This window comes from Lepus europaeus, chromosome 12 (genome assembly GCF_033115175.1).
Source record: "Lepus europaeus isolate LE1 chromosome 12, mLepTim1.pri, whole genome shotgun sequence".
Classification (NCBI taxonomy): Eukaryota; Metazoa; Chordata; class Mammalia; order Lagomorpha; family Leporidae; genus Lepus; species Lepus europaeus.
Window position 1 is genome coordinate 1,821,843 of NC_084838.1, and position 60,948 is coordinate 1,882,790.

General features: G+C 69.5%; 3 protein-coding genes across 3 annotated transcripts; 1 reads left to right on the forward strand and 2 right to left on the reverse strand.

Moving 5' to 3' along the window:
* Positions 1–13,925: 13,925 nt before the first annotated feature.
* On the reverse strand, positions 13,926–20,853 carry MYMK (myomaker, myoblast fusion factor). The gene is made up of 5 exons (XM_062206859.1): positions 20,719–20,853; positions 17,350–17,464; positions 16,207–16,355; positions 14,498–14,614; positions 13,926–14,075 (listed from the first exon to the last, which is right to left on the reverse strand). Exons 1-5 carry the CDS (start codon positions 20,851–20,853, stop codon positions 13,926–13,928), a joined length of 666 nt encoding a protein of 221 aa, XP_062062843.1.
* Positions 20,854–26,616: 5,763 nt separating this feature from the next.
* On the forward strand, positions 26,617–56,270 carry ADAMTSL2 (ADAMTS like 2). Its single transcript, XM_062206861.1, has 19 exons — positions 26,617–26,804; positions 28,236–28,366; positions 28,678–28,820; positions 29,365–29,440; positions 30,233–30,335; positions 31,015–31,160; positions 31,327–31,450; positions 33,189–33,269; positions 34,734–34,909; positions 37,734–38,067; positions 38,604–38,976; positions 45,531–45,628; positions 47,517–47,643; positions 50,386–50,599; positions 51,206–51,361; positions 51,935–52,105; positions 52,745–52,921; positions 54,981–55,125; positions 55,652–56,270. Exons 2-19 carry the CDS (start codon positions 28,280–28,282, stop codon positions 55,768–55,770), a joined length of 2,850 nt encoding a protein of 949 aa, XP_062062845.1. The 5' UTR covers positions 26,617–26,804; positions 28,236–28,279; the 3' UTR covers positions 55,771–56,270.
* A 2,676-nt stretch (positions 56,271–58,946) lies between these two features.
* On the reverse strand, positions 58,947–60,433 carry FAM163B (family with sequence similarity 163 member B). Its single transcript, XM_062206862.1, has 2 exons — positions 60,341–60,433; positions 58,947–59,351 (listed from the first exon to the last, which is right to left on the reverse strand). The coding sequence occupies exons 1-2, from the start codon at positions 60,431–60,433 to the stop codon at positions 58,947–58,949; spliced, it is 498 nt and encodes a 165-aa protein (XP_062062846.1).
* Between the last annotated feature and the right edge of the window lie 515 nt (positions 60,434–60,948).

Sequence of the window (60,948 nt, forward strand, 5' to 3'; positions counted from 1 at the left end):
CCGGGAGCCGCCCGCTGAACCCCGCGGTCCCCCTTTGGGGCTCTTCCGGGTCGGTGCGCGGGGCTGGCGTGCGCGTGCTCGCCCGTGCGTCCCTGCGTGCGCGCGCGCGCCGGCGGGCTACAGGCGCAGGCCCCGGGAGCGCCGCTGGAGGGCGCTGTGGGTCGCTGCTCGGGAGCAGGTTGGCGCCGGACAGACCCACCTCCAGCCTCGTGTCGTGCCCTGCTGTGTCCGTTCCTGCCAGTGGCCGTTGGGTCTGCGCTGGCCTTGGGGGTCCGACAGGCCCCGGGCTGGGGGAAGCCCCCTGGCGAGAGACCCCTGCAGGTGTTTGGGGTCCTTCCCAGGCGTGCGGCCGGCAGAGGCAGCAGTGGTCTTGCAATGGAGAGGCGGAGCACGCGGGCCGGAGTGAAACCCTTGTGCATCCTGGGGCCAGGTCCCCGAGAGCCGTGGGCAGGGGTTCGCAGAGGTGGCCCCCAGGACGCTCAGGCTCCCCGGGGCTGTCAGCTCCGCACAGGCGCACAGAGACAGCCCGGGCGCCCTGAGCCGGCGGCGAGCGACCTGTGCCGGCCGCTGTCCCTCCCAGCCTCCACGTCCTCCCAGGGGACCCCCCAGCAGCACAGGGGCCGTCGGGTGATGGGGGCGGTGCAGAGCGGCAGGGGCGCCGCCGGGGGAGGGCGCCGGCCTCCCCCCCAGCACCTTGCCGTCCCCAGGGCCAGCCTGCCCCATGTCTCTCCCTCCGCTGCCCAGCCCCTGCCGAACCTTCCGGCCTCGGTGGCCTTGTGGCCAAGCCATCAGAGCGCCGAGAGGGGACAGGCGGCGTTGTCAGCCCCCCCTCGGCCCCCGCAGCCTCTGTGGCTCTGCTCCCGGGGCCCCCGCAGGGTGGGGGGACGGGGCTGACCGGGGGCCCAGGCGTGGCGCCCCCTCTCCCCGCCAGTTGTATCCCCCTCTTCCTGGCCACAGCAGCTGACCTCGGGGATGCCGCGACCTTGAGGCAGACCCTGGCTGCTCAGCCCTGCGCTGGCAGCGGGCACCGGCCAGGCCTGGGGGACTGGAGCCCACCTGGCGGGCGTGTGAGGCCTGTGCCCGCCCCAGCCCTGGGACTGCCGCACCGGGCTCGCCTGCTAAGTGGCTCCTCCCTGGCCCCAGCTCTGTCCTGCCCACGCGTGGCCGAGAAGCTTCCGCTGCGTTATTTTTGGCGTCCCCGCCGTGGACTTCTGGCCCGAGGCCGTGGCTGAGTGTTCGTCTTGTTTTGCTCCCGGTTTGCGGTCCACGGGGAGCCCTGCAGGCGCCACGGGGGTGGGGCGGGGGCAGGGCGCCAGCTGCGGCCTTGGGGGGCACTGGCAGGGTGGGGGAGGGGCAGGGCAGCCGGGGACGCCCCACACCCGACCCGGAGAAGCCTGGTCTGGCCCTGTGGCCACCTCTCCTCTTCCACAAGAGACAGGCCTGGGAGTGGCCAAACGGGGGGTGGGTGCCCTGGACTGTGAGCCACAGGCAGGGGGTCCCCCAGGGCCCCCCGCTTCCTGGGAGCGTCTGTGCTGGGCCGAGCCCTCTGCTCACCCCAGTGGAAGTGGCACAGGGGCCAGCAGGGAATCTGGGGAGGGCGGCTGGGCCCCTCTCCATGAGCTCCCAGCCCCACACGGCCCCCGCGCCCCCAGGCCTGCGTGTGCCGTGGCTACAGATGGGTAAGTGGAGGCCCCTGGATTTCCACCCTGCACTTGGTTTCTGGCAGCACCGCCTGGAACCTGGTGGCCTGGGTGCGGGGCAGGGTGGGGCCATGCGTCCCCCACCTGAGCCCAGGTGGCCTGGGTGCAGGGCAGGGCGGGGCCGTATGTCCCCACCTGAGCCCCTGGTGGCCTGGGTGCAGGGCAGGGCGGGGCCATGCGTCCCCCACCTGAGCCCAGGTGGCCTGGGTGCAGGGCAGGGCGGGGCCATGCGTCCCCCACCTGAGCCCAGGTGGCCTGGGTGCAGGGCAGGGCGGGGCCATGCGTCCCCACCTGAGCCCCTGGTGGCCTGGGTGCAGGGCAGGGCGGGGCCATGTGTCCCCCACCTGGGCCCCTGGTGGCCTGGGTGCAGGGCAGGGCGGGGCCGTGTGTCCCCACCTGAGCCCAGGTGGCCTGGGTGCAGGGCAGGGCGGGGCCGTGTGTCCCCACCTGAGCCCCTGGTGGCCTGGGTGCAGGGCAGGGCGGGGCCATGTGTCCCCACCTGAGCCCCTGGTGGCCTGGGTGCAGGGCAGGGCGGGGCCGTGTGTCCCCACCTGAGCCCCTGGTGGCCTGGGTGCAGGGCAGGGCGGGGCCATGTGTCCCCCACCTGGGCCCCTGGTGGCCTGGGTGCAGGGCAGGGCGGGGCCATGTGTCCCCCACCTGGGCCCCTGGTGGCCTGGGTGCAGGGCAGGGCGGGGCCATGTGTCCCCCACCTGGGCCCCTGGTGGCCTGGGTGCAGGGCAGGGCGGGGCCGTGTGTCCCCCACCTGGGCCCCTGGTGGCCTGGATGCAGGGCAGGGCGGGGCCGTGTGTCCCCACCTGAGCCCTGGTGGCCTGGGTGCGGGGCAGGGCGGGGCCATGTGTCCCCCACCTGGGCCCCTGGTGGCCTGGGTGCAGGGCAGGGCGGGGCCGTGTGTCCCCCACCTGAGCCCAGGTGGCCTGGGTGCAGGGCAGGGCGGGGCCATGCGTCCCCCACCTGGGCCCCTGGTGGCCTGGGTGCAGGGCAGGGCGGGGCCATGTGTCCCCCACCTGAGCCCAGGTGGCCTGGGTGCGGGGCAGGGCGGGGCCGTGTGTCCCCACCTGAGCCCCTGGTGGCCTGGGTGCAGGGCAGGGCGGGGCCCTGCGTCCCCCACCTGAGCCCAGGCGGATGGCTCCCTTCACAGTTACCGGCTGTGTCTGTGGGCAGGGAGCTAGGGTGGCTGTTGGCCGGGGACCCGGGGGCCTGCAGCTGGGAGTGCTGTGTGGGCCGTGCTGGCGCCGGTGGACTGGGGCTTGGGTCTGTGCTCCCACAGGCAGGCTGGGGTGGGGAGGTGTGGAGAGCTGGCCGGGGGACTCCGTCTGCCTGGGCTGCCTGTGGCCACCTCCACACCCCCGGCCCCTTGGGGCTGCCCGCAGGCCACAGGAAACACAGCAAGAGGGAGGCCAGGCCCCACTGTCCTTTCGCAAGGCGGCTCCAATCCTGGCCAGGGCGCTGCCCACCCCCAGTGTCCGGTACCCGAGAAGATTCTGGAAGGGGGGTGGAGGGGGTGTCAGGCCGCGTCTGAGGGTCAGTGTCCAGGACCTCGATTCTTTTATTATGTTTTTTTGTAACGTGCATTTCCCTGGCCCTTTGGGGCCACGCTGCCGACGCCACTTCCTGCCCAACAGGACGTTGGAAGGGGGGCTCTGGGCCTGCCCCAGGGGCTGCTGGGACACGGGACGGAGCTCTGCAGGCAGCCGGGCAGGGGCTCAGTGCAGGCACCTGTGCGGACCAGAGAGTGGCCGAGGTTACTCCAGGTGCCCCAGGGGCTGGGGGGGGGGGCTCAGCCGGGGCGCTCAGCGCGGGCCTGCGTGGGGGTCTCTGTGTGTCTCTCGTGGGCCTGGGCAGGCTCAGAGGCAGTGGGGAGGTTGGCCTTGCCCGGGAGCCCCAAGGATGGGCTGGCCACCTGAACATCAGGTCACGCTCCATCTGCCCCGCTCCCAGGGGAGGCCTGGTGCCCAGGGCCCAGGTGGACGATGGCCTACAGGCATTTCGTGGACAATGGGGGACGTCTCTGGACTGTGGCCCAAGGTCACCGAGGCTGAGAGCGAGTGCCACAGTCTGGGGAGCTCCCTCCCTCGAGTCCCCGTCACCAGGTGGGGCAGCAGCCCAGGCCACCCTGCAGTGTGTGACCAGCATGGGCCTGGCCAGGAGGCAGGCTCCCCAAAGCACAGGGCTGGTGTGTGTGTGTGCATGTGTGTGCACCCACGTGTGCACAGACCCAGGGCCCCAGGCGGGGCGCCACGGCCAGTGGGTGGAGCCCAGGGCAGCAGCAGACTCCGAGCTCTGTCTCTGGGGAGACAGGTCATGGGTACCGTCCATCTCAGCTGTGGCCTGCACGCCGCTGCCCTACTGGGCGCCCAGGGCAGGGGGGCCGAGGCCCCTGATGGTTTGAGTCCTGGCAGCTCCGCCTCCAGCCAGCTTCCTGCCAATGCGCCTGGAACAACAGGAGTGGGGGCCAAGACCTTGGGCCCCTGCCACCCACTTGGTGATCCGGTGGGGGGCCTGGCTCCCGGCTTCAGCCCGGCCCAGCCCTGGCCGTGGCCAGCATTGGGCGAGTGAACCAGCGGATGGAAGACCTCTCTCCCTGTGTCTGTCTCTCTCTCTCCCTCTGTTTCTCAGATACATGTGTGTATTTTTTTTAATCAGGCCCCTCTGCTACTGCCGAGAAAGTGACTGCCCTGGCAGCCCCCGGCCCAGCCCAGACATGGGCATCTGTGGGGACCCCTGGATGCTGTGGGTACCCCGGACACCCCTGGACACCCACCGGGTGAGCGGTCTTCCCTCCTGAGACCTCTCCCAGCTGCCCTTGGAAGGAGGGCTCCCGTGCAGCCCCCAGACCCGGGGAGCCAGCCCCGCACCTCTCTCTGGACTCTGGGGAGCCCTGCGCAGACCCGAGGGAGGCCCGTCTGATGTGGAGCCGTGGCTCAGCGCCCCGGCGCTGTCCCCCATCTACCCAGAGGGCCTGGGCTCCAGCTCCCTTCGCTGGCTCCCAGGGCGCCAGGGCCGGCCAGCCTGGAGTTTGCGGGCGGCCGTGAGGCTGGCCGGCCTGAGCCACAGCCTCGGTGACCTGGAGCTGGCCCCCGGGAACGGCGCGCGGCTGCCTCGACCTTTGCCTGCCCGGAGCTGGAATTCCTGACTCCCGGCAGCTTGGCCTCCGGGAAGGGTCAGGGGCCTGGTGATAGATGGGGCCGCAGCCTCTGGACGCCCCCACCGGGGGCTCAGGCTGACCTGCAGCTTCGGGAAGTGACAGACGTGCGGGGGCACACGGGAGCCTGCTGGGAGGGGTCTCCTAGCACGGAGTGGGGGCGAGGGGCTCCTAGCGCGCCCTGGGAGATGCGGGGGGCCTCCTAGTGTGTGGGGGTGGGGGATCGGGGGGCTCCTAGCATGCTGGGGGGTCACCGGGAGCTCCAAGCACGTGATGGGGGTACATGGGGGCTCCTGGGCTGGCTCGGGGGTCCCCAGGCATTGCTGTGAGAGCCCCGCTGTGTGACAGAGGGCGCTGACATGCACGGGGCAGGGTGGACGGGGCCATGGGCACTGGGGCCGGGGGCAGTTCCAGTCCTGCTCTGTCACTGCCCGAGGAACTTGACCTTGGGCCCACTCCCCCACGTCCACGCGCCCGCCCCGGAGCCCGTGAGGACCCGGACTGCGGCCCCGGGAGGCTCTGCCGTCTCGCGGGGCTCAGGGGTCTGTGTGGGTCGGAATTTCTCTACAACACACAGGATTGGCCCGCAGTTTTGGCAAAGGGTGGTTGCTGTGAGCCAGTCTGGAGTCCTCTGTGACCTGTGGGGCCTGTGGGGCAGAGACCTGGTGGCTCCGCGGCCCATTGGGGCGGGGCTGGGAGCCGCAGGGGGTGGGAACCCGTGCCTCCTGGCCCTGGCTCTCTGGGGGCTCCACCAGGCTGGGGAGACGCCCTGGGGGTGCGGGGCCCCCACAGGGGAGGGCTGAGTGGGGGATGGGCTCACGGAAGGGGCAGTTTGGTGGGGGCGCATGAGGGAGACGAGGAGGAAGGGGTGGCTTCTGAGCCGGGCCTGTGCAGGGCCGGGTGTAGACACACACACAGTGTAGACACACACGGCGGGGGTAGTGTGTGGGCTGCACCGTTGAGGCATGGGGACCGGGCTGGAGAGCCGGGGCTGGGCCAGTGAGGCCGGCCGGCCAGGAGGGGCCGGGTGGGTGCCGGAAGCCCCAGCCCGGGGTCCCCGGGTCCTGCCGGAGCGTGGTGGTGGTGGTGTGGGGGGGGAGTTGGCCTATGTGGGGGCGGTGCAGGATTCTGGGGGCGGCCTTTCCTGCGCCTTCCGGTCCCTGAAGTGGCTCCCGAGTGGCTGATGGACAGCGCCCAGCTGCGGGGGCCGCAGGGGCAAAGCCCGCTCGGTCCCCTGCTCTGGAGCCGGAGATGCCCCCTCCCCCCAGGCCACATGCCCTGCAGGGCTCGGGGTGGGGGAGGCCGCGCAGTCGCCTGGGCCGGCCGGCTGGAGCAGAGCCGTGCTGACCCCGTGTTCCAGGCCGGGCCGGGGCAGTGTCCTGAGCAGGCAGCTGTGCCCAGCTGTCCGTCCGGTGTGGAAAGCCCCTGCCTGCTCCCTCGGTCCCCAGCAGCTCCACGGGACCGCCCTCCCACAGGTGTCAGGCCCGCTCAGGACCCCTGCTCCGGGCAATAGGACAGAGGCCCAGGGCGGTGGGGCCCGCGCCGTCTGGGAGTGTGTAGATCCCCGCGGCCTCCCAGACACCGCGGGGGCGGTGAGCCCGGCTCCGCAGTGCGGGCAGAGGGAAGCTGTGAGGACCTCTGCCCGCCACTCCCCACCATCCAGATGTTCTTTCCTGAGCCGCCACTGGAGGGCGATGTGGGGCCTGGGAGCTGTGTCCGAGGTCTCTGGGCCACAGAGCTAGGGTGCCCCCGCCCCGGGACATTGGGGTATTCCGTGGAGGTCTGAGCGTTGAGACCCAGCCTCAGTGGCCAGTGTGGGCACGGGTGCCCCCTCTGCTGTGGCCTCCTGACCGTGGGTCCTCTTGGTTCCACAGACCCTGTCAGGCCCTGTACCCCTCCCACGGGAGCGTGAGCTCAGCGGGGCAGGGCGGGGTCCCCACCCACTGCTGAATCCCCAGGGCCTCCAACGCCGTCAGCACGTGGAAGCGGCTCAGAAGTGGGCGAATGAGTGAGCGACTCACTGACACGCCTCACCCGCACCGGCGGGAGCACAGCCCGAGTGCCGGGGTCTGCGTCAGCGCCGTGCTGGCTGTGTGGGTTCAGGGACCCCAGTGGCATCCCTGTGCCTCGCTCGGGTTCCCCTCTGCTCCTGCAACGCGGCTGACCGCGCACCTGTACAAGCCCTCCCAGCAGGCGGCTGCACACCGGGAGAAGGTAAGGACTGTTCACCTGTGGCCGACACTGGTTCGCTAGGCCAAGTCTGCACCGGCGGCGCTGGCATCCCTGTGGGTGCTGGTTTGAGTCCCGGCTGCTCCACTTCCAGTCCAGCTCTCTGCCATGACCTGCGGAAGCCGTAGAAGATGACTTGGGCCCCTGCACCTGTGTGGGAGACCCAGAAGAAGCTCCTGGCTCCTGACTTTGTCCTGGCCCAGCCCTGGCCATTGTGGCCATTTGGGGAGTGAACCAGCAGATGAGGGTCCTCTCCCCCCTTTCTCTGTGACCCTGCCTCTTGAATGAATGAATGAATGAATGAACGATGGCGGTTTCGGGCCAGATGGGAGGGACCCACTCAGCCACAGGCACCTGGTAAGTAGAGGGTGGTGCAGACACCAGGCCACAGGAAACCGCCGGCGTAGCAGAAACACGGACAGCCCGACGAGAAGTCAGGGACTCGTGGCTTCATGATTCCAAAGTGATTTATTGGCAAGCCGTAACCGTCTCACCACGAGTGAGCCAGCAGCAAAACCTCAAACCACAGAAAGCGCCATCCGGCAGGACCAGGAGGGATCGGTCATGGGGGGGGGGTGCGCTCACCGCGTGTCCGCGAGTGTGCCTCCCTGTGCAGCCCACCTGCCTGCCTGCCCGGGTTCCTGCGTGTCCAGTCCTAGCTGATCCCTGCCGCCGCCGCCAGCCCCGGCTGCTACCCGGCTCCGAGGGCTCCCGTGTGCCTGATCGCGCGGAAGGCGAATGCTGGGGTTCCCGTCCCAGTGGGCAGCTGTGGCCGGGGCGGGGCTTGAACTCCTCCTCCCCCAGCTGCTGGTCTGCACACCCGGTGGCCGCTGGGAAGTCCCCCATTGCCTTCCTGGGCCGTGGGCCTGCCCATCATCGCGCCCCGAGGGTGGGACGGTCCTTTGCCGTCAGTAGGTTTTCCGCGTATTTTCCCCCCTGTCTTTTCTCGTCTGCAGGACGCCTGTGGAGGGCGGGGTTTCCTGCCGATGGCCTAGTTTTCCGGTTTTCCCTTCGACGACTCCCACAGTCCCTGTCGCAGCTGGGACTCCTCTCTGACCCCGCGTCACAGCGCCTGTGTCCCGTGCTCTCTGCCAGAAGTCTTCAAGTTTTCGAGCAAGATTTGTTTTTTAAGCATTTATTTTTATTTGAAAGACAGAGTTACAGAGAGAGGTAGAGAGAGAGAGAGAGAGGTCTTCCACCCGCTGGTTCACTCCCCAACAGGCTGCAACGGCCGGAGCCGCGCTGATCTGAAGCCAGGAGCTTCCTCCTGGTCTCCCACGCGGGTGCAGGGGCCCAAGGACTTGGGCCATCCTCCACTGCCTTCCTGGGCCACAGCAGAGAGCTGGATCGGAAGAGGAGCAGCCAGGACTTGAACTGGCGCCCATGTCGGATGCCGGCACTGCAGGCCGGGGCTTTAACCCGCTGTACCACAGCGCCGGCCCCTCGAGCAAATTGTGGGGTGAGTTAGGGGCCCGGGTTCTCTTTCGCACGTGGACATCTGTGGGTCCCGGCGTCTTTTCCCAAGCAGGCGGACTTTGTACCCTCTCTCAGCGACCGCTAGCGCGCTCCCCACTGCTTGGCGGGGACGCACACCACGCAGTGACCAAGCTCGACTGGACGCACTTCTCGGCATCAAACGCGTGCGTCTTAGGAGCTCACGGGCTCCTGGGGAGAACCCACCCGTGTGTCCGACCTCAGCGCCAGCTGCAGATCAGTGACAGTCAGGCGACAGAACAGCCCGAAGCTCTCATTCCCAAGACAGGAGAGGGCAGGCCTGGGGGACGGCCGAGGGGCGCGGGCGCTGGCTGCAGCAGTGCTGGGCGTGGCTGCTGAGCCACCGGTTTCCTGGCTGGTGCCGGCAGCAGGCGTGCGCCAGGCTTGGTGTCCTCCTCACGGAGACAGGAAGCCGTGAGCCCGGTCAGGTTCGCTGAGCACCCACGGCGCAGGGAGCAGCACCGGCGGCTCGCGTTGCCACGCTGCACCATCACGGGGCCTGGCCAGGGAGGTCTTGAGGGGCACCAGCCAGACCGAGATGCCCCCAGCCGGGGGTCGAGTCCCGGCTGTCCCGGGCCGAGACCGTGGGTGCGCCGTTGGACTCAGAATCGCCCTCGGTTTTCCAGCCTGTGAAATGGGGTGGCCAAGCTGGCCGAGACGCCTGCTGGTGAGGAGGGGCCACGGCGTGAGGCCCCCCAGGGGAGAGCGGACGGGACGCAGGCACCGGGCCGCGGGAAGAGCAGGTGGTTCGGGAAGCCGAGCCAGACCTCGCGGTGTGCCGCCGTCTCCGGTGCCATCATCCTGTCGCTTCCTCGCCTGGCTGCCCAGAGACCAGAGGCTGCCCCTGCCCCGCCCAGGCGAGCCTCCAGCACCAGGGCCGGTGGTCTGAGGCCGCAGCGTCCAGGACCAGCTGCCGCTCCCGGGCTGCCGCCACCGCTTTGCCCAACGCCTTCCAGATGTGGCCGCAGCTGCCCGGGAGCTGACTCCAGCTGCGGGAAAACAAAGCCCAGTGCATTCTGGGAAGGGAGCCCCAGGCAGGAGCCAGGCACCATGGGCGTCTCGTTCTTCCTCTCCCACGGCCTCCCGTGGGGCAGCCGGGCGCCCACCTGGCCTTGAACCTGGCGCAGTCCCAGCCGTCTGCCGGCTCCTCCTGGGTGAGCCCTCCTTTGGGTGCGAGGGGCTCCGTGTGGGCTGGGCGGGGCTTCCACCCCCTCTGCCTCCCCCTGGTGCATGTGGGTGGGGAGAGGGGTCCACGGCCCTCACCCTGAACCAGGTGCACCTCGACCACGTGGCCTGCGTGGCTCGGTTGGCCCTCCTGGTCCAGACAGGTGGCGACAGGCCACGTTTCCCTGCCTCAGCCCCACGAGAGAAGCAGGTGTCACTCGCTCAAGGCCCCACAGCCTGGGGTGGGCATCCGGAGCCAGCGCCCACGCCGGGTCAGCGGGGGTCACTGCGGGGGCGCCCGTGGGCACTGGCACCAGACGTGGACTCTTCAAGGAGGCAGCCCGCGAGCTGCACGATGCAGCCTTGCTCCCGCTTCAGCTTCCCGGTAACCCGGAGCCTCAGCCGTCCCTGGTCTCGCCGGTGCCACGCTGGCCCTGCCCCTCCGGAGTCACCTGCAGCTCCCGTGACAGCGCTGACCAGCTGGGTGTGCACGCGGCCGGTGCACCTGCTGGGGCAGGGTCCTCGGGCGGCGGAGGACGGGAGCCCAGCGGTGGCCAGGGCCGGGGTGAGGGCCGCCGCCCCGACCTCTGCCCCCACCCCCAGCAGCTGGGCTCAACCTGCAAACCTCGGACCCTGGGACCCGGCCACTCGCCACCCCTTGTGTGTCCACAGCCACGTGGGTCCCTGCAGCTCCCTTGTCCTGTTTGGTCTCGTATCCTCTGACCACGACCGGCCCCAGGACCTCGGGGCTGTGAAGCCCTCCCTGGCATGGCCCCGAGGGCCAGGCCTCGTTGCTGTTCAAGTTTCAGTCGCAAGCCTGCCTCTCCCAGGCAGCCTTCCTTGGTTGCTCTCTTAGTGTTTGCTTTGAAGCATTTGTTTCCTTGGCAAATGGGGGTCTGGTGCCTTCGCTGGGGTGAGTGTCCCCTGAGGGTAAGGAGACGGCCGCGAAGTCCGTTCTTGCTCTCGCCCAGCGATACCGAAAAACAGAGACGGCCATTGCGGGAGTGCCACCGTGCACGTGGCGAGGCCTTTGCACTAAGCCGCCCCACTGGCGACACCCACGGCGGGGGGCGGGCACTGCTACAAACAGGGAAACCGAGGCTGCTTCCCCGAGGCCCGTGGGGCGCAGCTGGGGCCCGGGCCCGCGTCCTGGCCTGCCCCGACTCCACCTGCGACGCCACTCACCCCGGGGGCCTCACGGGCTGGGGGCACCGCTGTTCCCACGCTAAGTGAGGGCTCCAGGGCTCCGGCCGCCCAGCCAGCAGGGTCCCCTGTGGCTCCCGTGCTGTGCCTCTGACCGTGGGACCTCTGGGCCCCTTCCTCTGCCCCTGCCCCAGCTGAGCGCCATGGTCCAGGCCCCGCAGGGGCAGGCGAGCGAATCCCCTGTCCGGCCGCCCAGCCAGCAGGGCCCCCTGTGGCTCCCGTGCTGTGCCTCTGACCGTGGGACCTCTGGGCCCCTTCCTCTGCCCCCTCCCCAGCTGAGCGCTGTGGTCCAGGCCCCGCAGGGGCAGGCGAGCGAATCCCCTGTCCGGCCGAGAAGCCAGAAGCCGAGAAGCCGCGGGGACCGTCAAGCCCGTTTACGAGGGGCAGTGAGCGTGTCGGGTTTCAGATCGGCTTACTGCGGAGAATAACAGACAGGAAATTTCAGGAGCAGACACGACAAAGGCCGCGGCGCAGACGGAGGACGCCCTGGCGGGGCCGGGCCGTGCCAGCCTCGCACGGGGGGGGGGGGGGGGGCTGGGCGGGGGAGGCGGCCGCTACAATAGACTGTTTTGTCTACGGGCGGCCGGTGTTTATAATAGCTCTCTCCGTTGTCTGCCCGCGGCCCGCCGCGCCCTCCCCCCTGCTGCGGGCTCTGGCTAGGTGTGCAGGGTGGGCGGGCACGGGCACACGTGTGCTGGGCCAGGGCTGGGGGCCAAGGCCCTGCTGACCCTGGGTCCTGCCTGGGAGCCACATCCAGGCCCAGGGAGACTGCGGCCGCGTCTGTACCCAGTGAGGCCCCAGACTGAGGAGGGGTCCGGGGGAGGGGCGTGGGGTCCATGGTCGGCCGGGCCCTCTGCCGGTGTCTGCTCCTAACCTGCGAGCCACAGCCCGGGCCCTGCCTGTGGGAGCACTGACCGACGTGGCTGCCACCTGCCATGAGGCCAGGGCACGTGGTGACCCTCTGGCGCCAGGTCAGCCGTACAGGGACGCACGCCCCGTGCGTGGGCCGGGGCCCCGGGATCTGCCCCCAGCTCTTCTGTTGAAATGTGCACGCACTGCAGGCGTCAACCCTTGGCTGCTAATGCCCAGCTGCCTGTGCGGGGCGGGGGCCGCGGGGGGGGGGGGGCCTGCCCTGGGCCTGCTGGGGACACCCACGGCAACCGGTGGCTCCAAGCCAGAGGCCGGCGGGGGCGACCTGGGTGACGCGCAGGCCCAGGACTGAGCACCCCGGGAGTCCCAGTGCCAGGGACGGTGGCGGGGCAGTGGGGGGCGACCTGGGTGACGCGCAGGCCCAGGACTGAGCAGCCCTGGGAGTCCCAGTGCCAGGGACGGTGGCTGGGCAGTGGGCCTTGCTGCCTGAGGCCCCCGGAGGCAGTGCTGTGGGAACTGCCCCGTCCAGAGCTGACCCCCTCCGCTGGCCCCTCCTCCCCCAGGGGTCTCCGTGCCCTCCCCACCCCCGCCCTGCTCTGCAGGGGCAAGGCTAGGCCCAGAGCCCCAGAGGCCGGGCTGGAGGCGGGAGCGCTCCTCCTAATTGTCCGTGACTTACAGACTTGGCGGGGCTCCCGGACGGCCTCCGTAAATCAGGGCCGCGAGCCCGCCCGCCAGTGCGGCCCCTCGCCTCCTCCCTGCGCGCTGTGGGGGAAGGGCAGGGGCGCGTCCACCTCGCAGCCACCTGCCTCTGCCCCCCCGCCCCTCACGCCCCCCTCGTGCCGAGGCCATGGCTCCCCGTGCCGAAGACGGGAGACGGGCGAGGTGTGCGGCGTGGGCGTGCGTGTCTGTGCGTGGCATGTGCGGTGTGTGCCCACACGCGTGTGCAGGTGGTGCGTGGTGCGTGTGTGTGCCCCTCCTCAGGCGGACAGGCCGCCAGGGAGGCTGCAGAAGTCGGGTACGGAGCCCGTGTGTCCCCGTGTTGCTGGCGGGGAGGGGACACCCGGGACGTGGCACTGCTGCCCTGTCCGGGCGGGTGGCCCTGGAGCTCCACACTGCTGGGGTGGTGACAGCGTCCTGGAGCCGGGCGTCCCCGCCAGCCCGCTCGGGGGCCTCACCGTGGCTCTGGGCCCGACCTGTGGGTCTTCGCAGTGCCTGCCGGGCCGAGGCAGGGGTGAGAGGCGGGGAAGGGCCAGTCGGGGGCCCACGAGCCCTCAGGAGGTCAGCAGACACGCAGACGAGGGGGCCAGAGCCAGCCCCTGAGGTGTGAGGTCCCCGTGGCTGTGGGCAGGTCTCACCCTCTCGGTGGCGCGCCTGGAAACAGCAACAGGCCCCAGACAGGTGTAGTAACTTCCTGTGTGGCAGACGGCCCTCGGGGTGCTGGCCAGGCTCAGCCTGCAGGCCGGCGGGACCGCCCATGGCACTGCCACCTCCCGCGTGGGCGCTGGCGGCCAGAGTGGGCAAGCGTGCCCAGGCCCGGAGCTGTTCCCCCGGGCTCCCGGCGGCGCTGCCCCGGCCGAGGGCGCCCGCCTTCCGCCTGCGGGATGGGGCCCAAGGCCATGCTCAGGGCCTGGCCTGAAGACCCAGGACAAGCACGGCAGGCGGTGGTGTGGCTCTTGTTGCTGCCACCGCGCGATCCACGGCCACTGCGCGACCCGCGACGGCCGGGCGTCCCCACCAAGTGCTTCCAGGGCTCGAGGGCGTGGCCAGGACTCCAGTGTCCAGAGGAAAACAGATGGCCTGGGGAGGGCACCGGCCCAGGGCGGCGGTGGCTCCCTCTTCCTCCTGTGGCTGGCCCTGGGCTCCGACCTCTGGGCCCCCAGCAGGCCACGGGCGAAGCAGGCAGGGGGGATGGTGGGCAGGTGCTGGCCACGCCCGGCGGTGTGGGCCAGGCCCAGGAGGAGACAGACCCTTTGCTCGCAGCTCGAGGGCCAAGTGCTTGTTGTGTGGGGGGCAGATGGGCGGCAGGTGCTTCTCAGGTGCCCGGGGCGGGGGAGGCCGGGAGCCGGGGGGGCGGTGGCTTGGCGCTGGGGGCGGGCACGGCGTCAGACGCAGGCGCAGCAGAGGGTGGAGCAGTCCAGCTTGGCCGGGGCGCCCGCGTCCCCCGCCTTCCTGTTGACTTTGGGCAGCAGCAGGACGAGGGCCATGGCCAGGGCGCAGTGGTAGAAGCTGTGGACGTAGGTGTGGTCCCAGTCCTGTGGGGCGGGGCATGGCCTGTGGGACGCCTCCCCGAGGAGCAGCCCCGCTCCCAGCAGAGGCCTCGGCCCCTGCCCGTGAGCCTGGCACGTGTGGCACCTGTGGCATACCACCCTCTCCTCTCTGCCAGGCCCTGGGGCCTTTCCCTGCCCCCATACCGTGCCCCCTACCAGGAAGCCCGAGACCCCTCCCTCCCTCCTCCCAGCTCAGCCTCCTCCTCCCCCCCCTCCCCCGCCCCCGCAGGGCTGGGCACTGCCTCTCAGATGCCAGCTCTCGGGAGGCAGGGCCCATCTTCCTGGGGGCCCTGGGCCCACAAGGCTCCCATCAGTTACTCTGGGAGGAACCGGTCGTCCCCAGCTGGGCAGGGCTGCACCTGCCAGGGCCCTGCTGGCCCTGCCCCCCCACCCCCCGGGCGTGGTACCTCAAAGAAGAAACGCAGCATGAGGGCCAGCGCCCCGAAGCAGAGGCCGGGGCCGATCTGCTGGGTGTAGACGCTCTTGTCGGGGTACAGCCCCTTCTTCTCCTTCATCTTCTGTAGCTGCGGGGTGGGGGGGGCGACAGCACAGCGTTGGCGGACGGCCCCCTGCTAGGCCGCACGACAGCTGGGCCCACACACGGTCCCTGGCCACCCTGGGGCCAGCGGTGCGGCTCAGGGCAATCCCCGCCGGGCCTGGCCAGAAAGACCCCGCCCCACCCCCAGCCGGGCCCCCTCCTCCCCTCCTGCCTCTTTGGGGTGGGGCAGCCCACCTTGCACCTGCACCTCACAGCAGAGGGCAGCCCTGGGGGCAGGGGGCCTCCGCCCTCGGCTGCTGCGGACACTGTGTGGTGTGCATCCCTCCTCCCCCCGCCCCTCGCCAGGCCAGGGGGTGCGCGAATGAGGACCCGATGCCCCACTCTCCGTCCTCTGCAGTTACTCCCGGGACAACAAGGAACCGAGGGCTTGCAGGGGTGCGTTGGCCCTGGGACGGCCAGACGGGGTGACCCGGGTGCAACTGGCCAGCAGGGGCGGTGCCAGCCCAGGCTCACGGCCGGCGGGCCTGGCCCTGTCCCCACCCCTGGATGGCGCCGACACACTGCTGTCTACCCTCTGTTGTGGAAAATCTAAAATAAACTCCGCAGCAAGTGGTCCGTCTGCTGCCCCCGTGGCCCTGTCCACAGCCCGGGCCTTGGGAGGGCCGCGGCACCACAGGGGACGGTGACGGCCAAGTGCATTCTGTCCTGGTGAATTCAAGTCCAGATTCAGCCTGGCCACGGCTGCTGGAGGGGCCCCCTGCGGGTCCGAGCCGGGGGCAGGAGGGGTTAACGCACGAGGCCCATCCTGTTCCCTGTCCCCGGGTTGGTGCTGCCGCTGCGCCCCGAGACTTCCTGTGAGGTCATGGTCTCCCCGTGCCTTGGTTTCTCCCTTAACCAAAAGGCACAGCCGGTCCTGCGCTCCCGGGCCCCAGGGAGGACTGGGCGTGTTTCCAAAGCTCCGCGCCAGCTGTGATGTTGCTCCCCGCATATGGGAAGTGGGTCAGTGGTCCATGCCGCACGGCCCCCCCCACCCGCTGCAGCCTGTGGGGGCAGGCTGGAGCAGACCAGGAGTCTGAACCCCGAGGGTGCAGGGGCGCTCCGATGCGCTAAATGTGACGGGGGTTACTTCGCGGCCTGGCTGCCACGGCCGGGAGAGCCGGCCCCATGTGGGGCCTCCTGGTCCTTGTTCCCGGGGTCCGTCCTCTCTCGCCTGGGCTAGTTTGGGGGTTTTGGGGCCTCACAGGCGGGGGACCCCCGGAGGGACGCTTGGTGTTGGAAACCGACTCGGGCTGTGCCCCCGTGTTGGCACCACACTCAAGGCCCGTGCCCTCCAGGAAGTCCTCCTGGATTAACCCAGGCCCTGCTCCCCGTCAAAGCCGCCTCTCTCACAGCGGCCGCGACGCTCCTGCTAACTAGGAGTGCTGGCGTGTTGAAGCTATGCCGCCGGGGCTCGGGGGAGTGTCCCCACCGGTCTTGGAGCCCACGCGGCCACTCAGTGGCGGGCCTGCCTTACACATGCGGGGGCTCCGAGGTCGAGGACCCTGGGCTCCGCGTTAGCAGAATTCCTGTGTCCCTATGCCAGGGCTGGGGGAGGGGCCCTGGCTGGCCCGGACGTACCCACTTGGCTGTGATGATGAGGACGGCCGTGCCGATGGGGCCCGAGTACACGCCGTAGCCTCTGCGGTCATGGTAGACGCGCACGGCGATGGTCAGGACGCCGAGCATCCCAAATGTCGACCTCTGGGGCTCGTCGAAGTCGGCCAGTGCTGGGGGGAGGAGAAACGGGGCGCTGAGGGCTCTCCCTCCCGCGCCCCTCCTGGCTGCCGCCCCCCCCGCCCCGGGTGGCTGAGAGGTCTGGACCGCGGCCGTCCCTGCAGGCCCAGCAGCTGCTGTGACAGACACCGGGGAGTGGGTGTGTCCCCCGTGACCCAGGGGATGCAGAGCCCAAGGCCCGAGACGGCGTCTGGGTCCTTCCCGGGCTCCCCGGCCCCGGGGGCCGCTGGGGGGTGAGTTCTGAGCAGCCCAGGGGTGAGCAGCGGATCCCCGGGGAGGGGCGGGGGTGGACGCAGCCTCGGCTTCCCCGCGTGAGTCCCTGCCTTTTGGGTTTGTCACAGCAAGCGTCTGCTCCACGTGCTCAGGGGGAGGGGCCGGGCCTGAGGAGGGCGCGGGTTGTCCCACGGGGGCAGGCGTTGTCCCAGGGTTGGTGAGGGACCGGGGCGGGCGAGGGCAGGGGTTGTCCCAGGGTTGGTGGAGGGACCAGGGCGGGAGGAGGGCGCAGGTTGTCCACGGCTGGTGAGGGACCGGGGCGGGAGGAGGCGCGGGTTGTCCCACGGGGGCAGGCGTTGTCCCAGGGTTGGCGGAGGAGGGACCGGGGTGGGAGGAGGGCGCGGGTTGTCCACGGTTGGTGAGGGACCGGGGCGGGAGGAGGGCGCGGGTTGTCCCAGGGTTGGCGGAGGAGGGACCGGGGCGGGCGAGGGCGGGGGTTGTCCCAGGGTTTGGCGAGGGGACCCGGGGCGGGAGGAGGGCAGGCGTTGTCCCAGGGTTGGTGAGGGACCGGGGCGGGAGGAGGCGCGGGTTGTCCCACGGTTGGCAGAGGGACCGGGGCGGGAGGAGGCGCGGGTTGTCCCAGGGTTGGTGGAGGAGGGACCGGGGCAGGAGGAGGGCGCGGGTTGTCCACGGCTGGTGAGGGACCGGAGCGGGAGGAGGCGCGGGTTGTCCACGGCTGGTGAGGGACCGGGCGGGCAGGGCAGGGGCACTCACCCATCAGCGACACCCACATGCTCAGGGCCGTCCCGTACACGCTGAAGTGCTCCAGGATGTCGTGGCGCATGAAGCAGAGCACGGAGAGCCCCGGCCCGCTGCAGGCGTGGTGCAGCTGCCGGGAGCCTGCCGTCAGCATGGGGCGGGGGCGGGGCGGGCTGGAGCCCCCGCCCCAGCTCCCAGAGGTCCCAGGACGCTGTCTGCCACCCGAGACACGGGGCCACCTCCCAGCACTCCCCTCACAGAGGCTCACGGGGGTGGAGAGGGACCGTGCCTCTTCTCTTGAGTGGCAGGACCGGGGGTCCCTCACTCCCCCAGCCCCATCCTGAGCCACAGGTCCCTCTGCCTGCGAGCAGGCAAGCGTCTGGATGTGCGGGTGGTGCCAGTGTGCTCTTCAGGGCCGTGCGGGCTGGGGTGGGGGGCTTTCCCTGTCCCAAGCCCCTCTCGGATGGGAGTGGGCATCAGAACACGGGCGGGGGGCCTGCTATCCAGGGCGGCCTCTGTGGCACAGTGGGTTACACTGGCATCTGCAATGCCGCCTGCTCCACCTCCATTCCGGCTCCGGCTCCCTGCTGTCGCTGTCCCCTGCCACTCCCGTGGGGGACCCGGATGGAGCTCCTGGCTCCTGGATTTGGCCTGGCCCAGCCCTGCCATTGCAGCCGTTTGGGAAGTGAACCAGCAGATGGAAGGCCTCTCTCTCTCTCTCTCTCTCCTCTCTCTGTCTCCTCTCTCTCTGTCTCCTCTCTCTCTCTCTCTCTCTCCTCTCTCTGTCACTCTGCCTTCCAAATACACAATAAATAAATCATGGAACACGCTGGGAGCCCGGCTGAGTGGGAGACCTGTGGTTTTACCAGGTCCCGGTGCTGCCGCAGGTACCGCTGGGAGACACGCCCAATGGCGCTTTTGGTTTTTGCCTCTTTACCATGGGGGGGCCTCAGGGGCCCCGCGTGGACCACACACAGGTCCTGGGGTGTCCCCGTCCGCCCTCCGGCCCCTCGTTTGACAGCAGCTTTGAAAGTCGGGGCCCCGTGGAGAGCACAGCTCTCTCTGCTCCTGCACCCACATCTCACCATTTACGGCCGATCTAATGACTGGACATAAGTATTTTGACAAGTTCAGCCGGCATAAACAAGCCAGGAGGCCAGCACCGTCCACTCCTGGTGAGTCCAGCCCAGCAGCGGGGAGCAGGTGCCCAGGAGGCAGGGGCACCACGCAGCGGCAGGCTGAGGCGGCAAGTTGGGGCCCCTGTGCAGAGCGCCCACGGATGGCAACTGCAAGGCAGAGGCCTGGGGGCGTCGTGGAGGCCCGGCCAGATCTGCCCAGACTGTGCTGGGCTTGCGAACTCCGAAGCGACTCTGGCCGAGGCTGGTGGAGGCAAGCAGGTGCGGGGTGGACGCCCTCCCGGCTCCTCTCAGAACTACACCTCCCACCCTCGCCCCGCCCGTCAGCCACTGCCTGCACCTCCCCTTCCAGCCCCCATCGCTGGGAGATTCTGGGTGTCCCCCAGCTGCCAGGCCAGAGCCTGTGCCCCACGCACGCAGCGTCAGGGAGACGGGGAGCAGAGCCGGGCCCGGGGCCACGGGGGCCTCTGCCCCCAGCCCCTGCTTCCTTCTGGCCGGGATGCGGCATGGGGGAAGTGAGGGGCACCTGCCCAGGGCAGCCCTGGCTGTGGAGCGGGAGCGGCCGGCCCTGTTGGGGAGAGCCCCTGCCCTGGATATGGGAGCACAGGCGAGTGGCTGACCGCTCCGTGCAGTGGGACGAGGACCCGCACCCTGTGGGACTTCTGGGGGTCGCCGGCGGCCAAGCACATGGCGTGGGGTCCAACCCAGCAATGGCAATTGTCGGGGGTGGGGGAGAAGCCGTCGGGGAGGTGCCGACGGTGGCTTTGAGGCCAGAGGACATTTGTCACAGGAGGCAGCTGCCCCTGCCGCTCTGGGAGGGGCGGGGCAGCTCTCTGGGGCTGGCTGCAGAGGCAGCTGTGGGCCCAGCTCAGCCCAGGCAGGCAGGGGTGCCCGGTCTCACACGGTCCTTGGGGACAGAACCCTGGCTTCTGTCCCCAGCCTGAGGCTCTTGGAGCCGTGGAGATGTCCCCTTCTACTCCGGGCCCCGTTTCTCATCTGTCGCAGGCTGACCCAGGCCGGAGCCCCGGGAGGAGCAGCCGAGAGGCACTTGGCGGTGTCTGAGTTGGAAGTCGGGAGAGGGACACTGTGCAGAGACTCAGCGGGGAGGTGCACAGACCGAGCGAGGCCGCGTGAGCGCTCCTGGCCCAGCCTCCATCACCGGTGAGCGTGTCTCCCACCGGACGGGGCCTGCCCCCAGGTCTCTGGACACAGGGAAGCACCACAAACAGGAGGGGTCTATGCAATGCACTCCCGCTGCCCCCTACCCCGGGGCCTGTGCACACCCTGCCTCTCGTGTTGCTGGTGCAACTGGGCTGGACCATCTCAGGACACAGGTGTGGAATGTGATCGTATGTCTGCCCACGCGGGAGTGCGCCCACAGGCCTCCCCCTGCTCGGGCCTGCCGGTGTGTACACGCCTGCACTTGGCATTCTTGCTCACGGAGGCCCTGCTGCCAGGGAGCTGGGCTGTGGACAAGGGTGGTCTGACCGGGGTCGGGGAGGGGACATGGTGGATGGACGGAGAGAGCGACGGTCAGCCAGGCAGGTGGAGGCAGCTCGAGGGCTGGGGAAATAGCCAGAGACACATGGAGGGCTGGGGCACCAAGAGCAGCGAGGGAGCCACCAGGAGCTTCCGAAAGAGACGGCTTTGCCTGGGGCTAGCATGCCAGGGAGCCGGAGAGAGCCAGCCAGAGGCCGAGAGAAAGGAAACGGAGCCGGAGAGAAAACACGGCTCAGAAAGCCCGGGCCGGAGCCGCGGGGGGAGAGCCCGTGGGAGAGAGAAGGCGGAGCGCAGACAGACAGACAGCCAGGGCGCGGGGAGCCGGCGCTCAGACAGCGGGACCTTCAGAAGAAGGCCAGAGAGGGTGCCCGGTGCCCGCTACAAGGTGGAGGAAGTCAGCCCCTGACAGCTCCCTGGAAGCCGGGCGCCCCAGCAGCCAGCCCAGAGCCAGGCCGCCAGACATAAATAGAACCAGGAGGAGGGCTGGGGCCGGGAGGCCTCCGCCGAGGGAGGCAGCGCAGAGGGGAGCGGCCCCTGCCCCGGGCAGCCCACGGTGCCGGGTCAGACCCTTCCTTCAGATTCCCTGGATCCCCCCCCCAACCCGGCCTCGCCGTAGCAGGAAGAGGTGGGGGAGGGGAGGCCTGGGCTCACACACACCTGGCGCAGGTCAGGGGACGGAGGCCGGTGGGAGGCACGCCCCGAACCCCCTCCTCCATCTCCAGACCCCAGCCCCGGCCCCCAGACTCACCGCCACGAAGAACATGGTGAAGAGGTAGACCATGGCCTCCATGTGGAAGCGCCTCCTGGCCGCGACGCTGGCCGTGGGCAGGAAGGCCAGGCTGCTCAGGGTGGGCAGCAGCAGCTTGGCCACGAGCGTCCCCATGGGCCGGGAGGAAGGCACGGGCGGGTGGGGTCCCGGGGCGGCGAGCTCACTCCCTCTCGGCAGGGGCACCGGCGGCAGCTCTGGGCGGCGGCGGGGGTGCGACACATGGAGCCCAACAGCTGAGGCCACGTGGTCAGCTCCTGTCCCTGGCTTTTTTTTTTTTTTTGGGGTGGGGGTGGGGGGAGAGGACACAGGAGCTGACTCAGGGGGCCCGGGTATGTTTGTTTTCTCTGGGGCAGCACCCTGGGGACTTCCAGCCGTCTCCCCTGCCGGCTCCTTCTCCACAGTGAGGCCGTAGACCCTGCTGTGCGTGGGGCACCCGCCACGGGTGGCAAGGGGCGAGAGAACCCGCGGTTTAGCCAACAGTCATTCCGAGGAGGAGCCTGTAGCTAAGGTGGGAGCCCCGCTCGCCCCGCGGCTGCACCTGCCCGGCGGCGGGGCTGGGCGGGGGGTCTGCCCGCGTTGGCTGCACCGTTCCTCCTACAGACGCCGCCGCGCCTCGCCCTGGGCTCACTCTGCTTCCCCCTGCCCTTGGCAACAGCTCGTGGCGGCCTTAGGGGAATCCGCTTCCCCTCGTGGCAAGAGGCGCGGGGGGCTGTGGGGGACCCCTGCCCTGGCTCCCCAGGCCGGTGGACGGAGCTGCTGTCAGCGGCCGAGCCTTCTCTTCATCTGATTCTTGTGCTGTGACCCCAGGGGTCAGACACAGGAGCTGGGCATGCGGTCTGGGGGTTCTGAGCTCCAGGCCCTGCAGCCTGCGTTCTCTGGGCTCCTCTGAGGTGCGATTTGCCCAGGGGGTCCCAGCGGCTGGCTGGTGCCTTTGATGGCCGGACAGAAATGCCCCACACCTCCCTGGGAGCACAGAGGTGCGAGGACCCGTGGTGTGGACACGTCCAGCGCCGGCCCCGCCCAGAGGCTGCGGTCTCCCCTGCTCTGAGGCCTGGCTGTCCCCGTACCCCACCCCGGCTTTCCTTCCAGCTCTGAGCGCCCCAGAAATCGCTCTTCTGTCTTCAGTTGCCTGGGGCCCGTTTCTACTGAAAAGGCGGACGGCAGACACCCGGCTGTGCCGCCCTCCCGCGTGGGTGCCCACGGCCCTCTGGGGGCCGCCCCAGCCCCTCCCAGCCTGCCCCTCCCAGCCTGCCCCTCCGCTACTCTGCTCAGCCTCCCCTGGGAGGCTCCGGGGCCCGCTGCCCTGGGGCAGATCCCCGTGCTGGGTTGCTGGACTGAGCCTCTCGGACTGCGGGATCTGGGGCGGGGGCTCAGGCTGGCCCCCTGCCCTGGCCTCCCCACCGGGGCCTGGCACGCTGTGGGTGTTCAACAAACCCTGGCCCAGTCAATGACGGCCGAAAGAATGAATGAAAGCCCAAGGGGGCGTGGCCGCCGCCGGCTCGGTCTGGCCTCCGAGGAGGAACGCGGTTCCCTCTCCAAATGGGAAAAGCAGACCTGCTGTGTGTGCGGCTCCAGGTGGGAGGCACGCAACCCCCGCGCGAGGCCTGGTCACCCCTGCCCCTCACCCCTCCGCCCCTCTGCTCCCACTCGGGCGCAGACCCGGGCCCAGCTTCCAGGAGGAGTAGAAAACAGACCGGCGGGGGCTAAGGGAGGGCGCTCGGGGCCAAACGCTTGGGGCCAAACACCCGGGCACAGGCCGAGCACCATGCCAGTCACAGCTGGGCGTGCGTGTGAGTGTGAGTGCGTGTGTAAATGAGTGTGTGAGAGACTGCATGGCCACTATAAGCTCCAGGGCCAGGGTTGTTAGCTTGGGGCAGGGGCAGTGGGGGGTGGGTGTGTGTCCCACAATTAAGGAGGAGGGGCCGGGGAGGGAGGGCCCGAGGGGGCAGACAGGTGGCCGGGCCGGGCGGTGGCAGAGGCTGGACAGGGAGCGGCCCTCCAGAGTGGGGGCGGGGGGCAGCTGTCTGCGGCTCCTGTCCGAGCCTGGCCTCCTGGCCACAGCCCAGCTGGCTTGGAGAAGGCGTCCAGCTCAGAACAGGACCGAGATGACCCTCGGTGCTCCCTGGAGCAGAGGAAGTGACTGGCCTGGGCCTGGGAGGGGGAGGCGGAGCGGGGAGGGCAGGCGGCTGCCCTGCAGGCTGCTGTCCCTGTGGACACGGAGGGAGGGCAGGATGGGGCCAGGCCGGTGGCCGACTCGACCTGGGGGCCCTGAGCCAGCCGTGGTGTGAGCTGGGGTCTCTGCTGTTTCCCACCCCAGAGTGTCCCGTGCCCCCCCCCCCCCAGCCCCACTGAAGCTGCTTGGGCTCGCGCAGGGCCACAGCCGCCCCCACTCCATTGTTGCTGCAGCCTCAGCCTCTCCTGACCCCTAGGGGCTCACGCCTCCCCTCTCAGGACCCCCGTGGCACCGACAACAGCAGGCTTCTTCATTGTCCCGTGGTCCCACGGGCCCCTTCGTGGGGACATGCCTCTGCGCTCCCACTTTACAGAGGAAGTGGTAGGACCTTGTCCCCGTCACCCAGCCGGGCTGACTCCCAGTCCTGGCCCTTCCACTCCCGGGCCTGGGCTGGGAGCAGGGTCTCAGGGCTTGGCTGCGCTCCCAGCCCCAGGGGGTGGCCCAGGCGGCACTCCTCCTGTGCCCAGCAGATGGCGCTGGACCCAACTGGACCCGGGAGGGATCCGTCCTGGGGCTGGGGGCACGGACTGGGGGTGCTGGGGGTGCAGCCTGACCTGCCCCCCGCCCCTCCCCCGCCGGGCTGCAATGGCTGAAATGCCGGGAACGCCGCACGCCGCCGCCTGCGCCCAGGACAGCTGTCTGTCTGCCGGGCCCAGAGAGCTGGGCCAGCTGCCGCACTTGTGGCCTCCAAAGCTGGAACACCGGACCCACATGCCGCGTAGCCCCGGAACACAGCGGGGCTCCGTGCAGGGTCCCCTGAGCTCCCCTGCCCCTGGTGGGAGGGCGGTGGCTCCCCGCGCCCCAACCCTCTCCTCGGACAACGTCCCCGAGTGTGTCTGCGGCTGGGGGCGACCAGCAGTCGGTGACTTCAGCTGTTGGCCTGAGCCCTCTGGCTCTGCACACCTGCGGGGTGGGGGGGCGAGAGGGCTCCACCCCTTTCTTGCTCCCGGGCCTCGGCACGCCCCCTGCCCGCCAGCCTGTTTCCTTGTCTGTAGCCTGAGCTCGAGACGCAGCTGCCCGTGAACTGGTGGGGAGCTCGAGCCGCGCCCGCTAACAGAGGGGGCCGGGGTTTGAGCCTTGGCCTGAGGCTCCCCGCTGCAACAGGGGGAGAAGGCGCAAGAGAAACAGGGAGGGGTGTGCAGGCCGAGCCCTCTCCCTCTGCCAGCCCCTTCTCGGTCGCTCGCATGGAGAGTGCTCTCTGCACCCATTTCACAGACGGGGAAGCTGAGGCCAGAGAGGTTGCTGCACTTGCCTGGAGCCACCCAGCTGGAGAGAGGTGGAGTCCGGCTTGGCAGCGGCAGGCTGGCTGTGGACGGTGGTCACGGTCTGCTTGCCCGCTCTCCACATGCTCCTGGCCTGCAGGGTGGCCTCCTGAGCACGGGCACTACGACAGAGCCACGGGAGAAAGGGCTCTGGGGCGCACTTGTAAGATTTCTGGGGTGACCTTCTCGGTTGTCAGGGCTCACACGGGCCAGCGAATGTCCAGCCCCAGGGCCCGGAGAGGAGCCCGTGGGGACAGCTGGCTTCTGCCCTGGCCTGGGTAGGGACCTGTGCACAGGGTTTCGCTGTTGGAGTTGGCCACTGCCCCCGGGTGCTTCTCCTGGGGCTGCCCTCCAAGGCCTGGTTCCAGCTGGCCAGACGGTTCCTTGGTGGCCCTGTCCCTGCCGGCTGGGGTGTGTCCTGGAGGCGCTGGGGTGGCCCAGGCCCCGGGATGTCGATGCCAGAGTCAGGAGCCGCCCTTTGGAGCTCCACTTTGGACCGTGTGTGCAGGCCAGGCCCGGCTCCCAGCATGACTGTCCAGCACCAGCCACCCAGGTGGTCACTGCCGGCCCCCGTCCCCCAAGCTCGCGTCTCCACCCTGCTCCGCCGCTTTCCCGTGGCCTCTCCCTGGATGCTCAGACGTGACGGAAGCTCTGGTGAAGCGCTCTCCGCCCCCGGCAGGCACTGTCCCCGGCCTTGGGGCCTGCACCTGGGGCCCTGGCCTGGGGACAGCAGAGGGGACGCCTCGCCTTCACCCCCGCAGGACAAGGAGCCCGGCAGCGCCAGGAGCTGCCGGACACCCCCATCCTCCCTGGAGCCCCCGCCACATGCCGGGCGTCAGAGGCACATGGGGCTCGTTCCCGGCGGGGGGGGGGCTGCCATAGGTCAGGGACCACTCCAGCCAAACCCCAGGAATCCCAAACAGCTGTCGGGCCTCCTGTGGGCCTCAGGAACGGGCGCTCCTAGAGGTCAGGGTGGGGGTGGGGCAGAGCTGGGGCCTGGAGGTCACACACCTGCAGAGGTCACACAGCCAGGAGCTGGCTGGCCCCAGGGGCCCGTGGCCCAGGCTGCAGCCCGAGCCATCCTACAGAGCCAAGAGAAGACACTGGGGGCGTTTGTGTTGGTCGTCGGCTGGGAGCTCCCTCCCAGGGGAAACAGTTAGTCACCCTGGTGCTGGCTGGATGCGGGAGCCAGAACCATGGGGAGAGCGTGGGGCAGTGCCAGGGGCCGTGGGGCCCTGGCAGCGGGCCGGAGGGGAGGAGGGTGGAGAGGCAGGGCTCCCGGAATGAGTGCGTCCGTGTGCGGGAACACGGGGTGCGTGCGTGCAGGCGTGCGCTGGTTGGAAGGGCTCCTCGTGTCTGCACTTCCGCCTGCAGGCCCCAGGGGGCAGTGTGGGCCTGGGCTGGGAGAGTGGGAGGGCCGCGTCCTGGCTCCAGCCCCGGCAGCCCCCACTGTGGGGTGGGGGTGGGGGGCAGCTCCTCAGGGTTCCGCCAGCACGGAGCCTGCAGGACGGAGAGAGGTGCTGGGTCACCCTCCTGCCGGCCGGCGGTCAGGCACGGGCGGGCCTGCCCCTGCTCCGCGGCTCCTTTGCTCTCTGGAGCTTGCAGAGGCCTGCCCCTCCCCCACCCGCATCTGGCGCTGCCGCTGGTCTCTCCGGGAGGGTGGGCTCTGGGCGGCCTTCCCCAGAGGGGCGCGAGCGCTGGGCCCGGCCCTGCCCCGCTCTGACTCAGCGGCCCGCCAGGGGCTGCCCGGCTGGCCCCGGCCCAGCCCCGCGGCCGAGCTCTGCCAAGCTGGTGCTGGCCACTGCAGAGCGCCCCGGGCCCCTCCCCGCGGGCTCTGGCCACCGCGGCCGTCTGGTCCGCGGCCCACGGGGCGGCTGCCCCCTCTCCGGAGCGCCCTCACTCGCGGCTCCCGGGTCCCTCCACCTGCTCAGCCTTCCGCTGGCCCAGGCAGGCTGGTGAACCTCAGTTTCCCCCCTGTGAAATGGAGCTGCCAGACCCCGTCCGCAGGGGCGCCGGGGGGCCTGGGCCTGGCTCTGGAGGCAGCAGCTGGACGGGCGGGGCGGGGCTTGCCCTCGCCAACCTGCCTTGTGACCCCAGGCTAGCCCGGCTGCTGTGTGGGGACACCCAGCATGTGGTCCCCTGCTCTGGCCCAGGGCGGGCGGCCTCCCTGCTCGCGGCTCCCCGGGCCGCCGGCCGCCAGCGGCAGCCAGCAGGCAGCTGGGCCGGCCTGGCCGGGCTCCAGAGGCGCAGAGCGGGTTAAAGTGTGCGCCAGGCCGGCCGGCGGCGGGCGGGGGAGAGGCCTGGTGGGAAGCGTGAGTTCCTCCCCGTCTGCCTGACAGCTATAAAGGCCGCCGCGGGCCGCGGAGCCGCCACTGGGCTGCAGCCCCTCCCGGGAACCCGGCTCTTGGATGCTCTTTGAAGTGGGAGAGGGAGGCGGCCAGGGGAGGAGGGGACCGGAGAGAGGCGGAGCGCAGCGGCTGCATCGGCGCCTCCCCCACAGCGCACCTGGCGCCCGCCCGAGGCAGCCCTCGCCCCTTGCTCTGGGAGGACAACCTGCTGAGCCGGGCCAGGTAGGCCACCTCACTGTCCCCACCTCACTGCAGCCTCCCCTCCTGGGGGGGTGAGACGCAACCCCCACCCCACCCCGACTCCCCGCCTGCCCGCTGCCCGCGCGTGGGCCAGGGCAGGTCACCCCCAGCTCCCGGGGAGCCCTTACGTAACAGGGGGCGGCTCGTGGGGAGGGGTCCGGCCGTGGGCTCAGTGCAGGGTGGCCCCTCCGCTCCAGCCTGGGCCCCTGAAGCTCTGCCCTGGAAACCTGGCCCGCTGGCCGGTGGCTGTTTTTGGACCCAGGAGGATGGATCCCGCGTGAGCCAGGCCTGGCCGGCAGCCAGCAGTGTCTGGGAGCCTTAATGAGAACCAAGTGTGAGGCCCTCGGCACCTGTCTCCGGCCCGCAGGCAGGGGCTGGGGGCACCGGGAGCTCTGTGCAGGGGCTCTGTGCCACGGGCCGGGGTGTAGGGGAGGGCCTGTGGGGGAGGGGCGGCCGGCCGGTGGGTGCGCGGTCTGGAGGACTCCTGCTCCCTACTCCACGGAGGCCTCGTCCATGCCGGAGTAGGGGCAGCCTGGCTCAGCTGCAGGTGCTCGGCCTGCCAGGAGGCGCCAGCTGGCCAGAGGCTGTTGGGGTGGGTGGGGGTGACCCCCCAAACCCTCCAAGCCCTGCCATCAGCCGGATGAGGGGACAAGCCCTCAAGTTCGCTCTGGGTCCTCAGGGGCTACTTGGTGCTGTGCTGTGTGGCTTTGGACAAGTTGGCGTCCCTCTCTGGGCCCTGGGTACTGCTGGTGGTTTCTGGAACACGTTCTTTAACTTGCTGGCTAGGGACGCGCAGGCCTGGAGACAGCCCTGCACAGGGGCCACCAGAGGTCCCTTCACGGCCGAGGGCCCGGAGGCGGGAGGCTTCCTCCTCGCCGACCCAGTCTGGTCCTGGGGCCAGGGTGCTGTCTTGCTGGGAGGAACCGTGCGGCCCTGACATGCTGGCACGAGCTGGGCCTCCCCTGCCCCCTCCCCAATTCCATCTCCTCGTAGGCTCTGCCGTGCCCGGCACCAGCTCATGCTGTTGCTGTACATATGGGTGCTCATCCGAGACTCGGCTCTCCAGGGCTTGGGCCTTGGGGGGCTCCGGGAGTGGGGGAGCAGACTGGAGTGGGGAGGGGAAGGGCCTGGCAAAGCCACGCCCCCCATTCTCCCGTGTCCAGTGAGCCCAGTGTGCCCCCGCCAGGGGGGAGACGGAGCCCAGGCCTGGGCCCCAGCCCCCAGCCCCCAGCTGCCCCTGGTCTCCTCCCAGCCCTCCCCTGGGAGCCCAGGCAATCAGAAGCAAAGTGCAGTGCCCTCCCCTGCACGCCGCGAGAGCGTGGTGACGCCCCATCCCGTCACTCACCCACCCCACCCCCATCTCCGCGCCCAGTGGCCGGGGCAGCTGGTGGACGCTGAGGGCTCTGTCTGAAGCTCCCCAGGTCAGCTGGACGAGGAGCTGGGCCTTGCTCGCTAGGATGGACGGACGGCGGCCCTCGTGCTGGGCTTGGTCCCTGCTGGCTGTGGCGGTTGTGGCTGGGGGTGCGGCGTCCATGGAAGCCACGGTGAGTGGAGCGGCAGTGTATGGGGACCCACAGCAGGTGCCGTGGCCACTCCCAAACGGACTGGAGGGGCGCAGGCGGGGCCCAGCTGCTTTGCAGGAAGGAGGGCTGGCAGGTGCAGCCTCGGGGGCTCATGACCCCCCCATATCCTAACCCCAAGATCAGGGAGCGCCTGCAGGCCGCAGCTCCCCAGGAGACCCCTCCCAGGCCAGCAGGGGGCGTGAGCCCAGGCTGCCCAGCGACCCAGCCCACGGGCACAGCGGTGCCCACGCAGCCGGGCCCTCCTGCTAACCCTCTGGGGGCTTCCCGCCCAGGACAACAGCCCCACATCCAATAGTCTGGAGGGCGGCGCCGACGCCACTGCCTCCTGGTGGGGGGAGTGGACCAAGTGGACCGCCTGCTCCCGCAGCTGTGGAGGGGGAGTGATGTCCCAGGAGCGACACTGCCTGCAGCAGAGGTGCGAGCTCTGAGGGGCGGGCGGCGGGCGTGGCAGCCTGGGGGCGGACAGCCAGGCTTGTGTGGGTGGCCCTGGGGTGGGGGGCGCCTTGCTTTTCCCCACTGGCCTTCAGCAGGGAGGTGGCTCCTTGGTGGGTCCCCAGGTGGACACCCACTTCTAGCGCCCCATTGCTGGAGGGTGAGGTCCACCCCCGCCTGGTCTGAGGGACCAGGGAGGACACAGGTGCACAGGGCAGCAGCGTCCACGGCGGAGTGGACCTGGTGTCCAAGCTGCACAGACCCCAGGCAAGCCGTCAGCCTCCCTGTGCACCAGGCGCCTCCTCTGTGCTGGACACCCAGCTGGAGCCCCCTCACCGTGCTGAGGGACAGGAGGCTCCGTGTGTGTGCCCTTGGCCCCGGGCCGAGGCCATGCCATACTCGTCCCTGTCCCTGCCGTGCACTGAGCCCCTGGCTCTGAGGCTGCAGATGGTGGAGTCCGGGGAGGGGAGGGGCTTCTGGAACCCAGGGGCTGCGGGGTCGCTCAGTGCCCCCGCGCCTCCCCACAGGCGGAAGTCCGTTGCAGGAGCCGGCAACAGGACCTGCGCGGGCACATCCAAGCGGTACCAGCTCTGCCAAGTGCAGGTGAGGCCAAAGCCGGCTGCAGCCGTGCCCTGCTGCCCCCTCCCTGAGCTGCGGCAGGTCCCGGGGGCTTCGTCCTGGGTCTGCTCGGACCACCGGAGCCCGGCTCCAGCTGGGCTTCCTTCGGGTCACAGACTGCAGTGTCGTGCCCCATGCGTCTCCACGTGCAGGCTCAGGGCTGGGGTCCGGGGCCCCTGGGACATTTGCACTCCTGGAGCTCGCTGGGGGACTGCACGGGGCTCCAGCTCCACTGCCCCTCCCACCTGCTCTCAGTGCTGGGGCCCAGGGGGCAGAGCAGGGAGAAAGTTCAGTCTGACCCAGTACGGCCCAGAGACCCCCGAGGCACGGGGCTGAGCCGAGCGGGGACCCGGACAGCGAAGCAGTGTCACCAGGAGCGACTGTGGCCCCCAGGCTGCGTGCGCCGGGAGTTATGGGCTGCACGGGGGCGAGCGGCCGCAGCTGTCTTCGTGGGATGCTGACTCGGGCTGACTCCTGGCCCTGAGTGGCCGGGCCGGGGCCCCCTGTGCGGCCCACGTGTGCTGGCCTGGACAGGGGCTGCCCTGGATGGAGGGCGAGCAGGTGTCGGCACCAGCAGAGCCACCTGGGGCTCCCCTCTGCTTTACGGCTGGGGACAGGGCCGGGTGGCCGGGGGGCTGGAAGGGTCAGGCCTGGAGCCCCGGGGGCCCCCACCTCAGGCTTCGGCCCCTGTGCAGCCTCCCCGGCTGTAGCCACTTCCTGTGCGGCCTTGGCCAAGTTCCTTCTGAAGCCGCCTCCCCCTATGTCCCCGCCGCCCAGGAGTGTCCGCCGGATGGGAGGAGCTTCCGGGAGGAGCAGTGCGTCTCCTTCAACTCGCACGTGTACAACGGGCGGACGTACCAGTGGAAGCCTCTGTACCCCGGTACCTGCGGCCCTGGGGTCCCCCCACCCATGCAGGGAGTGGAGTGTGGGAGGTGGCCCTCCTTCCAGCACCCAGCGGGAGGGCAGGTGGGGAGCCTGAGGCCCCTGGCCAGGGGTCTCGTGGAAGGCCACAGGGTCAGCTGCGGAAGCAGGATGGGCCCCAGGGCTCCAGAGCCTGGGCCTCCCCCCGGTACAGAGCACCGGGCTGCTTCCTGTGGGCCTGGCCTTGGCCGTCAGTGGGACTCTCCCGTCTATGGCTCCCAGGGTGGACGGGAACCAAGTGAGGTGGCCAGGGTGGGCCGTGCCCTTTCTCCCTCTCCCCATTTTTGGGGTGAAAAAAGGGGTTCAGCATCATTGAGCCGGCCTCTCTTGCCCACCGGGCGAGGGCGGCGACTGGGGTGCCGGGGGCCACGGACTTGGCTCTGCTCTCCTGCGGGTTGTGGGGCACTGCAGGGGTCCCAGGCATCTCCTCCCCACTCACAAGGAGACAGGCTGGAACTCAGGGAGCCTGGGCTGGGTCCTGCGTCTCCGTCCATTTCTACCACCGAGATAGACCCCGGGCTGGTCCCTCGGCCGTCCAGCCTCGGTTCCCACATCCGTGCACAGCGGAGAGGGGAAGCCCCTTGCAGCTGGTGCCCGCGCCTGCTGAGACCCCACCCCCCCGCCCATCTCGCCCCCAGACGACTACGTGCACATCTCCAGCAAGCCTTGTGACCTGCACTGCACCACCGTGGACGGCCAGCGGCAGCTCATGGTGCCCGCCCGCGACGGCACCTCCTGCAAGCTCACCGACCTGCGGGGAGTTTGCGTGTCTGGAAAATGTGAGGTTGTTAAACGTTGTAGCAAAAGTGCGGCTGGCCGTGCCGTGCGTGTGCCGCCCGCCCGCCTTCGGCTTTCCCGCCCGCCTGCCCACGCGCGTGCGTGTGCGGAGGGCGGCCCTGGCTCCGGCCCGGCCCCAGCGCCCTCCCAGCGGCCGTCTCCTCTTCCTGCAGCCCATCGGCTGTGACGGTGTGCTCTTCTCCACCCTGGCGCTGGACAAGTGCGGCGTGTGCCAGGGCAACGGCAGCAGCTGCACCCACGTGACCGGCAACTACCGCAAGGGCAACGCCCACCTGGGTAAGGACTCTGGGAGCCCGGCTGCCGGTCCGCGTCCTCCCCCGGGCCGCCTGCTGCTCTGCTGGGTCAGGCCTCTTCCTCCAGCTGCTGCTTGCTGGCCCCAGGGTGCAGCGCAGGGGTCTTGGCTTGGGGATCAGGCGTCTGAGTTATTTTATTTCCTTGGAAGGCGGCGATACTGAGACAGACAGACAGACAGACAGAGACACCTCCCGTCTGCTGGTGTATTCCCCACGTGGCTGCAACAGGGTTGGGGCTGAAGCCAGGAGCTGGGAACTCCGCCCAGGTCTCCCAAGTGGGTGGCAGGGGCCCAAGAACTTGCGCCACCACCCGCTGCCTCCCAGGGCGTGCGTTGGCAGGAGGCTGGGATGGGGAGCAGAGCCCGGATAGTGACCCAGGCACCCTGATTAGGGACGCGGGGGGTCCCGAGTGGCGGCTTACCCGCGAGGCCAGACGCCCACCTGGTGGTCACGTTTGGCCCTAGAGGCAGCCGTGTTAATGCCACACCCCCAGGAAAAGCCGAGACGAGAGTCCTGGTAACACAGCCGAGTCGGGATTTGACTCTGAGCACGCCAGATTCTGCCCTCAGCTGTCGGACCCGAGTCCCAGAGGCTCAGCCAGGGCCCCCTCCTTTCCCGGACACACCGCCGCCTTCGCCGTGCCGGGAGCACTGCTCCGGCCCAGCCTCCCGGGTGGCCGGTGGTCCGTGCCCGTGGCAGGGCGTGGCAAGTGTGGAGTTAGTGTCGGTTCCAGGAGGTCCCAGCAGCGGCCACTGGGGAGGGTGGGGCTTGGATGTGGGACCCATGGGCCTGGTGGACCGAGCAGAGGGTGTGGCAGGGCATCCAGACTGGGTGTGAGGGCTGCACGTCCAGTGTTTGGCCCAGGCACGGTGGGCAGAGGCTGTTCGGAGGCCTCATGTGGGGAGCAGGCTGGCCAGGTCTGCAGGGCGCGCCGGGCACTGTGGGCAGCCGACAGGGTCTGTCTCGAGGGGCTGTCCGCCTGGGGGTTTGGGACTGGCGGGAAAACAGGCCGCCTTCCTAGCAACGGCGCAGGTGCACAGCTGTGCGCCCTCCCAGCCCTGCCCCGGGGCCCCCACTGCCAATCAGGGCTCCTCTCTCCCTGTCCGGGGAAAGCGCCTGTTGCTGCAGCGTGGGGCCCTGTGCGTCCTGACAAGGCAGGGAGATGGACAGGTGTGCGGCGGCTCCGCCCCCAGGACTCTGCCATTCCCCGCAGAGGCACAGGAATGGGAGCACCGCGCCCCACAGACCTCAGAGCCCCGAAAGCCTGTTCCTCTCCCGGGGAGGGTCCAGCCCCGGGCTTCTCCTGCCTCCCTCTTCCAGCCCTGCCAGCCTCACCGCTCAACAGGCCGGGTTCAAACGATGAGGGTGACAGCGCTCCTGACGCCTGCTGGGGCACAGGGCGCCTCCGCCTTGAGCAGGTGCACCCTGAGGCCTGGGGGCCCCGGCACTTAGTGCCTGTGGTCCATGGAGTCACTTGGGAGGGGCCGGACAGGCACCAACAACTGTAGGAAGGGGTGGACCCGGCCGTGGTCAGCGCAGGTGTTTCTGCACGGCCCGGGCGAGCCTTGTTCACCTTTGTGGAGCCCGGGCCAGCCCACAGGCAGCTGCTGCCCCTCCCCGACATGGAGCCCGGAGGTGGTGACCCCCAGCTGGGCTTCGTCCTCCCGCGGAGGGCACCCGGAGGCGGCCCCCACCGCTCACCGCCCGCGTGCATCCTCCAGGCTACTCCCTGGTGACCCACATCCCGGCCGGCGCCCGAGACATCCAGATCGTGGAGAGGAAGAAGTCGGCCGATGTGCTGGGTGCGTAGCTGGGCTGGCGGGGGGGCGGTGGACCCTCGGCCCCTCCTTTGGGAGTGGGGTGGGCTGAGTGCTGGGGGCCCCAGAAGCCAGAGCTCAAGTCAGCTACTGGGGGGGGGGGTGTCCCAAGGAAGCTGAGTTCACCACCCCCACCCCAAGCTGCTGGTGGTGGCGCCAGGTAGTGAGCTCCCCGTCATGAGCGGGGCCGGCACAGGCAGGTCTCAGAGCAGCCGCACGGGAGCCGGGACTGGGGGAGGCCCGGGAAAGGGAGGCGCTCTGTGGAATTCTGCCCTCTGGCTGCAGCCAGCTTGGGACTCTCCGGCGGCCGGCCGTGCAGGCTGCAGGCTCTGGGGCTGGTCCGGGCTGAGCGTGGGGAGCCGAGCCTCCGGCCAGGCCAGCTGTTCTGCCGCTCGCTCGGTCGCTGGGGCAGTGGCGAGGCCAGGAAACAGCGTGTTCTCGGAGCCGGCCGCAGAGCTGCCGTTCTCGACGCTGACGCGTGGAAATACCGAGGGTGGCCTGCGAGCTGGGAGAGCCGCGGGACGGAAGGGGCCCCGAGCTGAACCCTGGCCGCATACCTGGGGGCCGGGCGAGCCCCCCCCCCCCCAGGCCGCTCGCTGGGGCGTCTTCCAGGCAGACGCGTCCTGCTTGTTTCGTCTTTCTGATAATAAATTAATTGCGCCGGCGCCTCTGTTGGTGTTACATCAGGGACCTTGGCCGCGGCAGTCCTCTTGTCCACGCGCCAGTTCCTGGAACGGTCTTGAGGACGTCCTCTGGAAGACAGAGTGTCCCCGGCAGCCGGCTCTACCTCCTCCCTCCCTCCCGTCCCCAGCCCGGGAGGCTCTGAGGCCCCAGGGTGGGGACGGGGCTGCCGGGGGCCTGGGCTGGTGCTCGTGGTCCCTTCTGTCCTGAGCTGGGCCCGGGGGTGTCCACTGTGGCCGAGAACGCGGGCAGCCCAGCCCTAGGTTGATGGGGTGAATGGAGACATATTTGTGTCATCGTCCCCGGAGCGGGGTCAGAGCTGGCCGACTCCAGCGGCTCCCAGGACAATGCCCCTGGACCGGCCAGGCCGGGGCTGCAGCGTCAGCGCTTGTGGGTGCCGGAAGACGGCCAGGCTGGCGGCAGCGGCCGCTCGGGGTCCACCGTGAGTCCGTGGCAGCACCAGGCCGGAGCACCAGCCCCACGCCTGCTGGCCACGGCGCACCTTCCACAGGCCGCCGCCGCCCTGGCAGTCCCTCTGCGCCCCTCACTCAGGGCAGCCGGCCGCTGTCCGGGGGCCAGACAAGCCTGTGGATGTTTATTTGACGCTGACAGGGAGGCGAGCTCGCATGTGCCGGCCCCGGCAGGGTGTCGGAGCTTCCTGTCTGTGGGGTCTCTGCGGGAGGCCCGGCAGCGGGGGTGGGGGTAGGGGCGGAGCCTCCCGAGCCTGGGGTGCTGGCCCGTGTGACCGGGTGGCCGTGTCCCTTCCAGCGCTGGCGGATGAAGCCGGCTTCTACTTCTTCAACGGCAACTACAAGGTGGACAGCCCCAAGAACTTCAACATCGCCGGCACCGTGGTCAAGTACCGGCGGCCCATGGACGTGTACGAGACGGGCATCGAGTACATCGTGGCGCAGGGGCCCACCAACCAGGGGCTGAACGTCATGGTGCGTGGCCGTGGCTCGGGCTCGGGCGCAGGCGCGTGCGGGGCAGCATCGCCACCTCGCGTGCTTGGGCTTTGCCATTCGCCACTTCCTTCCCTCAACCGTTGGCTCACTCAGTCTCGCTGGCGCGTAGCTTTGTGCATCCCCTACCCCTCCACGTGCGGGCACGGCTCCACCCCGCGGCGCCCCGCGGTGGCAGCAGAGGAGGTGCTGTCCTCGGGGACCCCTCGAGCGGCTGGACCCACCCCCCGTCTACGCCCCAGCTGTTGCACGTTGCTCCCCGCCTCTTGGGGACACAGATGTCTGCGGGGCGGCAGTGCTGGGGCCCTGGCCTCGCCCAGCCCTGCTTTCCTGCGATGCTCGGTCTCCCGGAAGCTTCTGGAAGCTTCTGGGATGGGGCTCGGGGACGAGTGTGGGTGAGTTTGCCCAGCCTGCCAAGAGTTTTTTCCCCCTGGAAAGGAAGCCCTGGCGGCTGGGTGCCCAGCGCCGAGACCACGAGGTTCGTGGAACTCAGAATTAAAAGAAGTTCACTTAGGGGCGCAGAATCTGGAAGGATTTGCGTTTTCCACGGACTTTCTGGGGTGTCCCTGTACTGAGAGGTCTCGTCCACGGGGATCGGATGGCGTTGAGACGGGCGGCCCTGTGTTCCGCAGCCTGGAGAGGCTGACGGGCTGGGGGCGGGACGCAGCCCCCCTGCCTGGGCTGTTTTGTTCCTGGCGCCACATTGTGGGTGTAGCAGCTGGGGCCCCGGAAGGGGAGTGACCTGTACTCTGCGGGAGTGGGCCAGCGGCCCCCACCTGCCCCTGGCTCTGCCCCTGGGCGGCCCCCAGCCCCACAGGCACTGGTGTCTGTGCTCAGCTGGCCTGCCTGGGGCCTCCCTCCGGGGGGACTGGCCCTGGTGTCTCCTCTGTTGGCAGGAGCCGGGCTGCAGGTCGGGGTACGGGAGGTTTGCATGCAGGAGGGACCGAGGAAGGGGGTCGGGGCCCCGCGGGAGGGAGCCAGGGGCCCAGGGCTGCCAGCAGGGCCCAGGCCGGCCTGCGGGTCAGGGTCACCTCATATCGGGGCAGGGGACTTCCCACGTAGCTGAGTGCACTTGTGCTGTGGGGACGTGGCCATGTGAGGGACAGCTCCCTCTGGCTGACGGGGTGTCCGTGGCGGGGCCCAGCCTTGCCATGTCCCTGGGGCCGTGCACAGAGAGCTTGCCAGGGCCGGCAGCACTACCTAGACCCCCTGGTGCCCCCCAGGGAGAGGGTGCATGGCTGCGCTGCAGCTGGTCTGGGGATGCAGCTGGCCACAAAGCGTCCATCTCTCCCGTGCCTTCCGCACGCTCCGGCCCCTGGCTGGCACCCCTTGGTGGCTCACTCGAGGAGAGGCCTCTCCACCCAGGGCTACTGTCCTTGTCCAGCTACCATCACAGTGGGGCTGCAGGTGCCAAGAGCTGTCCCCTGGACCAGCAGGGCACCAGTACACTTCAGACAGCGTCCCTCCCTGTCTTGGCCTCTGGGGCCTGCTCCGATGGCCGGGTGCCCAGGCGGCCCGAGGCAGCCTGAGCCTGCTGTCTCCCGGTGGAAGTGCCCGCCTCCTGGCAGGCAGGGCCCGGTCCTCGCACGGGACTTTGTCTGAGCCACACTGGGCTCCGCCTTCCCTGGCTTGCCCAGGCAGTGCGCACCGCCGGGTCCCGCTGTCCAGTGCACTGCTGGGTGGCTCCCTGCCTCGTGGATCCGAGCCCCCTGGGCACCGCAGGCCTGGGGGCGGCAGCGGAAGCCTCGCATTTGGAATAAGCTTAGCTACTCCCCCGGGACAGAGGGGTCAAGTGCAACCAACTTGGCCCAGGAGCCCAGTGGTCTCGGGCGGGCGGCGTGGCGCTGGGTCACGGCACGGGGGCCGTGCTTAGGGGAAGAAGCTGCAGCGCCCCGGTGAGCGGCGAGTGTGTGTGGGCCGTGCCACCCTGGTGATGCCGTCGTGCACCTGCTGCAGGGGTTCCAGCGCAGGCCCGGGTTAGCAGCACAGCCACGCTGGCCACGGCAGGGAGTCTCCCCCGTGGCGGCTGCTCGCTGGCCATCGCTACCAAGCAAGATGACCTTGCATTTAGTCCTTTTCCCCAGACCCTGCGTCTCCCCGAGGCCTCCCCGTCCTCCCCCTCCCCCTCCTCCCCTCCCCCTTCCCCTCCTCCCCCTCCTGGGCGGGGCTGCGCCACCCTCTTCCTCCTCTTCCTCCTTGGCTTCACCACCGCTTGGTCCCCAAGAGCTGCCCCGCGGTGCGTTTCTTCTCTCTGGTTTCCCTGCCCCAGTTCGCACTGCCGGCCTCTCCCTGCGGGCACCCCGTCTCCCGGGGGTCTCTGTGCTCGACCCCTCAGGGAGTCCCAGTGTGTGGGCTTCCCAGGAGCACCCTGACCCCCACCACGGCGGTGCTGGGAGGGAGACAGCCAGGCCGCCATCGGGGACTCCGCAGAGGCCTCTGTCTCACGGGAGCTCGGAGCTGGCCCAGCCCTTGGGGGATGTCCCAGAGCGAGGCGGGCCTGGGTCTGCACAGCCCACCAGCCTGGCCCAGGGCCCCGCAGGGAGGCTGAGGCAGTGCCGGCCCCATGCAGCTGCTGGCACATCTGTCTTTATTTCTCGGGAAAGCACGGGGGGCGCCCTCACCTCCGTGCCCAGGGTGGGCCACTCCAGCCACCCCTCTTGCTCTGTGCCCCTGCTTCCTAGCCTGGGGTCCAGCCTGCCCCCGCCTTGGGGCACGTGCCATCCTTGGGGGAGGCTAGCCGGGAGCCAGGAGCCCAGGTGGGAGGGGAGAGGAGTGAGGAAGGGCCCGGCGCGGCTTCTCTCCCCAGGTGTGGAACCAGAACGGCAAGAGCCCCTCCATCACCTTCGAGTACACGCTGCTGCAGCCGCTCGACTACGGCTTCCCGGAGCCCGCCTCCCAGAGCGCCGAGAGCCAGGAGCTGGGCAGGGCCGGCCTGCTGGGCTTCGTGCGGCACAACGGCTCCCTCTACGGCCCGGCCTCCTCGGAGCAGCTGGGCCTGGACAACCAGCTGTTTGGGCCCCCGGGGCCCGAGATGGAGCTGGGCCTGGGCAGGGGCCAGGAGACCAACGAGGTGTGCGAGCCGGCCGGCGGTGGCGGTGGCAGAGCCTGCGAGGGCCCTCCCAGGGCCAAGGGCTTCCGAGGTAACCGGGGTTGGGGGGGAGCAAGGCTTCGGCCCCTCCCAAGGGAGGTCGGTCAGAGGGGCTGGGCCTGGAGCCGGCCGGAGCAGGCTCAGGACACACCCAGCTTTCTCATGCATGCTTGGCTGCCCCCACAGATGGGGACCCCATGGACACGAGGCCAGCTGTCTCTGGCTATCCCCAGATTGGGGGGGGAGACAAGGCTTAGAGAAAGGGAGTGCCTGCCTGTGTCCGGGGGGGATGGGGCGCCCGAGCTGTGGGGGCCCAGCTGTGCAGGGCCTGCCCTGTGCTCACACGGCCGCCTGCAGCTCCGTCTGTGTTGATCCTCAGCCAAGGACATCCCCAAGGCCCCTAATTCCCAGCCCCGGGCAGTCACACGCTGAGGTCCCCATGCCCACGGCCTGGGGGACCCCTCCTAGCTCCTGCAGGACACCGTCCAGGCCGCAGCCGACCCTGATTATTTAACTGGGCGCCCAAGCCCGGCGCCTCCTTGCCTGGGTCGGGGAGCCCTTGACAGCGAGCCCCATCTCCCTCCACAGACCACAACGCCACGGGGACGGTGCTCACGGGGGACCAGGGGGGCCAAGACATGGACGCCCACTTCACGTCCCGGGAGTTCCTCTCGGCCAATGCCATCTCCGGACAGCTGCTGGGTGCCGGCTCCGACTCGAAGGAGTTCGGCCTCAACGAGACGGTGAACAGCATCTTCGCCCCGGGCGGCCCCGGGAGCCCCCTGCCCGACGGCCTGGACCTGGGCTACGAGGAGAACGAGGGCGCCGGCGCCGAGATGCTCAGCGGGTCCTTCCTGGAGCTCAGCAGTGACAGGGTCACCAACACCTCCTCCGAAGCCCCCTTCCCCAACACCAGCGCCAGCCTCCCCACCTCGGCCGGAAACAGGACTCACAAGGCCAGGTAGCGGCCCCGCCCCTGCCCTGTCCAGGGCCTGGGGCGCTGGAGGGAAGTGGGGGGCAGCCACGCCCTCCCACGCGCCGTGGCTCTGGGGCAGGGGCCTGGCCCTCGGCGTGTGCTCCTCAGCGTGAGTCCCAGGCTCCGGTCCCCGCCAAGTGCCAGGGCGCGGAGCGTCCATGGGGTGGAGGGGCGGGGGGGGGGCGGGCAGACACGGTTCTGGGCGCGGAGCGTACACGGGGTGGAGGGGCGGGGGGGGCAGACACGGTTCTGGGTGCGGAGCGTACATGGGGTGGAGGGGCGGGGGGGGCAGACACGGTTCTGGGCGCGGAGCGTACACAGGGTGGAGGGGCGGGGGGGGGCAGACACGGTTCTGGGCGCGGAGCGTACACGGGGTGGGGGGCAGACACGGTTCTGGGCGTGGAGCGTACACGGGGTGGAGGGGCAGACACGGTTCTGGGCGCGGAGCGTACACAGGGTGGAGGGGCGGGGGGGGGCAGACACGGTTCTGGGCGCGGAGCGTACACGGGGTGGAGGGGCGGGGGGGGCAGACACGGTTCTGGGCGCGGAGCGTACACGGGGTGGAGGGGCGGGGGGGGCAGACACGGTTCTGGGCGCGGAGCGTACACGGGGTGGAGGGGCGGGGGGGGCAGACACGGTTCTGGGCGCGGAGCGTACACGGGGTGGAGGGGCGGGGGGGGCAGACACGGTTCTGGGCGCGGAGCGTACACGGGGTGGAGGGGTGGGGGGGCAGACGCGGTTCTGGGCGCGGAGCGTACACGGGGTGGAGGGGTGGGGGGGCAGACGCGGTTCTGGGCGCGGAGCGTAACGGGGTGGAGGGGTGGGGGGGCAGACGCGGTTCTGGGCGCGGAGCGTACACGGGGTGGAGGGGCGGGGGGGGGCAGACGCGGTTCTGGGCGCGGAGCGTACACGGGGTGGAGGGGCGGGGGGGGGCAGACACGGTTCTGGGCGCGGAGCGTACACGGGGTGGAGGGGTGGGGGGGGCAGACGCGGTTCTGGGCGCGGAGCGTACACGGGGTGGGGGGGGCAGACGCGGTTCTGGGCGCGGAGCGTACACGGGGCGGGGGCGGGGGGCAGACACGGTTCTGGGTGCGGAGCGTACACGGGGTGGAGGGGTGGAGGGTAGACGCGGTTCTGGGCGTGGAGCGTACACGGGGTGGAGGGGTGGGGGCGGGGGGCAGACACGGTTCTGGGCGCGGAGCGTACACGGGGTGGAGGGGTGGAGGGTAGACACGGTTCTGGGCGCGGAGCTTACATGGGGTGGGGGGTGGGGGCGGGGGGCAGACACGGTTCTGGGCGCGGAGCGTACACGGGGTGGAGGGGTGGGGGGGGCAGACACGGTTCTGAGCTCTTCTCGTGAGCCAGGGCGGCAGCCAGGAAAGCAGCCCTTTCTGCCCGGTCACCGGGAGCCGCCCAGCCGGGCTGGAAGAGTCGGCATCTCCTGGGCAGGGGCCCTGAGTGACAGGCCATTTGGAGACCCTGGCCAGGCTAGGTGTCCTCCCTCCTGAGGGAGGTGGGGGCCAGAGGGGGTCGCCCATGTCCTGGGTGTTTTGCTTCTCAGGTTGTGCAAATCCTGACTGGGGTGGGGGCTGCACCTGCGGCCACGGGAGACGTGTGGGCAGCCCCTCCAGGGCCTCCCCAGGGCCTCATGAGGGCTGGGCGCCCTCCTGCCTGCTGGCTGGGAGCCGTGACTAGATGATGGCAGCAGGTGGAGGGCAGGGAGGGGCTCGCTCTTTGTTTCAAGGGCGGTGTGATGCAGGGAGAGGTAAGGCGGTGTGGCGCAGGGAGAGGTAGGGCGGTGTGGCGCAGGGAGAGGTAAGGCGGTGTGATGCAGGGAGAGGTAAGGCGGTGTGGCGCAGGGAGAGGTAAGGCGGTGTGATGCAGGGAGAGGTAGGGCGGTGTGATGCAGGGAGAGGTAGGGCGGTGTGGCGCAGGGAGAGGTAAGGCGGTGTGATGCAGGGAGAGGTAGGGCGGTGTGGCGCAGGGAGAGGTAGGGCGGTGTGATGCAGGGAGAGGTAAGGCGGTGTGGCGCAGGGAGAGGTAAGGCGGTGTGATGTAGGGAGAGGTAGGGCGGTGTGGCGCAGGGAGAGGTAAGGCGGTGTGATGTAGGGAGAGGTAAGGCGGTGTGATGTAGGGAGAGGTAAGGCGGTGTGGCGCAGGGAGAGGTAAGGCGGTGTGATGTAGGGAGAGGTAAGGCGGTGTGGCGCAGGGAGAGGTAAGGCGGTGTGATGCAGGGAGAGGTAGGGCGGTGTGATGCAGGGAGAGGTAAGGCGGTGTGGCGCAGGGAGAGGTAAGGCGGTGTGATGCAGGGAGAGGTAGGGCGGTGTGGCGCAGGGAGAGTAAGGCGGTGTGATGCAGGGAGAGGTAAGGCGGTGTGGCGCAGGGAGAGGTAAGGCGGTGTGGCGCAGGGAGAGGTAGGGCGGTGTGGCGCAGGGAGAGGTAAGGCGGTGTGATGCAGGGAGAGGTAAGGCGGTGTGGCGCAGGGAGAGGTAGGGCGGTGTGATGCAGGGAGAGGTAGGGCGGTGTGGCGCAGGGAGAGGTAAGGCGGTGTGGCGCAGGGAGAGGTAGGGCGGTGTGGCGCAGGGAGAGGTAGGGCGGTGTGGCGCAGGGAGAGGTAGGGCGGTGTGGCGCAGGGAGAGGTAGGGCGGTGTGGCGCAGGGAGAGGTAGGGCGGTGTGGCGCAGGGAGAGGTAAGGCGGTGTGATGCAGGGAGAGGTAGGGCGGTGTGGCGCAGGGAGAGGTAAGGCGGTGTGATGCAGGGAGAGGTAGGGCGGTGTGGCGCAGGGAGAGGTAGGGCGGTGTGGCGCAGGGAGAGGTAAGGCGGTGTGGCGCAGGGAGAGGTAGGGCGGTGTGGCGCAGGGAGAGGTAGGGCGGTGTGGCGCAGGGAGAGGTAGGGCGGTGTGATGCAGGGAGAGGTAGGGCGGTGTGATGCAGGGAGAGGTAAGGCGGTGTGGCGCAGGGAGAGGTAAGGCGGTGTGATGCAGGGAGAGGTAGGGCGGTGTGGCGCAGGGAGAGGTAAGGCGGTGTGATGTAGGGAGAGGTAAGGCGGTGTGATGTAGGGAGAGGTAAGGCGGTGTGGCGCAGGGAGAGGTAAGGCGGTGTGATGTAGGGAGAGGTAAGGCGGTGTGATGTAGGGAGAGGTAAGGCGGTGTGGCGCAGGGAGAGGTAAGGCGGTGTGATGCAGGGAGAGGTAGGGCGGTGTGATGCAGGGAGAGGTAAGGCGGTGTGGCGCAGGGAGAGGTAGGGCGGTGTGGCGCAGGGAGAGGTAAGGCGGTGTGATGCAGGGAGAGGTAGGGCGGTGTGATGCAGGGAGAGGTAGGGCGGTGTGATGCAGGGAGAGGTAGGGCGGTGTGATGCAGGGAGAGGTAGGGCGGTGTGATGCAGGGAGAGGTAGGGCGGTGTGATGCAGGGAGAGGTAGGGCGGTGTGGCGCAGGGAGAGGTAAGGCGGTGTGATGCAGGGAGAGGTAGGGCGGTGTGATGCAGGGAGAGGTAGGGCGGTGTGGCGCAGGGAGAGTAAGGCGGTGTGGCGCAGAGAGAGGTAAGGCGGTGTGATGCAGGGAGAGGTAAGGCGGTGTGGCGCAGGGAGAGGTAAGGCGGTGTGATGCAGGGAGAGGTAAGGCGGTGTGGCGCAGGGAGAGGTAAGGCGGTGTGATGCAGGGAGAGGTAAGGCGGTGTGGCGCAGGGAGAGGTAAGGCGGTGTGATGCAGGGAGAGGTAGGGCGGTGTGATGCAGGGAGAGGTAGGGCGGTGTGGCGCAGGGAGAGGTAAGGCGGTGTGATGCAGGGAGAGGTAAGGCGGTGTGATGCAGGGAGAGGTAAGGCGGTGTGGCGCAGGGAGAGGTAGGGCGGTGTGATGCAGGGAGAGGTAGGGCGGTGTGGCGCAGGGAGAGGTAAGGCGGTGTGATGCAGGGAGAGGTAGGGCGGTGTGGCGCAGGGAGAGTAAGGCGGTGTGGCGCAGAGAGAGGTAAGGCGGTGTGGCGCAGGGAGAGGTAAGGCGGTGTGATGCAGGGAGAGGTAGGGCGGTGTGGCGCAGGGAGAGTAAGGCGGTGTGATGCAGGGAGAGGTAAGGCGGTGTGGCGCAGGGAGAGCTAAGGCGGTGTGATGCAGGGAGAGGTAAGGCGGTGTGGCGCAGGGAGAGGTAGGGCGGTGTGATGCAGGGAGAGGTAGGGCGGTGTGGCGCAGGGAGAGGTAAGGCGGTGTGATGCAGGGAGAGGTAAGGCGGTGTGGCGCAGGGAGAGGTAAGGCGGTGTGATGCAGGGAGAGGTAGGGCGGTGTGATGCAGGGAGAGGTAGGGCGGTGTGGCGCAGGGAGAGGTAAGGCGGTGTGGCGCAGGGAGAGGTAGGGCGGTGTGGCGCAGGGAGAGTAAGGCGGTGTGGCGCAGAGAGAGGTAAGGCGGTGTGATGCAGGGAGAGGTAAGGCGGTGTGGCGCAGGGAGAGGTAAGGCGGTGTGATGCAGGGAGAGGTAAGGCGGTGTGGCGCAGGGAGAGGTAAGGCGGTGTGATGCAGGGAGAGGTAAGGCGGTGTGGCGCAGGGAGAGGTAGGGCGGTGTGATGCAGGGAGAGGTAGGGCGGTGTGGCGCAGGGAGAGGTAAGGCGGTGTGATGCAGGGAGAGGTAGGGCGGTGTGATGCAGGGAGAGGTAGGGCGGTGTGGCGCAGGGAGAGGTAAGGCGGTGTGATGCAGGGAGAGGTAAGGCGGTGTGATGCAGGGAGAGGTAAGGCGGTGTGGTGCAGGGAGAGGTAGGGCGGTGTGGCGCAGAGAGAGGTAAGGCGGTGTGATGCAGGGAGAGGTAAGGCGGTGTGGTGCAGGGAGAGGTAGGGCGGTGTGGTGCAGGGAGAGGTAAGGCGGTGTGATGCAGGGAGAGGTAGGGCGGTGTGATGCAGGGAGAGGTAAGGCGGTGTGGCGCAGAGAGAGGTAGGGCGGTGTGGAGCAGGGAGAGGTAAGGCGGTGTGATGCAGGGAGAGGTAGGGCGGTGTGGTGCAGGGAGAGGTAAGGCGGTGTGGCGCAGGGAGAGGTAAGGCGGTGTGATGCAGGGAGAGGTAAGGCGGTGTGGCGCAGAGAGAGGTAAGGCGGTGTGATGCAGGGAGAGGTAAGGCGGTGTGATGCAGGGAGAGGTAGGGCGGTGTGGTGCAGGGAGAGGTAAGGCGGTGTGGCGCAGAGAGAGGTAGGGCGGTGTGGCGCAGGGGAGTTTTCTGAACCCAGTGTCAGGGATTCACTTCGGGTCCTCTCTTGCTCTGAGGTCCCCGGGTCTTGGCCCCTCCTGTGTTGGAAGTTTCCCCTTTCTCTCTCTCTCTCTCTCTCTCTCTCTCTCTCTTTGACAGGCAGAGTGGACAGTGAGAGAGAAAGGTCTTCCTTATGCCGTTGGTTCACCCTCCAATGGCTGCTGCGGCCAGCGCACCGTGCTGATCCGAAGCCAGGAGCCAGGTGCTTCTCCTGGTCTCCCATGGGGTGCGGGGCCCAAGCACTTGGGCCACTTCTGCTGCTTCCCCAGGCCACAGCAGGGAGCTGGACTGGATGTGGAGCAGGCAGGACACAAACCGCTGCCCGTGTGGGTTCCCGGCGCCACAGGCAGCGGCTTCACCTGCCGTCCACGTCTCCTCTCATTTTTAAAGAGGAGGCCGGGGTTTCCCTCCAAGCTGGACAGACTCCTGGTTGGAAGCCCGAGGCGAGGGCACGGCTGGGGAAATAGATGACCACGTCCCAGCCTCGCCCCTCCCTCCTGGACTGGGTGGATTTGCCGCTGGTGCTGCTGTGGGGAGACTGTCTCCTGGGTCCCCGGAGCGTGGGGGCGGTCAGTGCCACCACTCCTCCCACAAGTGCAAGAACGCCTGAAGGCGTGGCCCCAGGAAGGGGCCGGGAATGGCCCTGTGAAGGGGCCAGCACCAGACCAGGCCCGGGTGACCTGCTGCAGGCCGCAGGACCCCAGGGGCTGCCCGCGGCCACAGCGTCCCTGCTGCCCACGCTGCCCAGAGTGAGCCCGCACTGGGAGCTTGAGATCAGGCCCGGCACACGACTGGTTCAAAGCAGCCATGTGCCCTGACGGTAGCCGGCGGCAGCCCCCCATGCGCCGGCCAAGAGTTCCAGCCCAGGGTCCCCGCGACCCTGCGGAAGCCGGCTGCCACACACATGCCTGGCGCTGAGCTCTTTAATGTTGGTAGCTGCAGCCTGAGTGACCAGTGTCCCCAACCACCCAGCGCCCCAGCCGGAAGGAGGCGGGAGCTGAGCATTCTGGAACATTCTTGGCTCCCAAGCGCCGCCTTCTCGGGTGGGAAGAAATCCAGCACTGACATGAGAAGGTGGGAGCGAGATGCCTGCATGTGGGGTGCAGTCACAGTTGAGCCCCACATTCTTCAGCTCCCCTGTAGGGAGCCCCAGCAGCCCCCAGGCTGCATCTCTGCCCCCTCGCTGTGTCGGGGAGCTCTGGCGCCCGCTGGGGGGTTTCTGCCCAGGACTGAGGGCAGGCGTGTGGTTAGGAGGAACGGCCCCTCCCAGGAGCGGCGGGCGGGGGGCTTCTCACCCCCTCTCTCCTCCACTTCCTTTCAGGACCAGGCCCAAGGCGCGTAAGCAAGGCGTGAGTCCGGCCGACATGTACCGGTGGAAGCTCTCGTCACAGGAACCCTGCAGCGCCACCTGCACCACAGGTAGTGTCCCGGGTTGTAGCCAGGCAGCCCGCTCGGGGCCCACCTCCACGGGGGACCCTCATGGGGCTGGGGGCACACCCACTGGCTGGTAGGCCCAAACTGCGTGTAGGGGGTGGGGCTTGGGAGTCAGACCTTGGCATCTCTGTGTCACTGCGCACCAGGCCACGGTCGGGTCCCGGCCACCCCAAAGGCTCCCCCAGCTGTGGCCACGCCCATTGGCTCCTGCTGGGGCAAGTGTCCTGGTGAGGAGCGAGAACTCACAGGCGAGCAAGTGCAGCGAGGGAGGAGTCGACCCTGAGACTCACGGTCGGTCAGGTTCCAGGAGCTCAGCTGCAGGCGAGGACTTCTGGGGGGACAGAGACCCCCATGTGTGAGCAGGAAGACTGGGCTGGGATTGGACCCGCACCTTGCTGGCCATGAGGCCAGACCCCGCCAGAGAGACGCTGGTCACGGCCTCCAGGGGCAGCGGCTGCACCTGCTGCTGCCTCGAGCCCTGCCCTGCCTGTCCTCCAACTCAGATGTGAGACCCAGAGCCAGGACACAGAGGCCGCGTGCTGTAGGGAGACCCCCAGGGTCAGCTCTGCATTCAGAGTTTTGTGTGGGACTAGCCGACTGTCAGCTGCCCCACGGCCCCAGCCGGCCAGGCCCGTGGACGCCCCTGCAGTCTCTGACCGCCGGCTGTCTGCGTGTGGCCATTCCCCTGCATGAGATGGACCCTCCGGATGGGGGCGGGGAGGGTGGCCCTGCCTCTCAGGCCGAGGGAGGGGCTCTCGTCCGGGGTCCCCAAGCAGAGCTGATGGCACAGGAACACTGAGGCTACTGTGCACCCAGCACCGGGCCAGAGGGAAGCAGGCTTTGTGGGCTTATCGAGCACGAGCCTGGCACCGCCCCTGCCCACGCCTCCCAGACCAGACACGCGGCTGGCTGATGTGTCCAGGCGAAGCGGCCTTGGGGACCAGGGGCCTGATGGACAGCCCTGGCTGCCGATGGCCCCGGGAGGACCCAGCATGCTGTGGGAGTGGCTGGAATGGGGGTGGGAGCGGGTGGGGTCTGATGCACGTGGCCCAAAGTGTGACCAGGACCAGTGGCTCTGGTGAGAGGCGGCACTGTCCAGGAGCGGAGCGAGCCCCAGGTAGCCTCCGAGGGGGTGCCCGCCTGCCGAGCAGCCTGGGCGAGGGTCAAGGCCTGTGGTTGGCATGGCAACCGTCTCCGTCCCCACTGTTGGGCCAGGCCTCACCACCTGTGCTGGAGTCCCTGCACTCCTTGGGGGCTCATAGTCACCGCTTAGGGCCACAGCCACTCCGGACGCCCCTCGGGCAGGGTGCACGGCCAAGCCGGGTGGGGGTGGGGTCCGTGACCGTGTCTGGTCTCAGCTGGGCTCCCAGGGGTGATCACAGAGGCCCCTCGGCCCCCTGGGGCACAGCAGTGGCGGAGGGAACTGGCAGGACCCCGACTTTCACATATTGGGGCTCTCCTGGGGAAGAGATGATGGCAAGGGGGAGGGAGGCCCCTGGAGATCTGGGCCGGGCCTGGAATGGTCAGACGGACACCTGCTGCCCCGAGATGGGCGGCTGCGAAGGGGTGCGAGCGAGAGGCACTCGGCGGCCTTTTCCTCCTTGGGTCAGCTCGGGGATGGTGAGGGATGAGTTGGGTCCCAGCTGCACAGGCTGGGGAGGGGGTGTGGAGGAGAGGTCAGACGCGGGGTCGTGGGCGGGGAGAGGGCTCAGAGGCACCCAGCGGCCCTCCCTGGGCTCCTCTGGTGATGCCGTGAGCCCGGGGACGTCCCGGTCCCCAAACCGGGAAGCCGGGCTCTGAGCTGTCCCTTGACTTGCGCACGGCCCTCTGGTTAACCGTGGGCTCACAGGCCCCTCCCTTGCCCTGGACCTAGGGGTCATGTCCACGTACGCCATGTGTGTCCGCTACGACGGCGTCGAGGTAGACGACAGCTACTGCGATGCCCTGACACGGCCGGAGCCCGTGCACGAGTTCTGCGCCGGGAGGGAGTGCCAGCCCAGGTACCCACCCGGGAGGGAGCATCAGCCCAGGTACCCCCCCGGGAGGGAGCGCCAGTCCAGGTACCCACACGGGAGGGAGCGCCAGCCCAGGTACCCCCCCGGGAGGGAGTGCCAGTCCAGGTACCCACATGGGAGGGAGCGCCAGCCCAGGTACCCACTCGGGAGGGAGCGCCAGCCCAGGTACCCACTCGGGAGGGAGCGTCAGCCCAGGTACCCGCCCGGGAGGGAGTGTCAGCCCAGGTACCCACCCGGGAGGGAGCGCCAGTCCAGGTACCCACCCGGGAGGGAGCGCCAGCCCAGGTACCCACCCGGGAGGGAGCGCCAGCCCAGGTACCCACTTGGGAGGGAGCGCCAGCCCAGGTACCCACCCGGGAGGGAGCGCCAGCCCAGGTACCCACCCGGGAGGGAGCGCCAGCCCAGGTACCCCCCCGGGAGGGAGCGTTAGCCCAGGTACCCGCCCGGGAGGGAGCGTCAGCCCAGGTACCCGCCCGGGAGGGAGCGCCAGCCCAGGTACCCGCCCGGGAGGGAGCGCCAGTCCAGGTACCCACTTGGGAGGGAGCGCCAGCCCAGGTACCCACCCAGGAGGGAGCGCCAGCCCAGGTACCCGCCCGGGAGGGAGCATCAGCCCAGGTACCCCCCCGGGAGGGAGCGTCAGCCCAGGTACCCCCCCGGGAGGGAGCGCCAGCACAGGTACCCGCCCGGGAGGGAGCGCCAGCCCAGGTACCCGCCCGGGAGGGAGCGCCAGCCCAGGTACCCACCCAGGAGGGAGCGCCAGTCCAGGTACCCGCCCGGGAGGGAGCGCCAGCCCAGGTACCCACTTGGGAGGGAGCGCCAGCCCAGGTACCCGCCCGGGAGGGAGCGCCAGCCCAGGTACCCGCCCGGGAGGGAGCGCCAGCCCAGGTACCCGCCCGGGAGGGAACGCCAGCCCAGGTACCCACACGGGAGGGAGCGCCAGCCCAGGTACCCGCCCGGGAGGGAGCGCCAGCCCAGGTACCCACCCGGGAGGGAACGCCAGCCCAGGTACCCGCCCGGGAGGGAGCGCCAGCCCAGGTACCCGCCCGGGAGGGAGCGCCAGCCCAGGTACCCGCCCGGGAGGGAGCGCCAGCCCAGGTACCCACACGGGAGGGAGCGCCAGCCCAGGTACCCGCCCGGGAGGGAGCGCCAGCCCAGGTACCCACCCGGGAGGGAACGCCAGTCCAGGTACCCACACGGGAGGGAGCGCCAGCCCAGGTACCCACACGGGAGGGAGCGCCAGCCCAGGTACCCGCCCGGGAGGGAGCATCAGCCCAGGTACCCCCCCGGGAGGGAGCGTCAGCCCAGGTACCCCCCCGGGAGGGAGCGCCAGCCCAGGTACCCCCCCGGGAGGGAGCATCAGCCCAGGTACCCACCCGGGAGGGAGCGTCAGCCCAGGTACCCACACGGGAGGGAGCGCCAGCCCAGGTACCCACTTGGGAGGGAGCGCCAGCCCAGGTACCCACCCGGGAGGGAGCGCCAGCACAGGTACCTGCCCGGGAGGGAGCGCCAGCCCAGGTACCCGCCCGGGAGGGAGCGCCAGCCCAGGTACCCGCCCGGGAGGGAGCGCCAGCCCAGGTACCCACCCAGGAGGGAGCGCCAGTCCAGGTACCCGCCCGGGAGGGAGCGCCAGCCCAGGTACCCACCCAGGAGGGAGCGCCAGTCCAGGTACCCACTTGGGAGGGAGCGCCAGCCCAGGTACCCGCCCGGGAGGGAACGCCAGCCCAGGTACCCGCCCGGGTAGCCATGGGGCGGCCAGGATGGCTGGGCCTCTGCTGAACAGCAGCCAGACCTGACCCCCGGGCAGGACGGTGGGGGCCCTGGAGGACGGCATGGGGGTCTTGATAGATGCACCCCACCCTTGCCGACGCCATGCCTGTCGCAGTGACCTCTGCTGGGTGCAGCCCTGGCTTTATAAACCCACAGGGATCCGAGGCCCTTCCAGAAGTTCATGGGAAAATGAGATTAAAAGTTTCTTTGGGTGCAAAAACACAGTGGAAACCACGCCTAGGTTTTCATTGTGCATATTTTCCATGAACTTTTCGAAATATTCTCATGTCCCTGGGAGTGCAGGCCGCTGGCCGACCCACGTGGGCAGAGGCCGGTCGCTGTTCCAGCCCCGGGCCTCCTGTCCTGCCTCGCAGACACGGTCAGAGACGGAGCCCGGGGTGCATCGTGCCCTGGCGTGGACCAGCCCAGGAACTGGTGCAGGGCCGCAGAGCCGCTGGGGGAGCCTCCGAGACGGGGAGCACCCACCTAGCTCCTGGCAGCGGGGGGGCCTTACTCCTTTCTGGGAGGGGCAGGGAAGATGAGGGCCCCTGGACCCCGCTGGACCCCGCTGGACACATGGCTTTCATTTCTCTGTGCCAAGGCTCGTGGAGAACGAGGCCCAGCCCAGGGTCTGGGGAGCATAGCAGTGCACAAGGGGGCCCAGGGCTCCAGGACACTGGGGCATGGTTCTGAGAGGGGGTGGCAGGTGGCCCCAAGGTCAGCAGGGCCCCAAGGTGCCAAGGTGAAAGCAGGAGGAGGCAGTCCAGGCTGCAGGGGGGACACAGGCTCGGGAACCCCCCATCCCCCGTTGTCATGGCGACGACCTCCAGTTTGGGCCCCAGCCCTCCCTGTCTGGCCCAACCCCTGGGACCTGGGGCCACGTGTCTCTGGGGTGCAGCGTTGTCAGGGCTCCAGCCACAAGGTGCGGGGTCCCTGAAGGCCGCCCCGCCCCCGAGGCAGGTGGGAGACCAGCAGCTGGAGCGAGTGCTCGCGCACCTGCGGCGAGGGCTACCAGTTCCGCATCGTGCGCTGCTGGAAGATGCTGTCCCCCGGCTTCGACAGCTCCGTGTACAGCGACCTGTGCGAGGCGGCCGAGGCCGTGCGGCCCGAGGAGCGCAAGGTTTGCCGCAACCCGGCCTGCGGGCCGCAGTGGGAGATGTCCGAGTGGTCGGAGGTGAGCCGGCGGCTGTGGCAGGGATCCGGTGGGACTGGGCGGGGGCGGGGGCCAGTTGAGGCCTGGGGTGGGACTGGGCAGGACTGGACGGGGCCTGAGTGAAGGGGCGGGGCCAGGTGGAACCTGGGTGTGGGTGGGGCCTGAGTGAGGGGGGGGCCAGTGGAACCTGGGTGTGGGCGGGGCCAGGTGGAACCTGGGTGTGGGTGGAGGTGGGGCTGGGGTGGGTGGGGCCAAGTGGGCCTGAGTGGGGGGGGCAGGTGGAACCTGGGTGGGGGCGGGGCCCGAGTGAGAGGGTGGGACCAGCTGGGTGGGGTTTGGATCTTTGTGTTGCTGGGCAGAATCGGGCAGTGGGAGATGTCCCGGGGTCCAGGGTGAGCTGGTGGGCCTCTGCAGGGCGGGGCTGGCCCTGGGCTGGCTGGGTCTTGGCAGAATAGGGCAGTGGGAGATGTCCCGGGGTCCGGGGTGAGCTGGTGGGCCTCTGCAGGGCGGGGCTGGCCCTGGGCTGGCTGGGTCTTGGCAGGGCCGCGGGTGGGGACTGGCCCACGCAGGGACTGGCGCCGGCCAGGGCTCTGCCTCATACCCAGCCCCCCCGCCCGCCCCTCACAGTGCACGGCCAAGTGCGGGGAGCACAGCGTGGTGACCAGGCACATCCGCTGCTCTGAGGATGAGAGGCTGTGCGACCCCAACACCAGGCCGGTGGGCGAGAAGAACTGCACAGGCCCCCCCTGCGACCGCCAGTGGACCGCGTCCGACTGGGGGCCGGTGAGCGCTGCCGGCACGGGGCTGGCCTCTCTGCCCCCGGCTCCTCCAGTGTCTGGAGCAAGGGTGTGAGGGAGGAGCCCCTGCGCGCCGGTCTCCCTGTAGTTCCCAGGAGTCAAAGCCCCCATCCGGCCTGGCTGTCTCCCCCCATCTCCGTCTGTCTCTCCCCCCGTCTCTGTCCGCCTCCCGCCCCCTCCCCCTGTCTCCGTCCACCTCTCCCCATGTCTCGGTCTGTCTCGCCCCATCTCAGTCTGTCTCTCCCTGTCTCTGCCCGTCTCCCCGTCTCCGTCCACCTCCCCCATCTCTGCCCGTCTCCCCGTCTCTGTCCCTGCCCCCCTCGTCTGCTCAGATGCCAGCCGGCTCCCGTGTGCCAGGCCCTCTCTGTAGGTGTGCGTTTCTCCCTGTGTGTTTCTCATCAAGCAGGCATTATTTCTGTAATTAGAACAGAAAATGTTATTTAAAAAGTGGTTACTACGGCGACCGCTTCCCACGCTGCCTGGGGTGCTTTCCCCTCCCTGGGGGCTGGGCGCTTGCCGAGCGCCCCCCCACCGGGCCCCTGCCGTCTCCCTTTTGCAGTGCAGCGGGAGCTGCGGGCAGGGCCGCACCATCAGGCACGTGTACTGCAAGACCAGCGACGGCCGCGTGGTCCCCGAGTCCCAGTGCCAGGTGGAGACCAAGCCTCTGGCCATCCACCCCTGCGGGGATAAGAACTGCCCGGCCCACTGGCTGGCCCAGGACTGGGAGCGGGTGAGTGTCCCGGAGATGGGGCGCCTGGCCAGAGGGCGTCGGAGAACAGCCAGTGTGAAGGCGGAGTCCGCGGAGATGGATTTGACGCTCACAGAGCCAAACAGGCGGGGGACCCCTTGTGACCTCCCAGCTCCAAGTGGGCGCAGGCTCCGTGGTGCACACAGAACCGGCAGCGTCCCCACACCGGGCCCCCAGGCGCCCGAGCGATGGGGCACAGGGCAGGCGCCGTCCATGCTGTGACGGCCGGGTCTTCCCTGCCGGCTTTGTCACTCCCCCGCCCCCCCGCCACGCCAGACCAGTCGCCTCCACTCTGCCTTCAGGCAGATCACTGTTAACCAAATCATCTCGGACAAAGCGTTGTCTGCTGAGTCGGCTCTGGCCGCAGCACCCCCGGCCAAATGGTCATTAACCAATTTGTTTCAAAACAGATGGTTTCGGGTTCCGCTGCCTTTGATCAATCCCGTTTGGGGACAAAGAGTTCTCAGCCGATGCGCCATCGGTCCTGGCGCCCCCCCCACGCCCTGTAGCTACTGACCGCTGTTGTCACAGGGTCCCCCCGCCCCCCGCCCCGGGCAGGGGCAGCCGTCCCAGCCTCTCAGACCCTGGCCTCTGATCCGGCCCGTCTGTCCCCGGCCTCAGTGCAACACCACCTGTGGGCGGGGTGTGAAGAAGCGGCTGGTCCTGTGCATGGAGCTGGCCGGTGGGAAGCCGCAGGCGCGCAGCGGGCCCGAGTGCGGGCTGGCCAGGAAGCCGCCGGAGGAGAGCGCCTGCTTCCAGAGGCCCTGCTTCCACTGGTACACCAGCCCCTGGTCGGAGGTGAGCGCCCCCACCCACCCCAGCCTCTCCCAGGAGGTGAGCGGCCGGCCCCTCCACCCCACCACAGCCCCTGGTCGGAGGTGAGCGCCCCCACCCACCCCAGCCTCGCCCAGGACCCCTCCACCCCACCCCAGACCCGTCCAGGAGGTGAGCGGCCCCCCACCCCCACCCCAGCCTCTCCCAGGAGGTAAGCGGCCGGCCCCTCCACCCCACCGCAGCCCCTGGTCGGAGGTGAGCGCCCCCCACCCACCCCAGCCTCGCCCAGGAGGTGAGCGGCCCCTCCACCCCACCCCAGCCTCTGTCCCAGGAGGCTGCTCACCTGTGCCACGTCAGGTGGCACGAGAGCCACGCCTTCCAGCCTGACGTGCCCTGTTGTCGCTGCAGCTCTCACCCTGGGCCTGTGGGCCTACGCACGTCCAGCCTGGCTTGACCTGGTTGATTTTTTTTTTTTTTATTTGAAAGGCAGAGTTACAGAGAGAGGAGGAGGGAAGAGAGACAGAAAGAGAGAGAGAGAGGTCATCCATCTGCCGGTTCCCTCCCCAAATGGCAACGGCAGGGCTGTGCCATGCTGAAGCCAGGAGCCAGGAGCTTCTTCTGGGTCTCCCACGCAGGTGCAGGGGCCCAAGTAGTTGGTCTGTCTTCTGCTGGTTTCCCAGGTGCATTAGCAGGGAGCTGGATCTGAAGTAGAGCAGCTGGGACTCGAACTGGTGCCCACGTGGGATGCCAGTGCTGCAGGCGGAGGCTTAACCCGCTGCGCCACCACGCTGGCCCCTAGCACTGACCTTGAAGCTATCAGTGGCAGCCTGGGGTGCTGACAGAGCCCACGGGGGCACCGGGGCCACGCGGGGCTGAGTCGGACCCAGCCCTCGTCCCCGGCGAGGCAGGGTCGTGGGATTCGGAGACACAGACCGCACAATAGCAGAGCCCGGGCCAGGACCCTGAGGGCCCCAGGGAGGGTGGCGACCCCCCCCAGTCCTGGCCCCCAGACCTCCCAGCCTGAGGACGTCAGGTGAGACGGGACTGGGGTCTCACCTCTCTGCAGGTGGGAGCTGAGCTGCGACTACGGGCCCAGCAGTGCCTGAAGGGGAGGGGTCTCCCCCTTTCTCAGAGAGGAGCCCCAAGGCCCCTCCCACATCTGCCTGTCCCCCCCAGTGAAAGGGCAGAGTAAGGGGTGAGGAGGAGCCTTGGGACCTGGCCCCCGGGGGAGGGGCGGAGGGAGGGCAGCCCCTGCCAGTGCCAGGCCCCTCTGGACTCCCGGCCTCCCCAGCCGGCCATGCCGGAGCTCGGGAGGGGCCGGCGGGGAGGCCCAGAGCAGCCTCTGCGAGCTGCTGGCCCAGGGCCAGCACGGGGGATCAAGTGGCGTGTCACAGGGGTCTGGGTGCCCGGGAACCTTCACCGGGAGGCTCAGACCCCCCCGCCCGGGCCGCCCCTACCCTTGGCTGTAGCAGCGACAGGCAAGTGCCAAGCCCTCCAGCTTCAGGGCCCGAGCTGTGGAGTCTGTGTTACAGGGGCCCGGTGGGCGCAGCAACCCCCAGGCCGGGGTCCTGCCCAGACCCACCTCACCCCTCCCACACCACACCCCACGGCAGACGGGAGGCTGGGCTGGGGCTTGTGGAGAAGCCCGCGGGAGCCGGGACCCGGAGGGGGGGCGGGCAGGCCGACCTGGGGGACCGGCTGGAGAGGCCCAGGCCATCTCTGGGAACAGCCGGGCCGGCTGGGAGGGGAGGCCTGACCTCTGCCCCAGGCCCCCTTGGCGGGAGTGACCCTAGTCGGTTCTCCCCAAGTGTTCCTGGCGTGTGAGCGGCTCGTGGGGTTTTGCAGGGGGAGCACCCGGGTGAGGAGCGGGGGGTGGGGTGCTGGCTTCAGAAGGTGACTCGCAGACCCAATGGGGACCATGGAGGTCCTGCACCCCTCACGGTGCAGCTGGGGAAACTGAGGCAGCTCTGGGCGGCCAGCCAGTGCACCGCCCCGCCCCCCCCCCCCTTGGCGAGCCTGGCCAGGTGGGCGGGGCCCGTGCAGGAAGCTGAGGGCCGCCTTCCTCCTGTCGCTGCCCCATCAGTGCACCAAGACCTGCGGGGCGGGCGTGAGGATGCGTGACGTGAAGTGCTACCAGGGCACTGACATCGTGCGCGGCTGTGACCCGCTGGTGAAGCCCGTGGGCAGGCAGGCCTGCGACCTGCAGCCCTGCCCCACGGAGCCCCCAGGTGAGCAGGGGCAGGCTGGGGGCCGGGCGGGCACGTGTGGAGGAGGCGTGGGGGCTGAGCAGGCGGGAGGGGGAGGGGAGGGCCCATGGGGGCTGGAGGCCGAGGGAGAAGAGGCTCAGCTGCAGGCGGGCGGGGAGTGTGGGGCCGAGGGACCAGGACGGGGGCCTGACTGCCCACAGGGGTCCTGGCTTGGGCACCTGGAAGACGCTGAAGGTGCCGGTGATGGGTTCTGCTCTGGGCACAGTGTGGGGCGCTGTGCACCTGTGGGCTCCCAGGATGCACTGCTACCACAATCCTGGCCCCCGGCCTCGCCCCTTCCGCCCCTCCTGCTGACGTCCACAGGGAGACGGCAGAGAACTGGAGCCCAACATCCACTAGGGTCCCCGTGATGGGTGCGTGACCCTGCCCGAGGTGCTCTGTGCCAGAGCTGCCCCGTGGCAGGACGCAAGGTGCTGGGGCGGCCAGCAGGGTTCTCACCGCTGGCCTCCTGCTGACCCCCGACCTCCGCCCCATGCCCCTTCCCCAGATGACAGCTGCCAGGACCAGCCAGGCACCAACTGCGCCCTGGCCATCAAGGTGAACCTGTGCAGCCACTGGTACTACAGCAAGGCGTGCTGCCGCTCCTGCAGGCTGCCCCGCCCCTAGGCCGCCACCGCAGCCATGGAGACCCGAGTGCCCGCCCGGGCCCGACCCGGACACCCCCACAGGTGCCTGAGCCGGGGGGCAGGGTGCAGCACCAGGCCACCCCCTCTGCTCTCCCAGGCTGGGGAGCCCTGAGCGCCTGTACAGAGTCGTAAGGATCCTGTGTTTGGGGCTGAGCCCCCACCCAAGGGGCCCCAGGACCCAGAGCCCAGCGGTGGAGGTGAGACGCGCCCAGGGTCCAGGCCGTCTCAGGGTGCGGCCTCCTCCAGATGACCGGCAGGTGGCCCTGACCTGGCTCTGTGGGGGAGGCAGTGATGGCGGCCCCGCGCACCACTGGGTCCCTGCCGGCATCCAGGTGCCCGTCAGCCGGAGGGCTGTCTCACGGCCCAGCCCGGCACCTGCCGCACTTTAAGCCCGGGGAGCCGTCTTTTGGTGTGCGTGGTCCTCAGCAGTGGGTTTGTCCCGTAACCGCGGTCAGTACTCCTCCGTGTATGTCAATAAAACGGTCGTATTTATGGCGGCCTGGTGGGGTCTCTGCTGCTTCTGGTAGGCGGGGTGGGGGGACCCTGTGGGCTTGGAAGAGCCAGGGCGCGGCCGTGTGGGGTCTCTCATTCCCTAAGGCCTGGGGTTTGGGGCCGGCCAGGTGCCGAGACGGACGGGAGCCCCTCTTTGGGCTGACCCAGTGGCAGGTGTGGGGAGAGGCAAGAGCAAAGCAGGGGTGGAGGGTGCCGGGAGGGGAGGGGCCAAGGGGTGGCCAGCTGGCCTCGGCGCTGAGGACGGCCAGGAGAGCTGTCCCCTGGGCACTGGTGCCAGAGAGGCCAGTGGCTGCCTCCTGCGTGGGGCCCGGCCTGTCCCCACACTGGGCCTCAGAGCAGGGACCACCCCGGGGAAACTGAGGCAGCAACCAGCCTGGGCGCTTCCGCATGTGTGTGCCCATGGCTGCACACGTATGCATCAAGGAGATGCTCGTTTTTAAAAATGTATTTATTGGAGAGGCAGAGAGAGGCAGAGAGACAGAGAGAGAGAGAGAGGCAGAGAGAGAGAGAGAGAGAGAGAGAGAGAGACAGAGAGAGGCAGAGAGAGAGAGACAGAGGCAGAGAGAGAGAGAGACAGAGGCAGAGAGAGACAGAGAGAGAGAGAGAGGCAGAGAGAGAGAGAGAGAGAGAGGCAGAGAGAGGCAGAGAGAGACAGAGAGAGGCAGAGAGAGACAGAGAGAGAGAGAGAGACAGAGGCAGAGAGAGGCAGAGAGAGAGAGAGGCGCAGAGAGAGAGAGAAGGCGCCCGCAGAGAGCTGCCATCTGCCGGTTTACTGCCCAGACGCCGGCACCGGTGGGGCTGAGCCGGCTGCCAAAGCTGGGAGCCAAGAATTCAGCCCAGATCTCCCACGTGGGTGGCAGGAGCCCCATTCCTCGAGCCACCCCTGCTGGGGTCAGGAGCCGGCCTGGGGAACAGAACCCAGGACCCCACCGTGGCTGCAGGCTTCTGAGCGGAGACCTCAATGGCTGCGGCTCCATCACAGCTGTGGCCGCCGCGGAGGGTCTCTCCCAGCCCCCCCCCCCCCCCCGGCCCAAGGGCTCCGGCTCCGCCCAGGGAGGGCTGAGTGGCTGTGGCCCCCTCCTTCTCTGCCAGCGCTGAGTGTGTGTGCCCACCGCACACAGGCCCTGAGCCCCGTCAGGCTGCCCGGAGCCCTGAGGCAGGGGCTCCGTCACCGGCCCAGGCGGGGTCAGCCATGGGTCCCAGGGGAGATGAGCGCAGCCCCGTCCCCCCGGGGCTGACAAAGGCGAGCCCCTCGCCAGGGAGCGACTCTGGGTTCCTCTGGGCAGGGCCTGGGCCCCGCGGGCGTGGCACACTGCAGAGGGGTCTGCACGGGCCACGGCAGCCAGACTGAAGCCACGGGGCGGTGGGAGATGATCCATTGGCTCTGCCAGGCCGGCGGGCCCCAGGCCGGCGCTGCGGGGACCGGGCCAGGGCACGGGTGCTCACTGCATTCCAGAGCTCTAAGTATCTACGTGGGGAGGCCGGAGACCAAGAGGGGAACAGCTGCCCCGGGGCCCTCGCCCCCCGCCCCCACCCAGACCCCTCCCCAGGTGAATGCATCAGGGAGACAGACTCGATGGGGGTGGGGCCGGGCATCCACACAGGGGCGGGGGGGGGAGGGGGAGGAGGACCGGGCGGGGGACCAGGGAGTCCCCGAACAGCCAGTGTCCCCCGACTGCAGGAAGCTCGGGGAGCTCAGGGCGGGAGACGAGCCTCACTCGGGGGGCCACAGCCCTTGTGGGAGGGAGGGGCTCCCGGGGGCAGGGGTGGTGCCCCGGGGGAGCCAGTGGTGTCACTGCAGCTGATGGCAGAGAGCAGGGAGCCCCCAGCCTGAGTCGGGGCTGGGTGGAGCGCGGCCTCGGAGGGGGGCTCCACACAGGAGCCTCCACCCGGACACTGCTGGGGATGGCGCGAGACAGGGCGCCCTGCAGCCATCTCCCTCGGGACCTGGCTTCCCGCAGAGCCCCGGCGCCCCTTGGCACTCAGGACCCCGACTGCCTCCCGGGAAGGCCCGCCTCTTGGTGGGCGGAGGGCTCTCGCGCGCCCTGGTGCAGCTCTGCCCACCCAGCCACACCCCATGCTGCCCTCCGGGTTCCGGCTCACGGGCTGTGTGGAGAGCTGAGGGCCGGGCTGGGGTCTTGGGGCCGGCACCCCCAGAGCAGCAGCCCCCCCCCCCCCGCCTGGGCCTCCCTTGACCAGGATGCGGGTTGGGGTGAACTCGCAAGGAGCGGGCTGCCCGGGAAGCCCCCTCGCAGGACGGGAGCAGGCAGGTGCCGGGCGTGTGTGTGTGCATGCGTGGGCATGTTCATGCGTGTGTGTGTGCACGTGAGAGCAAGAGGGGGCCCCTGCGGATGGCAGCTGGTCACCAGTGTCAGGGAAGGCTGAGGCCACCCCTTCCCGGAACATGTGCGGCCCAGGGTGGGCGGGTGGCCACACCCACGGCCACGATGTCGGGCTGAGCTAGAGGCCACCAGTGGCCCCACTCCACGGCCCCGGCCCTGTGGCTGCATCAGGTCTCCCTGCTACCCATGGCTACACCTGTGTCCGCTGAGCCTCACCCCTGCACCCAGCCTGGGGGCTCTGCGGGCCTGGGGTTCCCCCAGGGCAGGGGGGCCGGGGTGGCGCGCCATGGCGGGGGCACGGTCACACGTCCGTGCTGACGCTGCGGCTGCGGGCGAAGGCCTCCCGCATGGCCGAGAGACGGCTGGGGTTGAGCGCCTGCAGCCCCCCGAAGCCCCCGCCGGGGGACGGCTCCAGGTCCTCCTGGCTGAAGCTGGCGTAGGCCACGCGCTCGCCGCCGTTGCGCACGCCCTCGTCCTCGGGTTCCTGCAGGAAGAAGGTGGGCGGCTCGTAGTGGGAGCAGCTGCGGCACAGGGCGCGGGCCTGCGGGGACCTCTGGCTGAAGGAGGTGGAGGCGGCCGGGTAGAGCCCCGGCCCGTTGGTCAGCACCAGGTTGCGGTTGGAGTGCAGCGGGGGCAGGTGCGCGTGCACGGCGAAGTCCGGCTCCTCCTCGTCCTCCTCGGAGTCCTCCTTCTTACAGCAGTAGTACTGAGGGCAGAGGGGAGTACTGAGGGGTAGTACTGAGGGCGGGAGTACTGAGGGTGGTAGTACTGAGGGCAGAGGGGCAGTACTGAGGGTGGTAGTACTGAGGGTGGTAGTACTGAGGGCAGAGGTAGTACTGTGGAGGGCGGTAGTACCGTGGGCAGAGTGGTAGTACGGAGGGCAGAGTGGTAGTACTGAGGGCGGTAGTACTGAGGGCAGAGGGGGAGTACTGAGGGCAGAGGGGGAGTACTGAGGGTGGTAGTACTGAGGGTGGTAGTACTGAGGGCAGAGGGGTAGTACTGAGAGCAGTAGTACTGAGGGCGGTAGTACTGAGAGCAGTAGTACTGAGGGCGGTAGTACTGAGGGCAGAGGGATAGTACTGAGGGCGCTAGTACTATGGAGAGCAGTAGTACTGTGGAGGGTGGTAGTACTGTGGAGGACGGTAGTACTGAGGGCAGAGGTAGTACTGTGGAGGGCGGTAGTACCGTGGGCAGAGTGGTAGTACGGAGGGCAGAGCGGGTGACCGGCTGGCCCTCCCTGGCCCTCCCAGCCCCCACGCGCGGGAGAGGAGCCGGCCCGGAGCACGGGATCGGGGCGGTGGGCGGGGGCACGCCTGATCGGACACCTGGATCTGCGCACTTGTGTGTCCGGGGGTCCAGCTCGGGCCGGGCGAAGCGCTAGGCACCTCTCAGAGCCTAGCACAGCAACCCCCAGGCTGGGCCGTCTTGCAGGTGGGGAAACTGAGGCACGGAGGGGCGCGGCACAGCGGGGGCTCAAGCTGCCCTGCACCAGTGGCTCCCACTCCTCGCCGGGCAGACACGGGGGGCTTGGGTGGGGAAGGGGCCACAGAGCTGGTCGGAGCGCCCAGCATGGCTCTCTCGCTGGCCAGGAGACCTGGAGCGCCCCTCCTGGAGTCCGGCCCTCCTGGCCTGCAGGGGCTCCCTCCCGGGGCAGGGCCGGCCGCAGGCCTCCCCTCTGCCCGCCCCCGGGGGTACCTGGAGCCGACAGTAGCACAGGACGGCAATAATGCAGAGCAGGATCACCGTCGCCAAGATGCCCCCGGTGATGACCACGGTCCCGGCTGTCATCCGCCCCCTTCTGTGTCAGCAGCCTGCAACACAGGCTCGAGTCACGGGCGTCCGGGCGTCCGGGCACACCCCACAGCCCCCCCCCCCGCAACACAGGCTCGGGTCACGGGCGTCCGGGCACACCCCACAGCCCCCCCTGCAACACAGGCTTGTGTCACGGGCGTCCGGGCGTCCGGGCACACCCCACAGCCCCCGCCCTGCAACACAGGCTCGGGTCACGGGCGTCCAGGCGTCCGGACGCACCCCACAGCCCCCCCTGCAACACAGGCTCGGGTCACGGGCGTCCGGGCGTCGGGCGCACCCCACAGCCCCCCCCCCCCCGCAACACAGGCTTGGGTCACGGGCGTCCAGGCGTCCGGACGCACCCCACAGCCCCCCCTGCAACACAGGCTCGGGTCACGGGCGTCCAGGCGTCGGGCGCACCCCACAGCCCCCCCCTGCAACACAGGCTCGTGTCACGGGCGTCCAGGCGCACCCCACAGCCCCCCCTGCAACACAGGCTCGGGTCACGGGCG

Excerpts from the sequence above, each read along its gene's own strand:
- MYMK (XM_062206859.1), bottom strand. The coding sequence starts at position 20,853 with ATGGGGACGCTCGTGGCCAAGCTGCTGCTGCCCACCCTGAGCAGCCTG. Across the intron at positions 16,356-17,349 it reads CATGTGGGTGTCGCTGATGG|CACTGGCCGACTTCGACGAG; the intron begins GTGAGTGCCCCT and ends TCCTCCCCCCAG. Across the intron at positions 14,615-16,206 it reads TCATCATCACAGCCAAGTGG|CTACAGAAGATGAAGGAGAA; the intron begins GTACGTCCGGGC and ends CCCACCCCGCAG.
- ADAMTSL2 (XM_062206861.1), top strand. The coding sequence starts at position 28,280 with ATGGACGGACGGCGGCCCTCGTGCTGGGCTTGGTCCCTGCTGGCTGTG. Across the intron at positions 30,336-31,014 it reads GTGGAAGCCTCTGTACCCCG|ACGACTACGTGCACATCTCC; the intron begins GTACCTGCGGCC and ends TCTCGCCCCCAG. Across the intron at positions 55,126-55,651 it reads CTGCCCCACGGAGCCCCCAG|ATGACAGCTGCCAGGACCAG; the intron begins GTGAGCAGGGGC and ends CCCCTTCCCCAG.
- FAM163B (XM_062206862.1), bottom strand. The coding sequence starts at position 60,433 with ATGACAGCCGGGACCGTGGTCATCACCGGGGGCATCTTGGCGACGGTG. Across the intron at positions 59,352-60,340 it reads TGTGCTACTGTCGGCTCCAG|TACTACTGCTGTAAGAAGGA; the intron begins GTACCCCCGGGG and ends CTCTGCCCTCAG.